The sequence below is a fragment of the Typopeltis vanoorti genome, chromosome 13, assembly GCF_054136105.1.
Source record: "Typopeltis vanoorti isolate ZY-2024b chromosome 13, IOZ_Tvanoo_1.0, whole genome shotgun sequence".
Taxonomy (NCBI): Eukaryota; Metazoa; Arthropoda; class Arachnida; order Uropygi; family Thelyphonidae; genus Typopeltis; species Typopeltis vanoorti.
The window spans coordinates 18,203,295-18,275,383 of record NC_143561.1 but is presented as its reverse complement, the minus strand read 5'-3'; the positions used below and the strand labels follow the sequence as shown (position 1 = coordinate 18,275,383).

Here is a 72,089-nt window from a genome sequence, read left to right as displayed (position 1 = left end):
CCAGAATAGAAGACGCCTCTTTGCACATATTAAGATGATTTCCAAATTGTTGAATGTCATGTTTTGTATTATTTTATTATTTATTTATTAGAACTGCAGAGAGATGAGAGAATTTTTAACATGTGCATATTTCACAATAAGATTCTCACAGTTCAATAAGTGTGAAATCATCGACAGGGGATTGAATCCCATGTTATAGAAACCATAAGAACATTGCTTGAAGAGCGAGAAAATTGCTGATCAGCTTCACCAGAATCAAAATCTTTCTAAAAGTGCGACACACACTTCAGACACGTTTTTAGATAGTACGAGTAGTATGAAGTGATTAACCAATCAGTTTTTATCTGACTCTATCTTACTGAGTAATCACAGGAATTTCACACGACAGTGTTGTGTTGTAAGATATAACGCTGCATTCGACACTTTGCATTTCATGGCTATCTTACTAATGTTTAACTTTCACTGGCAATTAGAAAGTCAACAAAAAATGTCTGGTATTAAGACGCCCACACCCGTAAATATCAACGGAACTATCACTAACTGTCTTTAATTTGGCAACACTGGTCACCATTTCACTGTTGTCTCAATCTTGCTTATCAGCAGTTATCAGAAAAGTAGTTCTTTAGTCTGTTAGTGTGAGTTATTTATTGGATGACATTCTCGAGGATAAAACGGTCAGATGTGAAGGAGAGCAAAAACATGCCGATTAACATAATAGGTAACTATGGAATCGTTTTAGTATAAGAATGAAAGACAATCAGAAGTGATGCAAAATACTGAAATGTTTCAGATTTTGATTTCGAGTTCCAATATCATGAAAACGGAACGAGCGTATTCCGAGTACATGGCACTAATATAGTAAAACGTTTATAAAAGGGCTGATATGTTTCATAGGAATTCATCTGGAACACCTTAATGTTCTTAGGTAAATGCCTATTGTAGACCTATAGTAAGCAGTTACATGGGCTATTATAATAAAAAATGCTTTTCCATAGATTTTCATTCCACTTTTTTGATGTTAGTTCATATAATCCAACATCAAAGGTGGAGAAAATAGAAGTATTTCCTTCTGGTGAGGGCTCTAAATTAAGGACAACATAACCTGAATTTGGAAAACTGAGCTCATCTTTTAACCCATTTTTCAGATCGCAGTCCTGGTTGTCGCAGAGTGGAAAGTGTCTTCCCTCTCCAACCAACAAGGTATGGGTTTGAATCCCATGGAATTGGAATGGATGCTTGAGGTGGAAGGTGATTTTGGACGCTCAGAGTGAAACTATCTCCATGCTTCTTAGTGGCAACTGAATGCTCCTAGAATCCCCTAGGTTGAAACAGCACCTTATTTGATCTGTAGAGAAGGTAAATCTCTAGAGAATAATCTAATCTTTAGCGTATACGAGTGGTACTAAAGTGGTATAATTTTACAAAATTTGTAAGTGAGATTAACATTAATAATAATAATAATAATAATAATAATAATAATAATAATAATAATAATAATAATAATAAAGTAACGCGTTCATCACACTATTCTCCTGTTCTTCTGTATTGCCAACCGTGGAAGATACTATAAATAAATTCAGTAACAATGCGAATTAGAAAAATACACGAAAAACAAAAAAAAAACTTAAAAAAACATTAAAAATGCAACCATATCAGAAAAAGATCAATGATATACATGAAAAAAAAAAAAAAAAAAAGACGCTTCCATATCCATTTCACTTCATGGCCTTAATACCATACACAAATGATGCACCACTACTTACAATCATCCAAATCCAATCTTATTTTTAATATAACCACGTCAACCTCTTCAGTCCAAACTGCACTTTACATGATTTGGTTCTCACAAGAGCTTCACAGCACACACATACGTCAGATCTGTCATCTCGTATCAGAGAATGCCAGACCTAGAATCCCGCTCTTGTTGATTAGTTCTGGCTCAAAATTATGGTGTCCTTATCGCTCTCCAATTTCCAATAACTATTCTGATGTCTGATTATTTATCACAGAAGTTCAATTTTCTGAAATCCAAATACCCAAACAATCAACCTGCCTTCCGTGGAGACGTCAATGTCCAAAACTCAAACTCGCTTATCTTCTCCAATTCAAGTAATCAAGCGGGAAGGGATGCAGAAGTATTTTCTGTTAGCAGTGACCTAATACCCATCAGAATGCCAGTAATCTTCCCAGGCTTAATCGCTTGCCCTCAGCATTGCAATGGTGCTAAATGGAATAACTTATGTGACCTCAAGTCTTCCACTCCGTGGTCTGATTACCTTTTGGTTCCAGATCCAAACAGGTGCTTCAATAGAATAACAGTAATAATTCTAATAGAGTAAAGGTTTTCAGCTCCCTTTCCACTAGGACCACAACCATTATCAGAGTTTGGTTCTTCGGTAACAAGACGGTCTAAGGGAAAAAAAAAACAGTATATCACAAGTAGCACGAGAAAATTCCACTGCAGTTTGCAACTAGGAGGGAAAAAATCAACAAATTTAATTTCGAAAGTGCCAAATATAGAAATTTATTTTCTATCAATTGGCACTTGAATCTTCTAGGTTCATCTCCAGATAACTGGATGCAATTTCAGCCCGTCCAAAAGATACTATAATAACAGCACTCAAATATAAGACTGACCACCGAGCACAATTCTTCATCTTTCTAATTCCTCGCACAGACAACCATGGCAAATTATTTCCCGTATTATAAGAACAGTTCACTGCAGTCAATTAGAAAGAAATCTAAAGCATTCTGAAAATCTTGAACAGAGAAGTCCTCTGGTACTGACAGTCATTTTCAATTGTCCTACTACTTCTTCACCACTTGAAGGCCGATGAGCGAAATACTGACCAGCAATATAAATTCTGAAACTCTCAATCCAGAAAATGTTAGAGTCTTTGGATACAAACTATTGAAAGATCATGTTGAGAACGTGTTCGTTCTCAACATTTCCAGGGCATTTGATCGGATCGGCACACAAACTACCTTGTGGTCCGTCTTCTCTCATTTGTTGCTTTGATTGTTGGATTTAGAGAATCATTTCCTCTCATCGTTCACCACGTGTTATAGTGGATGGAGTCCTCTTCTCGGTTTTCTCCACCAATGCCAGAGAAAATCCAGAGCTCCAAACTTTCGCTTGCATTCTACCTACTATAGATAAACGACCTGAGAGATCACGCATCTATCCGTAGCTTTGCTGATGGCAGTACATTCCTCTCCTTCATTTGACAATTCTTGTAGAGTACAATCATTCCAGACTATAAGACCGTCAATAGCCGATTCCTTACACTTTGATCTTCGTATTATTTTGCAGTGGGGAGAGGAAAATTTATGAATCTTAATGATACCAACATGCCATCCTATTTCACGTAAGAAATATCGCACGTCACTTCTTTTAAAATACGGAGATCTCTGGACAAAATGAGATGTCTCTTCTGAAGGAGACTTACACTCTCGACTTTCCATAAATATGATGCGCTTGTGAGCATCATGTTCATGGCTTCTTCAGCCTTCAAAAAACTTGGCGTCCTTTGCCATTCGGGACTTCTCATCTGCAAAGCTGTTAATAGCATATAATCCGAAATCTATCTAAGCTTAGAATATAGCCCGTTTTCTTAGCGAGATTTTTACTGATGGAATACCAAAATCCTTCCTAAAAATGCTTAATTCTCATCTAAGAGAAATCAGTTCTTTTAATAGATGACCCTCTCAGAAACGCTCAGCTAAATCACTCTGCATAGACGCTCGTTTTTTTTTTTTTTTTTTTTTTCACATTTGACGTCCGTAGACGCCGTATGGTCACTGCCGTACCTCACATGGTTTTGGCAATGATGTCTTCTGCTAGAATAAGTGGTAGGGGCGCAGATTCCCTTTTCACACAAAGTTTGTAGGACAATCACAAACATCCATGCCCATGGCGGGATTCGAACCCACGGCCTCTTGGCTGGAGAGCGGACACGCTAACCACTCGGCCAACCAGGATGGCCTAGACTAGGGATGCACAGACCGCGGCCCTCCGTTGATTTGCTGGCGGGCCGCCTCACCGTGTATTATTTTAACTTTAACAAGTTACACGATAGGTAATTTTTAAAAATGGTACATGCGCAAAGCAAAGTAGCTGTGACGTCACGATTGCCTGTCTACTTACGATAATCGGTGTAATAATGTTAACAAATTTTATAATTCGTCTATTTGTCATATGAGTATTTTGTTTTCGTAGGTGCGGTTGCTACAATTAATTATCACCCCTAGGAAACAGTAAAAAATAAATTCTACAATGGATAAAGCAGGACCAAGTAGGAAACGAAAACTACAGGATGAAAGACGGCAGAGTCAGGATAGCTGGACCGAAAAATATGGTTTTGTGCAGTTGTTTAATAATATAGTGTGCTTGATTTGCAAAAGTGCTGTAGCTATACCAAAAGAATACAATATAAGGAGACACTATGAACGTCTGCATTCTACATTTTCAAATCTACCCGAAGAACTACGTAAACAAAAGATTTCATTTTTGAAACGAGAATTGACAGGTCAGCAAGTGATGTTTATAGAACCTATTCAAGATTCAGAAATCGCAACAGAAATAAGTTTTGAAATATCTCGCCTTATAGCAAAAAGGTGCCGACCATTTACAGGCCGAGATTTCGTTAAAGATTGCATTGAGATAGCTGCTAAAAAAATTTGTCCTGAATCAGCCAAAAATGTTGAGAAAATTCAATTAAACAGGATAACTGTGCAAAGAAGAATTACTGCAATGTCGGAAAATGTAAAGGACCAATTAACATCTTATTCAAAGAAATTTGCCTATTTTTCATTAGCTATTGATGAATCAACTGACATTACTTCCACAGCCCACTTGTTAATATTTGCACGTGGAATAACGTAAGTGTTTGAGGTAAGTGAGGAGCTGATTGGAATGAGTTCATTGTCAGATCAAACGAAAGGTAATGACATGTTCACTGGGCTTTTGGAACAGTGTTCCAAAATTGATTTAGATCTGACAAAATTATCAGGTATCATGAATGACAGAGCTCCTTCCATGATAAGAGCTAATTCTGGATTGGTAACATTATTGAAATAGCATTTGGGACGGCACGACGATGAGTTGATACCATTCCTCTGTATAATCCACCAGGAGAGCTTGTGCCCTAAGAAACTTGGATTTGAACATGTCATGAATGTTGTGGTTTCAACGATTAATTTTATAAAATCCCGTGGCCTTAATCACCGACAATTTAAAAAGTTTCTTGAAGACATTGAAAGTGAATATGGTGACTTAATTTTTTACACAGAAGTGAGGTGGCTAAGTCGTGGACAAACATTGGAGCGGTTCCTAAATTTAATTGATGAAATTGTCATGAAAAAAACAAAAACATACCTGACATAAAAAATCCGAATTGGTTATGTGACTTAGCCTTTCTGGTTGACATTACTAATCATTTAAATACGTTAAATACGCGACTTCAGGGCAAAAATCAATTGGTTACTCAACTTTACGGCCATATTTTGTCTTTTCAGTACAAGTTAAATCTATTTCAAATCCAACTGAAGTCAGGGAGTTACATCCATTTTTCTAATTATAAGAAAGTTTCTGAAAAGTTCAATGTCAACTTCAAAACTGTGTATGTTGAAAAGATTGATAACGTGATATCAGCCTTCAAGGATCGGTTTTCTGATTTTAAAAAAGTGAAACCGTCGCTAGATTTATTTAGCAATCCTTTTGCCATTTTGCCGGAAAATGCACCCGAGTCAGCACAGCTTGAACTCATCGACATTCAAAACGATGAGAGCTTGCGAAATAAATTTAACGAAGGCAATTTATTAAACTTCTATCGTTGTGTCGATAAAAACAATTATAAATGGTTGCTAGATAATGCATTAAAATGTGCAAGCCTCTTTGGCTCAACATATATTTGTGAACAAACTTTTTCAGTCATGAATATTAACAAATCGAAAAATAGGAACCGCTTGACTAATGAAAATTTAGAATCAATTTTGCAGTTGGCTACTACAAAACTCGAACCAAATATCAAAACAATTGTCAAATCAATGCAATGTTACTCATCAAATTAAATGCACTTACTTTTTATTACCTTTTTTGTAACAATTATGATAGGTATAAATAAAATAAACAATATATGGTAGATAATTTTCAAGTTTTTTTTTTTTTTTTTTTGGGCGGCCCTCCCATAAGTAACAGTGGAACTATGCGACCCTCGGCCTTAACAAGTTTGTGCATCCCTGGCCTAGACGCTCGTTTATGCCTTGTAATTCTTCTAGTTTTAAAGCGATTGTTGCGAAATGTATTTTATTTTGGGATTTAGAAAGAGGAAAATGAGTATTAATGGTACAGATCGTTAAATGAGAAATATCTGGATCATTTTTGCATTTGTCTCTTGGAACCATAATGAACCGTTGTCATTAGCAACACTTATTGCATCACTTCTAATGGAACCGCCTCTAACCGCCATTAGATGCTACCAGCTACCATAGAAAAATTGTAACTTAATGGTTTTATGGGTGTGGTCCTCAAATCTTTATCACCACGCAATCTTTGATTCTCATTCCATCTGAGCTTACTGTGGTACGAATGCTTCTTGAGAAAATAACAGAAACATCTTTAACACCATTTTGAAAAAGACTTTGTTTCAGATCCTATTGGAAAGAACTGTTGTTATCAATGCTCTTTTACAAATAACAAAGAACACTAAATTTCAATATTTCTCTTCAATGAAATATTGAAATTTCTTTAAAAAATTAGCTGAACACATCTTCAATGTGTTCAGCTAATTTTTCGAAGTTTTAATAACTATCAATGTGGTTCTGATATTTCAGACATCGTTCATAGCATGGCTCACAGAATATCAGGTCTTATACATTATCGTGGTCATGTTACAAAGTTTTCTGCCTCTTTGAAAGAATCTGACGTTTCTTGCCAATATCACAAGAAGACTGTAATGCATTTCCTCCACATAAGCAAACAGGCTAAAGAACACGTGTAATGGACAAACATAATGCATTCAATGGTTTTAATCGCTCAACATAATAAGATCTCAAGAACACGATGGTTGTTCAATTGCTTTTTATTCCAAATTAATCGAGGTTAGAAATTCTCGAGTAACTGTTTATTGTAGAGAAACGAATTCCTTGCATATTGGGGGGAAAACAGGCTGGTTTAAATTCAGACATTATATACACTTTTTTAAAGCATTGCTGTTACTAGGATATGTGTTCCAAGCCCGCCTCCCAGATCTCGTTTTCATATAAAGCTTTAAATTTCATTTAAATGAATCATTTTATTAGCAAAATGGTTTTGAAATGGTACTAATTATATGTTACATAAAACATATATATCTACAGTCACACACACACACACACACACACACACACACACACACACACACACACACACACACACACACACACACACACACACACACACACACACACGCACGCACACACACACACACAAAAAAAAAACGGCTATAGATTATTGTGATAATAAAATTAGTACCTATGAACGAATGCTATTATGTAAAATGCACCTTTTTATGATCGGTTAGGATCATTTCCATATTTGTTCATTTTTTAATACTGAGTCACCGGTTTCATGTTTTTAATTAAAAGCATAAGATTTGGCACATTTCTATTTTCAAGTTTTTTTTTCTCAAGTTTTGTTAATTGCTGAGATATTTTTGGACACGTCTCTACATTTTAAACACGAAAAATCTCAGAATTTTTCATGTTTACTTTATGCTAATTCCTTAATAGTTAATCGACGATAAGCCCCCCCCCCCCCATTTGATTGACTTTTTTTTTTTTTTTTGCATCAGAAGTTGTTGGTTCGTCGTCTTCAATATATATATATATATATATATATATATATATATATATATTTTTTTTTTTTTTTTTTCTGTTTTAACGAAAACAAGTGCTCTTTTGTCTCCACAAACGGTAGCATTTTGCGAATATTAGAATATCTGGCCAATGTCACTAAGAATTTAATGTTGATTGTCTGTTAAAATATGCATTTTATTTTCTGACAAATGGATAAAACTTCTACAGCAAGACCAATACTTATGGATTACGTGTTCTAAAATACGTCTCTTCTGTTTGCCATATGTTTCACAGAAGGGGAAGAGAGAAGAAATCAGACTACGTTACTTTTTTGTCACACTTGTGCAGTGCTCTCCTAATGATGCTAACAAATTGGCCACATAAATTTGTATAATGCGATAGAACTGGTTAAGATTTATATGGATGAAGGTATGCTAACAGAGCGAAGAACCAGTCCATTTTAAATTATTGCATGAATCTAGATTTAAAATTACTGAAGTGAGGGTCCTCGTCTTTATGTGTATAACCTTTCCATCCTCTTCTCCGCAGTCGGAGAGCTCTCATTCCTCATATTCATTTTCGACAATTTCGTATATCCTAAGTTCATAAAAGGAAATTCGCCAAGAGTGGATCGAAGTGCTTCTGAAATATTCCTATTTTGTTTCTCATCCAAGTCTCAGCACCGGAATAACGTTGAGAGCAGGCGGCACAGACCGTAACGGACTATACGACGCGTTCTTTATTCCCTTAACAGTGTGTCGACCCACCCACATTGTTGCTACCTACGATTCTTAGCTACTGTATCCGTCCCTACGGTACATCATCCACTTACACCAGCTATTCATCGTACTTATGGGGGTCATCCGGACTCTTTTGTCGTCCGGGAGACCCGCACGAGCTCTCTCGCATTACGATCAGCGGCCACCATTGTGGGCATAAACACTTCACCGCAAACATTAAGTGGGTCCGCGCAACGGACACAACTCGCGGTGGAATGTCGGAACGGCGGAAGACAAAGCGGCAGAGCGACAGGCCGGCATCTGTGTCGTACGGAGATGCACTCGTGGTAAACAGTTCATTACCGTTTCAACTATGTGACGATATGACAAACAGCCCGTTACTTGGAGTTGCTACATTCCACTGCTGCACTGCTCGGAACCGTCGTCAAGGCTTGCGCATTTTTCAGCTACATTTACAGAGATAGAAAAAAAAAAAAAAATGGATATGAGATTACTATCAGGAAAGAAGCAATACTAAGAAAGAGAAAGGTTCGTGTTTATAACATGGCAGAGAGTGACTAATCCAAAAATTTGCAATATAAGCGATTCGGTATAATGCAAGAGGAAGGCCTCGCCTTACTCCTACATCTGTTCCAAAAATGCATGGATAAAAAATTCTGGAAACTGCTTTCCGTACCGAAATGCTGGATCCCTTGTAAATACTTTCTTTACAGCACGTATACACACATTTGTTTTCAACTCAAGTAGACTGCAAAACAATTTTGAAAGACACTGTTCTGCGGCCTCTGGGAGGATCCGTTTTGACATCTTCAAGTAACAAAAACTGCCGATCCTCGAATAGATAATTTGTTCGTGTTACAAACTGAAAACAAACATTATGTGATTTACATGGTGCGATGACGCAACAATGCCTGACGTTCCAGCTCAATGACGTGCTGCAACTTCTTCTTCTTCTTCTTCTTCTTCTTCTTTCACTCTGCCTTATCCCATGTTAAACGGGGTCGGCACACCAATCTTTAACCTTCCTCTTCCAAGTTCTCCGGTCCAGAGCATCCTTCGGACTCCATCCTTTCTCCCTAAGATCCTCTGTCATCTTATCCCTCCACCTGAGCTTGGGCCTGCCTCTTTTCCTCCTTCCCTCCAACTCCATATACTCCACTCGTTTAGCAACATACTCCTCACCCTTCCTCTCAACATGTCCAAACCACCTCAGCCTACTTTCTTGTATCTTCTTGTCAATTGGTCCCACCTTAACCGTCCCTCTGATGTAGTCATTCCTTATCCTGTCCTTTGTCACACCACTCATCCATCTCAACATCCGCATCTCCGCTACCTCCATCTTCCTCTCCTGTGCCTTGGTTATAGGCCACGTCTCCGCACCATGGAGCATCGCCGGCCTCACCACCATCTTATAGAGCTTTCCTTTCCTCTTACAACTCACTCTCTTGTCGCACAGGATCCCGCTCATCTTCCTCCAATTCATCCAACCGCATGTTATTCGGTGCTGTATTTCCTCATCCAGGTCACTATTCCTCTCAACAACCGACCCAAGGTACTTGAATTTCTTCCCTGAAATTAGCCTTTCACCCTGGAATCGTATGACGATATCCTCGTCACTCCCCGTTGATATTCAGTCTTCACCCGGTTAATTCTCATGCCACTCTCCTCCAATGCCTTTCTCCACTCTTCCAGGGTATTTTCAAGCTTCTCTCGGGATGATTCGCATAGAACAATGTCATCGGCAAACAGCATGCTCCATGGTGCCTCCTTCTTGACATCCTCCGCTAGTACATCCATGACCAGGTCAAAGAGGTAGGGGCTCAGAGCTGACCCTTGGTGTAGCCCTACGACAATAGGGAACCCTTCTGTCATGCCGACACTAGACCTGACCTGAGTTTCTGTTCCCTCATACATCTCCTTCACCAACCTCACGTACTTCTCCGACACCCCCCTTCTTCCTCGTACACCTCCATACCTCCTGCCTGGCCACTCTGTCGTATGCCTTTTCCAGGTCTATAAACACCATGTGCAGATCCACTTGCATCTCTCTATATTTCTCCATCAATCGCCTTAGCGCAAATATTGCATCCGTTGTCCCTCTTCCTGGCATAAATCCAAACTGCTCCTCACCAATTTTCGTTTCCTGCCGTAACCTTGCTTCAATTACTCTTTCCCATATTTTTGTGTGACATCAGCTTGATTCCTCTATAGTTGCCACAGTCTTGAACATCTCCTTTTCCTTTGTAGATTGGGACGAGAATACTTTTCCTCCATTCCTCTGGTATCTTTTCCTGTTGGGCTATTTTACACATCATATCCCATATCCACGCCCTCACTGCCCAAACTTTTCCACACTTCCCCAGTTTAAACAACATATTTAAATCTCTAGTAAGCATTCTCCTGACAACATGCACATCAAAAAACATTCAACTCGATCACTTCCTTTTTTTTGTCACATAGCTTCATTTGTAAGGTGACATTAGCCTATCCTTTACCATCTTTAAGGCTTTCTCAGTCTTCTTTCAATTGCTTAACGCCCTTGTAAATAGTTTCATGAGGTGGAGTGATATCACATAGACTTTTTCATCATTTCATAGCAGTCCATTGCTGATTTGAATAGTTTAAGTCACATTTACACTTAGTTCAACTTTCATTGTGACAATGCTGCAAGAGAGCAGTGCAAACAGAAGGGAATAAAATGTCATCTGATGATAATCTGATTTTTTTAACAGATTAGCCAACTGAAAAGATAAAAAGAGTTAGTTGTTTTTACTGGAAGAGAAGTTATCTATGAAGTTAGTGTTTCCTTTATATATACACTAATGAAAACGTTATCAGAATTTTCATATCAATTCAGTGACGCTCAGTTTTGACCACAACTATTTTGCGATATCAACATATGAACGATGCAAAGCAGTCAGATTGAAATGATATTGTAACAGTGGAGAAAGGTAACGATCTCACATCTGAAAAGGATATGAAGTAAGACAATCAGCTTCTCCGAGATGCTTTCATTATTTGAAAATAATAACATATTCCAAAGACAAGCAAATGTCACCTGGCTATCGTGTGCCTTCTATTAAGTGTATTTATAAACTGTACTTTTCTCCTAACCGGCAGGATAATTAACCAAGGAATTCGATAATGAAATAATATAGAAATCGGAACTTGTGACTTGTGTCACAAATATCAGCTAATCCTTTGAATTAATGCGGACTGGAGGAAGATCATTTGGTCCGATGAGTTATTCTGCAAAAAATTAGAGAACATCGCCCGAACTGGATTGCTCGCTTTCGAACAAAGGTACAGAACAGGTGGAGGAGGAATAGTGTTCTGGATAAGTTTTCTGCTAGCATATCTTTTTTTTTTCCGGTTTTCACGAACTGAAATACAGAATGAACCACAGTTTACTTCGGTATCATTACTTATCAAGTACCCAAACAGTATTGTATATGGATTCTAATGGCAGCAGGGTGTTTACCAAATGCCTGCTTGCCATCATGTCAAAATTCTGAACTGTATGTCTAATGAGTATTGCACATTCGACATTTACCATGATCGATTCGTTTGATGAAGAATCATCGAGTAGATCATATGATAAAAGGAGTGGAAAGGCACAATCGTCATCACAATAAGAAACTACAATTCTTAATTATTCAATGAATTTAGTTTTAATGAGGCTCGACAAACTTTTGTAGAAATCCCATATTTCATTAAAATACGTCTAGTCAGAGAAGTGTCATATATGAACACGAATATTTCTGTGGTTTAGAAAATCTTGATATATATATATATATATATATATATATATATATATATATATTATATCAGATCCTGATCCTGATCTGTGCTTTCTTTTTTTCTCAAAGTCTTATAAGAAAATTTAAAGAAGTCTCAGAAAATCCAAGTTTTAATCCTACACCAAGTTTACATGCCACAGAACTTGACAGCAACAACCAGCTTTGTCCCAACTCTTACATATTAGTTAATACAACGGTTTTTACTGGTCACTTTGTTTATGTGTACCAGTTTTGAAGTTCTGATAACATCTGCTGTGTGTAATTAATTTTTTCTAGTCATTTTTATGCAGATCTTGTGATGTAAGTCCGACTACTTACAAAGCTTTTCGGGTTATATTTTTTAGTTTAATAAACCTGTTTTATGTTCATAAACATGTGATCTCAATGCCGGAAATTAAATGTAGTGTCATATGCTTACGTATAAACGAACAGAGACAAACCCAGTATAATAGTCAAAAATCAAACAGTGACTGCTAGAATTACAAAAAATAAACAATAAGCTATCGGAAGTTTTTTTTTCTTTTTGCTTTAATTAGAATTAGAAACCATACGAGCTCTGTTCCGGTGTTATCAAAACGGGGGGAAATAATACATATAGCAAACAAGCAAAGAAAACAAATTCCATCAATGAATAAACTCAAATGGATAAAAGGGATTAATAACCAATGAATATAGCGGAATTAATAATAATGGGAAAACAAAAACCGAGTTAAGCATGTATATACCTCAAATGCAAGGCAAGAGAGAGAGAGAGAGAGAGAGAGAGAGAGAGAGAGAGAGAGAGAGAGAGAGAGAGAGAGAGAGATCTATAACAGATGGAGAATATCTCGAGAACCAAGTGACATGATAATGGACACTAAGAATCAAAAATTGTGTTTTCGTGCCTGTATAGCCTTGTAATTATTTGTATACTACTCACGAAAATGTACAGATAATGAGCAGTTAAAAATATGCGTTTCACAGTTTTAATGAAAAAAAAAGTAATTACCCACCTGAATCAAATTTAAAAAATAGGAAAAAGAGAAGAGCAGAAAAAAAAAAAAAGAAAGAAAGATTTTATTTTTCTTCAAGTCTTAAATAAGTTTTAAAATAGTTTTATGGAGATTTGTGGAATAGAAGGATTGTTTATTGTTCTTATTACAAAGCACAAAATGTAATCAATTTTTTATTTCTTACTTGGATATAAACGTATACTATAGCTTCTATGAATACCGTCATGAAACACACCATTTCGTTCCTCAAAATAGGCAAATCGGCCCCGTTAACACATATCTACAGGCATAAGATAATCGCTCTTAGGGGATGCAGCACAGGAATAGCAAAAGTCGGCTGCATTAATTGTCTATAACCTCTAATCAGGAGACTACCCTTCTTGGACGGACAAGAATTGGATGGATGATATACTGTATAGCACTAAAAGTAAGTAAGTCAGGGAGAAGGCGAACGAGAGAGAGAGAGAGAGAGAGCAAAGGCACAATAATTTATAGAAAAATACAATAAAATTTTGTTAATTTTTTTGTTGTTTTACGCATCTGGCGTTTTGAAGTAACTGTCTATATTGTCACTAAATAAAAAATTAAAAACTAAGAACATTTTCAGCTGGAGGGAGGAGGACATTATTAATAGTTCGTCTTGAATACAATATTGATGAGAAAAAAAAATTGATGAGAAAAATATTAACATTCTGCTTAGAGAAAAATAAAAATGAAAAATAAATTAATTAAAAAAATAATGAAAAGTAAAATAATAAAAATAAAATAAAAATTATGCTATGAATATGAATAAAAAACATTAACACTGTACTCCTCTACTACTACTCTTCTTGCTATAAATAATTAAACAGGACTCCCAATTAGTTTACGACTAAATAAAATATTGCAATGGTAACATATATTGTTTATCAGCAGTACTTCCGTAGGGTAGTCGGTAGCAATCGCGACCTTCATTATTTTGGGGTGGTGGAGAGGTGGAAGTGGATTTGGTGTTCATCATAACAAACGACAAACAATATTTATAAGAGATTAATAAATTAATATGAGTTTCAATCGAAGATGGAAGATTTTTCTACTCAGAAACTTCGGATTTTATCATCAAGCAAAGCTTTAGTTACATTAGCGACCAGAACCTGACAACCCCCTTCAAATTGAAAATACACTTGGCCTTCTCCTAACAAGCTTCCCTTTCCGGTATATTGTGATTGCTGATTCTCCTCTTGGTAACTCGGACCACAACCTCATACAAGTGTCTTTTGCCACAGAACTACCTGCATCCACCAATTCACAGTCTCATATCATTTAACACTACAAGGGTGCCAACTGGGAGGAATTCCGTGACTTCTCTTCCTCCTTCCCATGTTCTGACTACTGCATCAGTTCTGATCCCAACACCTGCTCAGACCGAATAACAGAAATCATCCTCACAGGAATGAAGACTTTCATCCCTCATTCCACTCCGAACTCTCAGTCACTGTTCAAGCCTTGGTTATTAAAAAAAGTGTAAAAGACAAAAACCTCTGCTTACCATGAATGGCTCAAGACCAAAACTCCAGCTGCCAACTCTACCTACACTGCAGCTCGCAACAGTTGTAAAAGGATCATCACCAAGTCCAATGAAAGGGCCAAATACCGCAAACTCGCTTCCTGCCAAAATGGCAGTTGCTCCTTCTGGTCCGTGTCCATGGCCATGGCCATTAGGCGCAACTTCTGCCCACCGAGGTATCCTCCAATTTCACATCCGGATGCTACTGTAGTTACCTCACCTAAAGACAGGTCCAACTTACTATCACTTTTCTCTTGTAATTCCTGCATTGAAGACCGGGACAAAATTCCCTCCACTCAAGAATGGCTCCCTTCATGTCGCGCATAGTCTTCCGCCAAAAAGAAATCCGAAGAATCCTAAATAACCTGGACAAAAACAAGGTATCTGGTCCTGATGGTATCCAACCTATTGAACTAAAAAATTGTGCCCCAGAACTAACGCCTATCCGGTATCGCCTCTTCAACCTGTCCAATTCAACTGGCATCTACCTGCAACATAGAACATGTCCACCCTACAACATGTCCACATCCAACCCGTCCCAAAGAAAGGTGATAAAACTCAACCTACGAGCTACCGTTCAATTGCTTTCACTTCTGTTCTCTCTAAAGCTTTGGAGAAAGTCATTAACAACCGACTTTTGAACCACTTAGAGTCACACCAACTAATCAATGACCAGCAGTATGGATTCCACCACTCGCGATCTACAGCTGATCTTCTTGCTTACACCACTCACCTCTGGACTCAGGCCATGGAGAAATTTAGAAAAACTGAAGTAAGTGGTTGCCGTTGACATTTCAAAGGCATTCGATCGGGTTTGCACAAGGGTCTACTTAACAAACTGCCATCCTATAGTCTGCCTTCCACACTCTGCAATTGGATCGCTGACTTTCTCACTGATCGCTCACTGCATGTCATGGTGGACGGTTTACTCTCCTCAGATTTCTCCGCCGATGCAGGAGTACCCCAGGGTTCTGTTCTTTCACACACTCTCTTCCTTTTGTATATAAAGGACCTGCTCTCTCAGACTTCCAATCCTATCCATAACTTTGCTGACGACAGTACACTCCGTTTCTGTTTTTCAGAAACGGGGTGTTTCTCTTTCGACAAAACTTGCTTCGTTCAAGTATTAGCATCCTCAAGATCTACCACGACCAGCATCCTGAACTGGGATCTTCTAGCGATATCTCAATGGGGCAAGGAGAACATTGTAAACTTTAATGCTACCAAAACACGGTCCTGCTTGATCTTTCGCAAGAAAGAACTTGTATGCTTTTTCCCTTACCTTCAGTAATACTATGATATCCAAGCACAACCAGATTTTTCTTCTAGGACTGACCTGCACCTCAGATCATTCCTGGCATAATCACATTTCAACTAAAACATTTCAAATCAACTAAACACATTTCAACTCTGAAGCCGCCAAAAAAACTTGGTGTACTTTTTTGCACAAGATACTACTTCATACCTTCACATTACTAACTCTATACAAAGCCCAAATCCGCCCTGCCATGGAGTATCGTGTGTATATTTAAGGTGATGCACCAAACTCCTCTCTGAGATTGCTCGATTTTGTCCAAAAGAGGGCAGTCCGGCTAATTAATGATCCCATTCTCACATACCCACTTCAATCCCTCTCTCACAGACGTTCAGTTTCTGCCTTGTGCCTCTTCTACAAATACTTTCATAGACAATGCTCTGCTGAATTGGTAACTATTATTCCTCCACTCTCCTCCAAAAATCATTAAAATAAGAACCACTGCTAACCAACACCCTTTTACAGTCCATTTTGAAACTCTGATTCGGTGAGTTTCAAAATGGACTGTAAAAGGGTGTGATTATATATATATATATATATATATATATATATATATATATAAAAACAGGCAACTTGACGTAAGTGATATAAGCTATTCAGTTGAAATACTTCGTTATTTAAAAATAGTCTAATAAAGTGCACAGTCGTTTCTCTAAAGTCTAATCTACTGGAAATAACACGTTCTACAAGAAACAGAAAAGATAAAGGGTGAGGGGGGAAGAGAGAGAGATTAATGAGATCCAGATTGAAAAAGATCTAATTCGGATTCTCGTCGTGATTGCAGGAATCTTTAAATGGACTCTTTTTTTTTTCAATTCAATTTTCAATTTCAATTCAATTAAAATTTTTTCAATATATATATACATATATATATAAGGTATCTCAGCAATATCTAAATCAAAAGGACTTATACTTCAAAATTATAAATATCACAAACTCTTTTAGAAACTGATCTTAATAATAAAATAATAAAATAATAATGATAATAATAACTGAGGAAATAATTAGCACGAATTAGAGGTTTCAAAGCACTCTACATTACAATGATGAACGCAGAAGACATGTATACAACAATGTTGATTAAATAAGCTCAGCATTACGGATACTCAAATATGCGATGCTTGCCAAAGTAATTCCAGCCAGGAAAGGAGGAGGAGATGTTGGAATAAGTAATACGCCGAAACACAATATGTACAGTCCAAGTAAAAGTTTATTAACAACAAAATACGGGAGAGAATAATGATTAGGATATAGTCTGTCAAATTTAAAGAAACATCAGTAACAGGCAGAGCAGCAAACATAAGCATAGAACGAGTCCCAAATTTTTACTTAAGACAGTAAGATAAAACCACACTTCGACCTTACAGGATGATTGAAAATATGAAGCCTATTAAAGTAGAAAAGTGTCGGACATAACGGCAAATTAATTGAAGAAATTCCCAAGTGGAACAAATGCTTAGAGTTGCGTTTATGGAAGTGGTGATTGTCAAAACAGATAAGTGCCTCTGACACAAGAGTACCTGAAATCAGTACAACAAAGCAACTAGTCTGTTATAAAGAAGACAGCGTTGAATATAATAGAATAGGAAGATGGAAACACCCCTCTTAGAGCTGTGTTTATTTCCATAGAAACACTGTCCCTCACTAATCGAAATACTATCAATAATAAATACTATAATAACATTAGGGAATTTAGAAGTGGAAATCAGTATAGATAAAAAAATAATAAAGAAATAAATCAGAAATAAATAGGTCACAGTCAGAAAATCCGAGAAGCTCAAATACAAGTTCCCCAGATTTTTCCGATTCATATTCTGAAATATGAATATAAAGATCGTGGCATGATTTAGTTTTTTTTATGTTTTTTTTTTAACGAACTGCATAATTTTTTAAAGAACGAAAATGGAGAATATCTTTCTTCTGCATTAATAGATGTCTTCGATCAGTATAGCAAGAATTAAATAAACCTGATATACATCTTTGATACTATCTCCCAAATACTAAATCTCCTAAACTATTTACCGCTGCATTAGAAGAAGTCTTTAGAAGCTTTGATTGGGAAATAAAAGGAATAAACGTAAATGGAGAAAGGCTACATCATCTGAAATTTGCAGATGATGTTGTCCTAATAGCGGATAATCTTGAAGATATGGAAGAAAGGCTAAATCAGCTAAATGAAGCCTCCAGAGTAATCAGATTAAAACTAAATAGAGAAAAAACAAAGTAATGATGAATAAATACATAAACCAAAGAACTGTCAAAGTTGAAAAAAAAACATGAAATAGAACACGTTACCTCATGTGTATATTTGGGCCAATTGTTATCCTTTGATGATTGCCAAAGAAAAGAGATTGAACAAAGAATTCACCTTGGATGGTGGCATACAGGAAAATGAGAGACATATTCAGAAGTGACATCCCTATGAGTCTAAAAAGGAAAGCTTTCAACCAGTGCATACTTCCTGTCCTAACATACGGGGGAGAAACATGGGCTTTAACAGAAGCCCTAAACAAAAAGCTGAGAACAACAGAACATCGCATGGAGAGAAGAACGCTAAAAATAACATTAAGGGACAGGAATACAAATACCTGGATGAGATCTCAAACAGGTGTCACGGATATTGTAAAAATACATTAAACAGGCTAAGTGGAGATGGGCTGGCCATACTGCCAGATGCAATGACGGGAGATGGACCGGAAAAAGAACAGAGTGGAGACCAATGGATGGAACAAGACAAAGAGGAAGACCGAGAAAAAGATGGAGGGATGAACTGGAACAACTTGCAGGAGTCAGATGGATGGGAGAGGCTGAAAACCGAGTGGTCTGGAAAACCATGGGGGGGACCTTCGTCCAGCAGCGGACAGAATCAAACGGTTGAAGAAGAAGAAGAAGAAGAAGAAAAAGGAGACGTACATCTGGATCAATAAACACCAAATGTTATTTGTAGCAAATACATTTATTTTTGCTTTCTGGTGCCATAATTGTTTTATCTCACCCACTGGAGCAAAACAAAACAAATAAAAAAAAAATCGGTTTCTTGGTTTGCATAATGTCACAAAAATTTAACCTTTGTACAAATTTTTATAACTGATTTACGTTGGTTATTATTTTTATTATTTAATGTGCAATGTAACATGGAAGAACAGAATATATACATTCCGGAAAGTGAAATGTAATTCAATAATGAACTAATAAACCTTAAAAAGATACTTAAGTATAATAATTTATCGTAATGTCCACCTACTGTTTCGTTTATGAAACTTAAGCTGAGTGGTAAACCTTATATGTGAAAACTAAGTATTTTCAAGACATACTAGAAATTATACAAGGTTTACTACGTTTGACAAATGTCAGTTAAATTGTTATTATCATATTATATGACATCTTCATGAAGTCCGAGGGCTCATCGTGGGAGACCACGCCACATTACTCCATTCCACTTAACCTCCCGTCTACCGCTACGCAGTATTTCTCTGGCCGATTTGCCTAATTTGCAGAGCGAAAAACCCAAGTTTTGGGGGAAGTGGGGGGGGGGGGGCATTCTGTTAACGCGCATAAGATCAGTTAACTGTCTTAAAGTTGAAAAATTACTTAGTCTAACTTTGACCAACTACTACTGTCAAGCATACGAAGCTTCATATTCAAGTTTGGGATCCGAGTGAAGAAATGTAAAACGGAGAAAAAGAGCCTCAAATTTCTAGTATGTGGAATTTCAAAAACGGATATTTTATCTCTTTCACTAAACAAAACAATCGCTTCTGCAGTTAAGCTCAGTTCAGGTGTGTTCCGTGATATGATCTGAATGAAATTTTTCAAGTGAATATTGTGTTATAGGTTTTGTGATCTTTCATGTGTGGAATCATTGCCAAAAAAAAAAAAAAAAAAAGAAAGAAAGAAAGAAAAATAAAAATAAAATATATAGAAGGACATGCTCTATATCAAAAAAGTTATAACATCATGTACGACGGGGAGGGGAAAGAAATTATAATATGAGTAACTAAATCTCGCAAATTAGGGTGCCATAATTTTTAATACTCGATTTAAGTATTTCCCCATCAGATTTTCTTGAGATTTCGCACAACTGTATATTTATAACATATGCAACTATAATCAAATTTTAGTAGAGATCCAAATCGGATCTTAAAGCTTCAGCAACAAAATTGAAGCTATGCAGTTGTTATGCTTATGTTGTTACACAAAGAGCAGCATTCATGGAGATTTAATGTCCTGCGGTTTGACTAAGCATATAAGATGATTTTATCATGTTGGCTGTTTGCGCCTGATAAATTTATCTAACCAGCGATGGAGATGAGATTTAATTGAAGTATACAAATTAATGTAGGGCATTTTTCTTTCTATCATAAGAGGAGTTTGCTGCATTTGGCTGAACCAGACTCTCCTAGGGCATAATAGAAAGATGGTAAAGAAGAGAGAACAAATATATGAAGATAATTGTTTACCGTTAGAATAGAAAATACGTGGTTCACCAAAGGGTTAGAAAATCGATGAATTTAGATGACTTAAAGACAGAATTAGATAATTGTTATGGCTGAAAGAATTATGATTTAACTGTAATGATTATCTAAGTTGACATTATTAAGCATGTCGATATTATTATGTGACTGTCTATAAATATGCATGAAAAAAATGTAAATAAGAAATTTAAAAAAAAATGTGAGGGAATGAATGAGAAAATGAAGTGAAATTTACTGAGTGAATTTGCACAATTGCCATCCTTATACGCTGGTAGTGAACTTCGTAGTAGTTACACGTATCGGTTTGGCCACAGTAGTTATTAATCAATATATGGTTCACCGGCTGTTCATTCCCCCATAATGAGTTGGTCATTGGTTTCCACCCCGGGTGCTCCGGTTTCATCCTCTCAAACATTAAACAAGCTTTTAACACGTTCTTACTTTAGTTACGTGCATCCTGCTAGCAATACGAATTTGGGTATTTTGTGAAGTTCATGCCGTTTGCTATCCTAAATGAACAAAGTCTCCTAGTGGAAATGATAATAATAATAATAATAATAATAATAATAATAATAATAATAAGCATTTTTCTTTTTATATATAAGACTAACACACAAGCTGCACATTGATAACAAGCTATAACGATGTACCAAAGAACTGCAAACTGAACTGGTTGGGAAGCAACAATTTCTGTTGTGGAAAGGAGGAAAAGAGAGTAGGGGTTTATTTCCTAGAAGAATAAGAGGGGAGGGGGATCTAAGAACACCATTTTTAAAAATGTTGGCATTATCAAAATAATAATAATAAAATATGGTGAAAAGGAAGAAGAGATCCATAACGGATCAGTCGACGCCCGGGTCATCAAGGACTGCGTCAGTGGGGATCCTGGGCATCAGGCGACAAGTGGGCTACAGGACCCAGCTCTCCTTGCTGGGCAATCAGGGCAGGAAGCTGAAAAGCGACTGGAAGAAACCAAACGTAAAAAATGGACTGTAGAAGAAAACAGAAAAGTTATTGTTGGTGTTGATCTGTAAAAACATTTACAGATCAACACCAGAAAAACGAGGTTTCAGAAAGCGTATGCATTTATTTTGGAAACAAACATTCCCAGAATCTGCAATAACAGAACAAAGACTTACGGACCAAAAGAATTTAATTTTCCGTAACAAAATATTTACTGAACTTGAGCTGCAAGAGTTACGTAATAAACCGGCAACTCCAATAACGGCAAATCATCAGGAAGCAGCTATATCAAACTTTGGAATTCAACTTAGTAAACATCAAGCTGACGATATTCATCAGAATGTTTTGACAGAAGTGCAGTGTAAAATGAAGTCAGGGATACTGGAACATATGAACTACAGAAATGACCGTATAAGACTACCACCATTAAAAGCTTCACAAAAATCTAAGCTAAAACAGCTCCTCTTAGACGCAAATGCTGTAATCGAAACCATCACAACCAACAGTATAAAGGAAACAAATCAGCTCCTATACAGCACAGCCTATATCATTTCAGTGAAGCTTGGTTGCAAACCGAAAGAGCAAAAGCCGAGGATGAAACAATCTGCACCATGGAAAATCCGGTTAGAACGAAAAGTCAACAAACTTCGAGTGGATCTGAGCAACTTAAAGAGTTTTAAAGAAGGACGGCTGAAAAATAATAACACTAGAAACAATCTGATTAGCACATATAATTTGGCCAACAAAACAATTGCTGAAGTTACTGAAGAACTAAAACAAAGAATTACAGCGACTGCACAGAAAATTAAAAGATATGAAGCAAGAATAAACCAATATGTACAAAATATGCAATTTCGACAGAACCAACATCAATTCTTTCAGTCTCTCTAGAGAAATACAAATGCAAACCATCATTCACCAGGAAAAGAAGAAACACTCAAATTTTGAAAATCAATCTGAGATAACCCTATTGAACACAATAAATATGCCTCATGAATTAAGGAAATAGAATCAGAAATAAAACAAAAGCAAATGCAAAATGTCATTATCACTAAAGAAATGTTCAGTGCTCAAGCTAGAAAAATAAAAAACTGGAGTGCATTTGGCAAAGATGAACTACATGGATTTTGGTTATAGCATCTAAACAGTCTACATGACCGAATGGCAGAACAATTTAATTATTTGTTCCAGTCAGGCTCAGTGGAAGACTGGATGATATCTGGGCGTACTTTTCTCTTCATAAAAATAAGGATAACGGTGCAGACCCAAGTAACTATCGTCTAATAACATGCCTACCAACTATGCTAAAGCTGTTCACTGCAATTATAGCAAATTCCATATACCACTATTTATCAGATAATCAGATTTATCCGATTGAACAAAAAGGCAATTTTCAAAAATCTAGAGGAACAAAAGACCAGGTCCTTATTAATAATATGATTCCCAGAAACTCAAAAAGACGAAAAACTAATAACTTAAACATGGTATGGATAGACTACAAGAAAGCATTCGATTCCCTCCCACACTCCTGGATCCTAAAATCACTAAAAATATTTGGAATTAGCAAAAACATAAGTTCGTTTCTGGCTGTTGCTATGAAATCATGGAAAACAACTTCAAGAGTGAATAGTGAAAGATTTGGAGATATCAGCATTAAACGTGGAATTTTCCAAGGTGATTCCTTGTCACCATTGCTCTTCAACATCTCTTTGATACCTTTGTCAATGATTCTGAAGAAAACAAAACTTGGATATGAAATTCCTAAATATAACAGTAAAATTTCCCATCTGTTGTATATGGATGACTTGAAGTTATATGGAAAATCAGCCCAGCAAATAGACTCCTTATTGAATACTTGTATTTTCAGTATCATCAAATGGAATTTGATTTAGATAAATGTGCAATTTTATCTATTAAACGAGGTAAAATTAATGACACTAGCAGTTTTAATTTTGATAAAGAGAAATATATAAAAGCAATTTCAGCAGACGAACACTATAAATATCTAGGAATATTAGAAGCGCATGATATTCTCCACTCGAAAGTTAAACAGCAATCAGCATCAGAATAGATCAAAAGAGTTAGAAATATTCTGAAAACAAAACTAAATGGATTAAACACAATTAGAGCAATGAATTCTTGGGTTATACCAGTGATCTGATACACAGCTGGCATAATAGATTGGACAAAAGAAGACCTGGACAAACTGGACCGCAAAACTAGAAAACTAATGACTATCCATCATGCATTACATCCACGAAGTGATGTTAACCGGCTGTACCTACCGAGGAGAATAGGTGGACTGGGTCTGCTGCAAGTGAGACAGACTGTGGAAGAAGAAGAAATTAGTTTAAGAAGTTACTCGACAATAGGCTCTGAGCCAATACTTCAAGCAATTACACAAGAGGGCCTTCTAAAACCAACAGGAAACAAATCCGATTACAAAAAGGAACAACAAAATAACCGATATGTGCGCTGGAAAAATAAACTCTTGCATAGCCAACTTCTTCGAGATATTGAGGACAAAATTGACGTGAACAAGACATGGCAATGGCTACAATACAGATACATTAAAAAAGAAACAGAAGGATTTATTCTAGCAGCTCAAGAACAGGCATTACAAACTAATGCAATCAAAGCAAAAATTGTGAACATCAGTAATAACAGCAAATGCAGATTATGCGATCAGAAAGATCAGACTGTAGGACATCTAATCAGTGCCTGCAGCAAAATAGTTCAAACTGACTACAAATACCGCCATGATCAAGTTGCCAAAATATTTCATTGGCATGTACGCAAAAAATATGCCTTTCCTACTTCTGATAACTGGTGGCAGCATAAAATAGAGACTGTATTGGAAAACGAAACAGCAAAAATTCTCTGGGACTTTAGAATACAAACTGATCGGCATTTGGAACACGATAGACCTGACATCACAATTATCGAACATCGACAGGTTTGGATTATCGATAACAACATTAACAACAAAGAACTGGAAAAAATTACTAAATATCGAGATCTGCCAATCGAAGTTGGCAGGCTGTGGCTTAAACACACCAAATCATCCCAATAGTTATCGATGCACTTGGTGCAACTTCAAAGAAGCTATCCAACTATTTACAGCAATTAAACATTAAAGAAGTGACCCCATATAACCTACAAAAAACAGCATTACTTGGAACAGTTCATATTTTACGACGCTACCTGACGGACTATTCTTAGATTCTTGGGTAGAATCTGAATTGTTCTGTATCACCACTCAAATTTTTGTTTATGTGATATCATGTTTTGACTGTTTCAATTATGTAAATAAAATAATTAAATAATAATAAACACTGACATGACGGCTTATATATATATATATATATATATATATATATATATATATATATATATATATATATATATATACTGTATATATACAGGGTGTTCGGGATAAATTTGACATATTTATAATTAATTATATTTTTCCGTAAGTTACATGTATTAACACACACTTCTCTTCATTTAAAAGTTTGGACCCTTCTTCATTCATATACAAGATGTCAGAAAGGATGGATAGCTGGAACCCACCTGAATCATGGAAGAGAATAACTTGTATCATGATGATTCGTGCCCGCCATCAAAATAAGGATATTACGACTGCTGCCCAATGCTCCCTGAATACAGTAAAAACAATCAGGCATGAACTAGAGACTTGCAATGGTGACTACGAGGATGTAGCAAGAAGAAAGATCCCTAGCAGACGATCTGATTGCGTTCGTACAGCAGAATTGCTCGCAAATCTGCAGGAACAGGTGTTGAAGATCCCTGGCATTGGAATTCGGGCTTTGTCACGTGAAATGAATGTTGCAGCCTCTACTATGAAGCTTGCACTCAATGAAGACCTCCGCTACTACTCATACAAGCGCCGCAATGGTCAGCTGCTTACAGAAAAGGCCCGTGAAAAACGTTTGATAAACGCGAAGAAACTTCTAAGCAAAGTGAAACATCCTGCGGAACCACAAACAATCTGGTTCTTTTCCGATGAGAAAAACTTTTGCCAGGATCAAAAACACAACACGCAGAATAACAGATGGCTTGCATACAGTACAAAGGACATTCCTCGTGTAATGCAGACTAAATTTCCCCAAACTGTGATGGTTTTCGGATGTGTATCCTCTGAAGGCAATGTGATGCCTCCGCATTTTTTCCAAGAGGGCCTCAGGTTGACTTCAGATGGCTACGTGGAGTTGCTAAACACTGTAGTCAAGCCCTGGATAACAAGGGTAGCCAATGGTAGGCCGTATGTATGGCAGCAGGATTCGGCCCCTTGCCACACCTCTGGGAAAAGTCAAAAATGGTTGTCTGAAAATTTCTACGACTTCACCAGTCCAAATGTTTGGCCTCCAAACTCCCCAGACCTTAACCCCATGGATTATTTTGTATGGGGCGCAGTTGAAAAAGACACCAATCGCACTTCCAGTAATACAAAAGCCCAGTTAATGGATAAAATTAAAACAGTTTTTGCGGCCCTTCCCAGGGAGACTGTAGCATCAGCTTGTTCGAGGTTCCGAAGCAGAATTGAAGCTGTGATCGATGCTAATGGTGTTTATTTTGAGTAAATCTTGTTGATAGTATTGTAATTAACTCTGCTTGTAATGTTTTTTTGTCAATTCATTAAATTTAATAGATACAAAGAAGATTTTCTTTTTCCTTACGAAACTGTCAAATTTATCCCGAACACCCTGTATATGAAAGATGTCACATGACATCTTTCACCGACAAGTTCAAGTATCGCATTAAAATAAGTTCCAATTTTATAAAAGGCAACTCCATGCACATTTTTATTTACAAAATAGATACTAATTTTAACGTGTAAAAATTTAATAATATTAGAAGAAAAGATTTCAAGTTACTTTCCTTCCTTAAATACACACAGTTGACTGGATACGAAATCCAATTGGCACAGTTAATAACATCGAGGTTTGAATTTTCGTTACAAGAAGAACAATTAGTTACCTTCTCAACGTATCGTACTCTAAAAATGAAATTCTCTGAAATAACTCTTGAAGAATTTTGGATTTTCGTCCAAGTCGAATACCCAGCTCTCTCCACAAGGGCACAGAAAATTTTGTTACAGTTTTCAACATCATACTTGTGTGAGCTCGGTTCTCAATATTAACCTATATAAAAACTAAAAAGCGTGAAAGACTTACTAATATAGACAAAGAGATGAGGGTAGCTACATCACATACGAGTATTAGACCTGATATTGCTGAAATCTACAAAAGCCGACAAGTTCAAGTATCGCATTAAAATAAGCTCCAGTTTTATAAAAGGTATTTTATATTTATTGTTAGCTGTATTTTTATTGTTAGCTTTATCACTCTAATGCTTTTGGTGTTCCGCAAATTTTTGTTATAATCAAGTGTTCCGTGACTACGAAAAGGTTAAGAACCACTGGTGTAAAAGGTGAAGAAACTAGATTATTAATCCAATAATCCTTTGTGATTCGCTATATTACGAAAACGTTAGCACGCTCGTGTAAAATACAATAAAACATAAATGTGCTTCCAAAACAGTCCTAGTTCGTTAAGAATAAGAAAGCGGAATTATATTTTGGAACGTTCAAGAAGTTATCCGCGAGGTAAGTATTTAATAACTTTTCCCGGTCAATATTCAATTATGTTAATATAACGTATTAGTGCCTGCTCATAACCACACTAGTTATATCTGTTGCTTTTCGTACAGCATTGCATTGCATTGCAAATTTTCGTAATACTTATGCAAGCGTTCCGATGCATATAAAAATGCACCATTTGTAAGCAATCGTGGTGTTACAAGTGAGTCGGTATTTCTCTTGCAACATCAATCAAAATATAAACAAAATACATGAAATGGTATTCAGCAAAATGTTCAGCTAAATATTTATCTATTAGTGGTATGTTTAATAATTACTTCTAATTTCTAGAAGAAATGATGTAGCAGATATATTCATTGGCAATATTTTGTTAATCCTTAAAGCTTTTCAATTGCTTGACATGTCGGTGTATATAAATAATTTTCCTCCCTGATAAACAGCAGAAAATTTACGTTTTATTAAGACTACAAAGAGCTTCTAATAACCAAAACTCATCAGGCTGCGTAGATTTATGATTTAGTACCAGGTCATGTAGATTTTGGACTCTTATTCAGAATCCATGAGGAGGTAATCAAAGCGATGAGATATTAGTTGTGAACACTGCCAAAAAGAAGTAGTTTTCATTAATGGACTTTTTTTTTTTCTTTTCTTTTCCCGTGAATAACTGCGTTTAGCTCTAAAACACGTTATACACATATCCGGAGAATGGCTGCAATTTTGAAAAACAAGTTCTGATAATGCAATTCTCTCTTTCGCTGAATTCGCTGAATGAACTATGTGCTATTATGAATAGCGTAATGTAATGGCGCTAAAAGAAAGGTGTTTCACATTGGGTATAAATAAATATTCGATTCGATTCTGGATTGATCTAAAGCTCTTTAATAAAGGTTTCCTAAAATGTACGGACATGATGGAGCAAAGCTTTATTAATTATATCGGTTATCCATAAGCATATCCTCCATGCAAAAGGTGTTTCTTTTTGGTGTTTTTCATGATATTATCAATTTGAGTTATTAACACACACACACACACACACACACACACACACACACACACACACACACACACACACACACACACACACACACACACACACACACACACACACACACAAGCCATTTTTATCGCATACATTTCACCTACGCCAACTGGTGTCAGTTTGTTTTTTCGTTTTTAAATTTTTTTTTTGTCTCAAAAGGAATCTCCACCAATAAAAAATGAAAAACAAAATATTAGTGAGTTGTATAGCAATCAAATTGCTATTCTTCAGATGTTGCAATTTCAAAACAGGGAAGCAACATTGCAACTGTACTGCGTGTTACTGTTAGAGTGTTTTTTGCATTTACGGCTGTACACCGTATTATGTATATATCGAGTCTATAGAAGGCTCACATAAAGTGTCGCTCTTAAAAGAGGCGACACCCAAATGCATCACATATTAGAAAGTTGTTCGCAAGGAGTGACAAGGCCTGACATTGAAGGAGCCTTTCGATCAGGTACAAGTAATGGTCAGGGCAGCCCTTTCACCAGCGCACAATAGTAGCATGTAGGGCCCAGCCACAATAACAGTGCACAATAGCCTTTCCATCCGCTTCATTTCTCCATGACCAGCAGGATTAACAAAAAACGAGTCTTTATTTGGTAAAAGGACACGAAGACTGCGTCATGAATTGCTTTTCTGCTCCTAATAGTGCCTCTATTGTAACACAGGCGTCAAGAAGCTAATGTGGGACAATGCTGGTCCAGCGATGGCTGTCGGGGGCCAAATACTGCCTTCTGTCGTCAGAATGGCTTTCTTTCTGGAAGCTCCGTGACGCGTGCATCTAACAAGTGACTGTAATAGTCGATGTTTCCGCTCACCTTACTAAAAGCTGGGGAAACTGGCGCCTTTTGTCGAACGTCACATGAGGTCGTTGGTGAGGTTGTGTACATTATTTGTAGAACAGCTGCAACGCTGGTGATGTGTTGGAAACATCCCCACTGTCCCTCTTTTTAGCTTATCTTCCCTCAAACAAAACCGATGAGCCAGTGGAGATTGTGCTTAATTAAGGAGAAAATACTGTAACAAGATGATCGGTGAACATCTAAGCGTATTTGGAAATAGATTTTAAACCATCTAGAAAAGATCGACTTAAAATGCTTGCATATACAATAATTAAAATATGTCAGCATACTTTATTATTTGTTAAATACTCTTTCTTTCTTTTTTTCATTATCCGTCTCAAAAACTGGATAGAACGTTTCACTTATAAAAATCACTGATTGTATACGCTCAATGTGAGCTACTGAATTAATTCAATAGTCCGCTTTTCCGATGATTTTCGGCTAGTATCGGTGGAGATTAGTAGTATATGCTCCCAATGATTTTGTTTTCTTTTTGTGAAAGATAATCTAGGAGCGCTAGGTCAGAGACAAACATGGTACTTTTTTAAAGACATTTCAGGTCTCCAATAAGAAGGTGGTGGTCTCACTCCGGATAAAGAAAATAATTTCCTACTTAAAGACTTACATGAACATCCATGTGCGAAGGGAGTCGAACCAAACCAGTTGGTTTGAGTGCAGAAACACACTATCCACAAGGTCAACCAGGCCGGATAGTAGTTCTTTATTATATGAAATACATATACAACTTAGCTATAAGAAAGAATGGTTATTACATGCTTTCTTGCTAAACAGCAAGATATTCAATTAAGAATTATATTCTAATCTCCCCTTTCTGTTTACTGCGTAAACAATCAATGACAAGGAACTTAAACTTGTGAGTTGCCATGCGATGTCTTCATTCCTGTGTTTTCTGACGTTTGTTTGTTTTGTAAGAGAGAAAAACCGGTATTTTTCATCTCTTTGCTTTTATTAAGTCGTACGCTGTCTTTTTTGGAAGCGATGAAAAAATAAAAAGACATTAAAGTAGTAATTTCGATAAAAAATGTGAGCGGATAGCACGACGATCTTAGCCGTATCCCGTAGCAAACTACCCAATAAATAAAGTTAATAGAAGATATCTTCCTACGACAGTATACGTAAACCAAAGCATAAAATTATCAACATTTGATAACAACTTTCTTAGATAGGGTGCTAAGTAAGAAATAAAAAATTGACACACTGACTGGATGTCTCTCCCAATCACCTGCCGAGTACGATTAAGAAAAAGGATCTCAATAACAGTGTTAGATAGACAATGATTAGACCAAGTTTTAAGGCTGCGGGGGGGGGGTTCCTGTTGGTTGGCAATCTAGAACAGTCCAATGTTGTACGATATGCAAAGATGCAAAGGATACATCATGGAGAACGACTGGTAAACCTTCTGTACAAAACTACAATTACTATAACAACGAAAAGGGATGATCCGTTGATTGGGAATATACAGCCATGTTAATGTTTTGTGACATAACTGTGTTTATATAATACAGCAATCAATCATATAATAAAATAAAAATAAAAATAAATTTTAGCTTAATCATATAATACTGGATAGTAAAAGAACTAAACCTGTCCCAAAATATATTAAATAAATAATAGTAATCCGACTTTAAAATCTAAAATATGTTATTTTAATTGGTAATTTTATTTCTAATAAATCGAAATAAATTTATAAAACAACAAATTTTAATACAGATAAAAATGTGATTCTTAAGTTTTCTAAATTCTCTAAAATTTCTACTGAAATAAGACAAAAACTTAAATTTACAAAGGAAATACACAGCTCTTAAAAGTGGTTCATGGAAATAGAAAACAGATAATAATGTGAATGTTTCAATTTTTCAAAATCATATTTGTGGACTACTTCTTTCCACTTAAGACTATCTCAGAAAGGAAAGGATAATCCTCAAAATTTTAAAGGAATGGATAAGCCACCCTAAAAATAAATAAATAAATAAATGAAAACAGTTAAAAAGAGTGTATTGTTATGGGAGAACGAACACTAACAAACAAATAAAAATAAATCATCCAATGCCTTTTCTCAACGGGAGTAGATGGAGCTCTTTTAGTCCTAATTTTTTAACTGTTTGGAAGATCGGGGGGGGGGGACAGCGAGTAACTGATGATTGAGCCCAACGCTATCAGTGATTTCATAGACATCAGAGGAGGGGGATGCGAAAGACAACATATTATAGCCCAAAACCCTAAGGGATATATTATTGTCTTAAACAGTGTGAGCAGCTGTAAGGTGCATTTTTGAGTTGTAGGATTAAAACTGGAGGTGTCAAGATATAAAATCCTAATTGTCGTGACAAAGATCGACCGACTCGGGAACCAGCTGGAAAAAGGATTGGAGACAGTTCTTCTAGTAGAAGACTAGAGGCGAACTTTTATTATTATTATTATTATTTATAACTAATAAATTACTATTATTATCTTTCGCCAGGAGACTTAAGTTCGTCCAGGCTGACAACTCCTTGAATTACTTAAATCCATATTTATACTACGATGTACACGTAACTAAAACTAAACGTGTTCAAACGTCGTTTTATGTTGTGAGAGAGAGCAAAACCAGAACACCAGAAAACGAACCTCGACCTATCGAAGATGGAGCAGCGGAATGCAGGGGAAAAAATGAACAACATATAAACCATATACTAGCTAATCACCACTGTGGCCAAACCGATATACGATGCAATGAAATTCACCACCCGTGTGTACGATAGCTTCTCTGCTATCAGGTATCTTTCCATGTCTGGTATGGAAAGATATCCATACCAGACATGGAACCCGTACGTACACTCCGGCACCATGTTATTTTATTTTAAATTATTTTTATACATATACTCGTACAGACCTTGATACTGGCATGTTGCCACATTAGACAATCATTATGTATACATTTTAATTAACATTTAAATTCACCAATTCTTTAAGGCCATTCAACGTATTTTTCTACGCTAACATTAAAAAGCTGAACTTCATTTATTTGCTCTGATTCTCTTTGTTTACTATATTTTTATTATGTCCGCTACAGTAGAGCCTGATGTAAGGGCAGCAGACTCTTCAGTGAATTAACTTATAAAATTCAATTAAATATTCTCTCTCTCTCTCTCTCTCTATGGAAACAAACATTATTTCAACAAGACAAAATTTTATTACGTTGCTTTGCAATGGAACAAGAGCTACTAGAGAGCTCACTAATAAAACTCTTATCGCTTAGTAAACAGCTCTATTTAACTGAATATGGTTGTGCTGTAGTTTTCACACGATTTATGTTCGGTATTAAAGATATCCTTAAAGACATGACATCTGCTTAGCCCTAACTAAACAGAAAACAGAAAACTGAAAATAATTTTAAAAATCGCACATCCTTATAAAATCTATTTTAAAATTCATTGAGTGCAACAACAAAAATTAAAAAAATATGAAAACAATATTAATTTTTTAAAAAAACACCAACTAAACCAAATGATGTATATGTATTTATTTATTTGCAAAAAATTCCTTAAATTCAATAGAAATTATATTTTATTACCTTTAACTTATGACCATAAGTTATTCCATGGAGTCAAAAGACTCAGCGCAGGAAGGAACTCCACACCACACAAATGACCATCTACACTACTTAATTCACCATCCATACTACTCCATCTATAGCCACTAATTACGTTTGTTCTCTGGCCAGTTTGCCAGTATGCGTGGGATGAGAAACCCAAATTTTCGATTAATGTCTGCTCTCTCAGGATGAGATTGGCTAGACGACTTCAGTTCAAAATCCATATAAAGATTCCGCTCATCTAAATCGAATTACTTTTCCTTTTAGATTCAAAAAATATATCTCGTTATTTATTTTTGAATTACAGCCGGAGAGATTGAAGCTCTGAGGACAGCCTGTAACATTACGCCTATTAATTGCGCGTGTGCTTTTCTGGCCAGTGTTTTGTATAATGAAAAACACGAATTTACGGAAGTGAATCCTGCCATTCATTTTTCATGAATTTAGTGATTCATGAAACACAGATTGCATGAATCAGTAGACTGCTTCATAATGTTTATCAAGGAGGATTTTTTTTTCTCCTGAAAAACTGGCCCTGTGAACACACACACACACACACACACATCTACAGACATAAGATACTCCCAGAATAAGAATTAACCAACCTATTCCGTAGGATTTCGGTTTCGAACGTCTGCACGATGAAGTGTGGATCTACGCGTGAGCTTACATAAAACAAGATAGGATTTTGTTTTTCCTCAGAGGGTTCTAGAGTTATCCGATCTCCGTTACCAGCAACTAGACTTTTTTCGTCCAGAAACTCGGAATTTAATCCCTCAACTTAGAAAAAATTAAACGTAGAACTCAATTCACAATTTAAGACAATAAATGAATAACAGTTGGGATTTAAGAACATAAGATGTCGGCAAACGCCTGCCGACATAGATAGTAATCTCTGAAAGTTTCAAATCGTTAGTAGCCATAAGATGGAGACCGGCTACTTGACGACTTGCAAAAGTAAGCGACGGTTAAAATGTTTCACTTACTCCCTTTGTGGAACAAAAAGCGTTAGATAATTTATTTATTTATTTTTATTATTTATTTATAGAAAACATCTTTCTAAGTCAATATTTGAAATGTGATATCCTATGAGTTTTGAATCAAAATATAATGTACTGTTTCGTTATATTATAATGATATGTTAATATTTCAAGCAGGGGCGGCTCGTGCATAGTCACTGCGAAACTGCAGCACCCCCATTTTTCTCGATATATAAATATATTTATCAATTTATTTATATTTGCTTGTAATATTTAATTTTATCATCAACAATCCTATACAATTCTCTTATTTTGTACAAAAAATAATAAAAATCCATCTTGTAGCACTTAGGAGGGCGAAGGACGCTAGCAGCACTGTGTTTACCACAGTGTCATATTGCTATGCGCGCAAGCATACGCACGTCACAGTGAGATGCGAGCTATTATATTAGCGTAATGCGGCACTGTCCGTCGCGCAGTTCCACTGTTGTTTATATGCAGTTTGCGCCACTAGTAGAGTGTTCGTAATGCTCATCGTGTTTACTCCGTCTCTTTAAATATTTGGACATTACAATTAAAGGATTTGATTGCAATGTCTAAAAATTGTAAATCCATTCCTTTAATTACAATTAAAGGAATGGATTTTATTTTTAAGTAATTTTGAATTATACTAAACTGTATAATTTTATCGATAATAAACAATACTTTTTCATGTTTAATTTTTTTCTAATTTTTACCATAATTTTGGTATTTTATCCAAACACGTATTCACTGTACTTACAGTGCGTGTGTATTATATTTCGAAAGTTGCAGCATCCCCACGATTTCAAGCCACGAGCCGCCACTGATTTTAGGATTATAAAACTATTTGGATTATTTCAATAACGATACTCCGATATCTGCAACACTGAACATAATATGGTTGTCACGGTTAGAGCGTATTTGTTGTTCTGCTTAATTTATTTTTTAAGATTATTTTTGTTGAAACAATATAGCTTGCAAAATTAGTTTAATATGATGTAAGTGGCAGTACAATAAATGAAAGTTTGAATCTATCACATAAGTAAAAATAGGAGTCACTAGGTGGGCAAGCACAGCCATGATTCGTAGATTATGGCCCAAAATATGCTACACTTCACGGCATCAGTTGTCTCCAAAGTTAACCTAAACAGGTTCTTCCGCGCGCGCGCGCACACACACACACACACACACACACACATACACACAAAGAAAATCGCTTTTTTTCTTTTCTTTTCTTTCTTTTTTTTTCCCCCGACCCATCTACACTTCTCTTTCCTAGGTACCAAGATTATTAGAAGTTTTTAAATGTCATTATTCCCACTTCCACATTATGACTGTAGATAATAAACAATTGTAACATACCTCACATCTCATTAAGAACTGCGTTATTTTGTGGAGAAATGTTAGGAAATGCGTTAAATCAAACAGCAATTAACTGTCGGAGACATTTAGATTTACTGTTATTAAGAAAATCTATAAAACGAAAAAAGAAACGAAAAAGAAAAAGGTTAAAAAACAACTCATCAATATTAGAAAGGAACACATCATAATGCTGAAAATGGAATTTAGCAGTGCTGAATTCCTATTGTCGAAAATATGAATATTCAGCACAATACATATAATAAATCAGTGGGATATTATTGTGTTATTATTGAAACTGATAAATACAATATTTTGACATCATTAGATAGAATTTTCTACACCATTTTACACCTTTAAGATATTAAATGAACTAAACAAAATAGGTGTGGAAATGATGCGAGACAGGCTTTAAAAAATAATAATAAATGGCTTTTTTACTATAGAATTCATGCGCAGTGACGTCATTCATCATCGCAGCAAGATGAATACATTTTTTTTTTTTTGTCTTATGTTTTCCCTAAAACTACCGTTTTAAAGAAATATTGGGATTATGATGATAATGCAACTAAGTAACCATTTTAATGTCAAATTTCATTAAAATTGGGAAATATATATATAAATATATTTCCCAATATATAAAAAAAAAATTCCCAATATATAGAAAGCTTTGAATAGACCACATCTAGACTACTGCCGCACAGATTTTCGCCACCTGCGTTTCTTGGTGAGAAGAAAGCTCTGGAAAAAGTGCAGAGGCGGATCACAAAAGCAGTATGAACTTTGTGGAATACTGACTATGAAGACAGGTTGAGTGAGTGTAATTTGCAGAATCTGATGAATAGGTGGATGTGGAGGTAATATGATCGAGACATAAAAATTATTAAGAGAAGCATACAAGATAGATACCCGGGATATTTTTCAAAGGATTAAAGGAGGGAAGGGGATAGAGACAAGAGGTCATTCTTCTTGGAAATTGTGTGAAGATGTGGTGCATAAGAGAGTGCGGCATGACTTTTTTGCATAGAGAGTGGTTGGCGAGTGGAATGCACTGCCGAATGAGGTGATGAGTACAAAAACATTGAAATCGGTTTAAGATGATGTATGATAAACATTATCTCTGTTAGAATGCATCTTATTATTTTGTCTTCCCCCCGATGAGTCTCTTGACTCCAGGAAGTGTTTGTATAATAATAATAATAATAATAATAATAATAATATATATATATATATATATATATATATATATAATTATTACACGGTACAAATTACAAATTAAATTTATTAATTTCTAACCTGGTTGGCTTAGTGCAGTGGCGTTCAATCTTTTTCGGATGTACGCCAAACGAGGTTCTCCTATCCTATCCTTCCCATCGTTCCCTTAGGACGGGTTGAGCCTCCCCCTCCTAATGAGGAGCTTACGAGGAATGCTGCAAGGACGATATTCATGGCAGTAATCCGTATGTGTTTACGGGGTGGGTTTGACTGTTTTGAGGGACCATAAACCCGAGTTTCCGGGCGAAAAAATAACCTACCTCCGTATGAGACCGGCTAACTCACCTTTAGTCGAAAGAAACCAGATAAAGGTTCCTCGCGTCACTGACGAGAATCGAGCCCAGGTCTTTCCGATCTACTGAGCTACGGAGGCTCTAAACGAGGTTCTACTTTTTATTTGTTTATTTTATTTTTATTTTTTTGTATAGCCTAATATGTATATAACAGATATATAAAAATATAACATACTGATTAATTTCTCGATAGTATTCGTGCATGATCGTCAGTCATTATCGTAGCAATCAATTTCACCTTGTACCAATGGGTAACAATGATGATCTTTGGTTGGAAAGACGCAGGTCAGATCCGTCAAGGAATCTACGTTAACAAGCTCTCTACAGAGATCAGTTCACCCAACAAGAGTTTTTTGCTTACGGAAAAAATTTTAATTTTAAAGTGCTGGTATTATAGGGTGAGGTGCTAGAGTACATAGCCTTGCCTTGCATGGATAACACATATCAAAAGATATGATAATTAATTTCTTGGAAAATAAAGCATTTTTATGCTTTATTTTCCAAGGTTTTCTTTAATCCAATATTTATTTAAAGATAAGGAGGTTTGATGTCTCTGAAAAATTGTAAATTAAAAATAGGATCACTGGTTTAAAAATCCTTGGCTATTTAGAACTGCTTGAAAGTAAAGACTGCATGTGATATTTTAGAAAGATAATCTCGTACTTTCACGAGTACTGTAGATTTAATATAATATTTCAAACCGAAAGGCGAAATAAGTTAGGTCATGATGCCACCCAAGTAATAAACCTTAACTCGTGTAGGAGGAAAAACGCACTCCACAGCTATAATCTTGCTATAGATGATACCGCAGTAGAAACAAACCCATCTCACACGTTCTTATCTAGAAATGCTACAACAGGAAACAGTTGTTGAGAAATCGAAACTTTCTGTCTAGACCACATCACTGACACAACGAATGATTTATTTACACAAGTGAGTCACATTTATAAGCAGTGATTATCTCCAACATAATGCAACGAACCCATCACTAGTTGCCAAACCGCGCTAAGTAGTTAGTAGATACAACTCACTAGTACTGGTTCCTCAACACGCACCGACACCGACAGCAATTTGTAAACCTACAGTGACAAATGTAAACATGAGCATACGGTTGAGCTTTTATAGCACTAATCATGATGACTCTTGATTCATTCTAGGTACCATTTGCTTGCCCTGAAAATGGCTTATGAATAAACATTCGCATTGTTAAGAAATCCAAGCTTAACTGATGTGTTTAGTTCGGAATATGAAGGACAACCAAAAAAAAAACAACAAAAAAAAAAAAACATCGTAGTGGATAGAGTGAATAGTTCAATCACTCTACTGATTTCTCAGCGAAATAAGGAATAACTTTATTACCGAGTTCAAACGTCGCTTTTATCTATCTAGTAATCCATTTGCTAGTATCATCCAATTTGCATTAATTACCTTGTGATCACTCAATTATTCATAAACTTCTTTTCTAGACAGTATCTGAAATTTTAATCTTGCAAATGTCATCAGTTTCTGTTAATTGCAAAGATTCTTTTTTGGGTGCTAATGAGACAAACAGACCGTAAAATATTCTCGGTGATGGGAGGATTATCTTTAAACAGGAGTATTGCTACATCATATATACTTTTAATAGCGAACATTTCGAAGCAGTCGCCCTTGCTACAGCAGCAAATGCTGTGAACTATAATGTTTCTAACATATTATGAAACTGTTAACTCTCTCTCTCTCTCTCTCTCTCTCTCTCTCTCTCTCTCTCACACACACACACACACACACACACACACACACACACACACACACACACACACACACACACACACACACACACACACACACACACACACACACACACACACACACACACACACACACACACAAAGGATACATACATTTCATATATTGCGAAACTCCTTTTCAAGATTCATAGCCACACTCCACTACGTGTTTATTACTTTTGACTATAATATAATTTTAACTATACTTTAAAGTAATCTTTTAAGCAAAATGAAGCTTTGAGAGTTCTTTCTTCATAATTCTAATTCCGATTAATAATCTTCAGACTTTCAGACATAAGTTGTGTTCGGTATATTCTGAGTTTCTTCCTGGTTTCTGTGGAGAACTAATAAATTAGAAACAGTAGAATCAGGTTATCTCTAATCCAACTATTCATGGAAGATGACAATGTGCATTTTTTTTGGAGATCTTGTAAAATATCAAAAGCACTTGGATTCGATATTAAGAGAGTTGAAATGGTTTTCTGTGGTTTACTTATTTTAAACTTCTTTTAAAATCGGATGGTGCAAACATTAATTTGCCTAAATGGTTATGAATAATCTTCTTCTCCCTTAAATAAATATGTATATCCGTACTTATTTTTTATTTATTTATTTTTTTTTATCTACTGCAGTTATCTCCTCTATCATAAACACATAAAAATGCGAGAAGAGGATCGAGACACAAGTAGCACCAGGAATAAATATCCAATATTTCATCATAATTATAATTTTATATCATTATTAGAGTAGAAAGGCTAACATAAAAACAGCAAAGCCCAATTTATTCTGGGCTTTTCTAGAAGATCTGTAAAAAATTTTTCCGGAATATTAAATCATGCTGCTAATTCAAGTTAACGTGACTACTGAAAAATGCTGGGAGTACTTGAAAAACTGCAATTCGAAACTAATTATATCAATGAGAGTTATCGCTTAAAAATGAATAGTAGTTATAAGTGGTTTTACTTTCCATTTAGGATAAGTGAAAATCCATTTGTATAATAATAATTAATTCCATTTGTATAATAATAATAATAATAATATATTTAATATATATATACCTCTTCAAAGCAAGTGGTGTTAAGCTTACGGATAAGTACGTGAATGGAACTGGAGAACAGCTAGTTCCCTGTAAATAGAAAAGGAGGGTTGTAATGATCAGATTTTGAGGTACTGCACATGAGGATATCAGATTAGTCGATACGATTAATCCAAAAGTAACTAGTGATAATGAGAATTGTAAATTAAAAGGTAAGTTCATTCGGCTATTCGAATCAGATCAAGTCGTGTGACAGCGACTGAAGAGCGCAGTTGCATATATTATGCAGTTTATATTATTACTAGAAACACATATTAGTTTTTTTTCATATCATGCTAATAGGATAAATTAAGTAATTGACATTATTTTAAAGTAGAAATGAAAATTACTTTTTCCTGTCGAAAATTGTCTGATTAATTACATTCATGCTTGCTTGAAATGAGAAAAACTCGAGACCAACTATAAATGTATGCACACAAGTTGCGATAATAAAGTAACAAGGCTAATTTCATTTAGAGATATTGCTGGCAGCACTGTTAATGAATACTGGTGCTCAAGAAAGTTCAAGCTTTTCTATAAAGCTATAGCAGAAGGTATACCTTTATACTAGTGCTTTATAATTTTAAACTACATTGTTTCCTCCGAAAGTTCAAAAAACAGAGCTTAAGTTTGGTTTCTAAATTTTTTGGAAATCTTGCAGTTAAGTACTGTTGAAAACGGACCCATATTTGTCTGGTACTTTGACAAAGTATTTTAAGTGACCCAGTTTAACATGCAATGTTGAGGAAAAGGAGGAGCTAGTATTTATAATGTTCTTTATTTCTGTGGGAAAATCTTGTCGGAAAGGCTATGTTTTTTTTGATATAATGTTCTACTGTTGCCCTGCTGTCCCATAAGTACAAAAAATTCTATAACTAAATATAATAACCATAAATATAACGAAAATCATTTCTTTATTTTGTAAACTACAACCACATGCCTTGAGAGTAACAGCAGCTATAAAAAGGACTATCCAGTGACAATATTTTCAAATTTCAGTATTATTATTATTACTGAGTATTATTAGGTCTCCGTAGCTCAGTCGGAAAAAGAATGCTTCGTGGTTGGAAAGACTGTCCGATGACATGATGAGATTTTCTGAATAACAGGTGGAAATACATTAGAATTAGCTACTTTAATTAATTTCCCTTACAATCAAACAAACAAACAAATAGCGTTGACTATTAAGTAGTTTTTACAATTGGAAAAAAAAAAAAAGAACAGGAATTAGTAACTGTTGCTAATCAGCATAGTTCTATGGAAGAGGAACAGACACTGTTCCAGGTCCAACGTTCAATATCGACTTCAAATTTAGAGAAGAGAAGTAAAACACGAGTCATGATTTCATTTTTTATGTACGTTGCGCAGCTCTAACTTAAGCCCACAATTTTCTGAGACGGTTCTTCGGATGACCAGCGCCCACATAGTAACTCTGCGCTAGTCAGCTAAATATTAATTGCCGAAACGATTTACAGTCATTGAAAAAAAAATTGCTGAGATAATGACTGGCATATTGGTAACTGAAAAACAGTTGTAGCTAACGATTAAAAGCCTCCGTAGCTCTGTCGTTTCGACGAAGCCCTTTGATTGAAAAACACTGTGTTCGAATCCCGTACAAAACGTCAACAACCGGTAACGGCTTTTCAGCGGAAGGTGAGTACTGGTGTTACGGAGGTAGCGGAATTTTTGCTTCCTGGTAATTCGGGTTTTTCGTGACGTAACCAAGCGGACACACGCAATTTACACAGAAAAATATGTATTTAGGCATAAGACCAAACACCAACCAGTTAGGTACAATGGACATCAAATATACTAAGGTGGTAACTAATATAATATGAACTGCGTTAAATACAAATAGGCAGTGAAGCAAAAGATAAACCACATATCATATGTATCCCCCTAGACTCAAAAAGTTGGAAAAAGTCACAGTATCATTTGCGGATGCGAATGGTACTGCGACTGTAACGCCCTTTAGGTAATATGAATTCATTGTCTAGTGTAAAACACACATTGGAGACCTGAAGAGACTTGAAAACTTCATCTACTATCACTGGTAGTGGGCTTTCGGGATTACTAATCCTTAGTCCACCTACGGTACTAATGGACTACAGATTTACAACCCTTCCTACGTAGGACTGCCATCTAAAAATGTTTTAAAAAACATTTAAATAACATAAAAAAAGAAGCTAATAATTCATTAGAATTCAAACCTTTTGATTATTTTTCGTTAAATGAGATGAAGATGTTGTGTTGTGAAAAAAAGCTATCTTTTGACCAAATATATCAAAAAAAAAAAAAGGGTCAGAAGGTATAGTCACTAAGATCATTTTTCAAAGTTGAACCTAGCTAGAAACGAATTATCAAGTTATTAGCACACTTAAAGTGCTAATTTCTATGCTTTGAATGGATAGGAATTCTATAAGATACAAATCGACAACCTACTAGATGCACCGTACCAAGACTTTATTCTAGTGCATCATCAAGTGAAGCGAAATGGGGGAAATAATTTACAAATAAACAAACAAAATTAATTAAATGAAATAAATAAGAAAAATAAAAATTCGAACCATACTATCAAACAGGAAACGCCAACCTGGTAACTCACCTAATTATCAGACAAGGGATGTTACTGATATGTTCAGCCATCAACGTAACAGGAAATTAACAACCTGCTACTGGTCGTCTAAATTTATGCTCCCTCCCCCCCGATTTGTTATATAGAATTGGATTATATTAAATAAGGAATGCGTTCCTTAATAGGACAATCGTATTCTTGCTTATCTTTCTCTTCATCAGCTGAGCAATCACCCCCCTTTAAGCGAGTCACGTGCAGCGTTCCACCATTTCGGAGCAGGCGGTGTGGCAACAAGAGGCGAAAATCGTTTATCGTAAAACAATAGGACGCAGGATTTATTCTCTCCGACAAACTAAGATTCTATTGGCTGCTTGACGTATAGCTGCGTTGTGAACGCAATCTTAGAGGTCCGCACGCATCCAAACACACGCCTTAACACCCCCCCCCCCGCCAACCAACACACATCGGATACAACAACACCCGTACACTAACACACCAAACATGCGAAATTAATCGTATTGAGTTAGATGAGACGCACGTTAAGTCTATCGGTTTCTTACCTTGTTAAGACAGTTGCAGTTCGACCCTGGCGATCCCTCTCTCTCAATGATGCCGACGATTGTAAGATGGCGCTGCTGTCAGCCAACATAAGGCCAATAGCAATCACATCTCGGGCTATCAACCAATGGGATTGCAGAGACTTTCCGAACGCTCTTTACGCTTCCTAAGCTTAAACTGACTTAGTGAGAGCGAGCCTTCAGTAGCGGCTTGCTGGTACGGTGTAGCTGGAGTCACGTTTGTGTGCGCACCACGTTTATTCCGTAGTCACAGTGACGTAGAAAGTGATGGGGTTGAACAGCTGAGTAGCGAGAACGAGAGAGAGAGAGAGAAACTTTTCGCTTGTGTGAAACTGTCAGTAGTCCACCATGATGTCATCTAAATCCTCCAGCGATCACGTCAAACGTCCTATGAATGCATTCATGGTGTGGTCCAGAGGACAACGTCGAAAGCTGGCCCAGGAAAACCCAAAGATGCACAACTCGGAGATCAGTAAACGACTCGGTGCCGAATGGAAACAGCTGTCGGAGGCGGAAAAGAGACCGTTTATTGACGAAGCAAAGCGACTGCGAGCGCTTCACATGAAAGAGCATCCCGACTACAAGTACCGACCTCGTCGAAAACCGAAACCGCTCCTGAAAAAAGAAAATTCATTCTTACCTATGGCAAGCTTCCCACCGCCGATCGACCCTTTGGCGCGCTTTCCTATGACCTCAGTGATCGAAAGCGAAAAAGCCGTCACAGCCCGAACTTTTCCGCTGCCCTTAGCGCCGAGTGCCCTGTCGCCGTATTTTGGCGGGATGTACAGTCCCTTAGATGGAAACATCGCTAAGCTACGAGCGGAGGCCCTGTCTCCGACGCTCTTCAAACCCCGTGAACTGACCGAAGGTCCGCTGTTGAGCCCAGGTCAATCGCCATTCTATAACACTGCCGCCAGCAGCTTACTGACTTCGCTATCCCACTCGCACGGAAATTTGACACCTCCCTATGGTTTAGTGTCGTGCGGCTGCACCCCGTCGTCTACCTATTTCCACAGCGTCTCGGGATCGTCTCCGCTAACCCCGCAGACCTCTGACCTCCGTTCACCGTTTGCCTGCTTCTTCCTGAAGTCGGACGATCGTTTCCACCGGCATTCCAGTCCACCGAATCTGTCCGTCAGTCCGATTATTTAGCGGCTTCGTGGTGCATGAAGTTGTAAAACTGCAACCTAGTCAAAGGAGGTCAATACATCCTACGACATAAATGTACAGGACCTGTAAGTTCGCTGTGTAACAATCCATACCGGTTCCTAGCTCAATATATTAGCCAAAGCAGGTATGTAGATGTTGCTGTTTTTATGCTTAAATAGACTTATAACGACGTCAAATGACTGAGGAAGCCTTACCAACTATAGGACTAAGGTGGCTGAATAGACAAAGGGAAATCAATTTTTGAACTAGACGACAAGATAGGATTAATGCCAATAGGAATGACGATTTCTTTATTCTACTAGAAAGGAACTTTAACGAACCATAATTTTCTTTGATGGCTCTAAAGATTCACTACCTGTAAAAGTAGGTAAGGTGACAAGTGGAGACCTTTCTCCCGCCATTGTAGTTCGTCTAGTGGTTTAATCGAGTAGTTTATGTTTGTGTTATTTTGTGATTTCAACTGGTATTGTATTTGTCATCTGTGATCTCGGCTGTTTTTTGCTCCAATAACAAGTCATATAGAAGCAGTGCACATTACGAAATATAGGTGGCGTCTAAGTCAATAGCTAGCTAAAAAATGTTCGTCTTTAAAAATGAGGAACAGTTCCTCAAACCAAATTTCTATTTCGAAATGTGGGTAAAGCGCAATTTTCCATAATGATAATATTCCTAAGAACTTGTCAGTGCTTGTATATCGACAGTAACTATGAGTCAGGTCATTTCACAATATTATCTCATATTTCATTTCATGTTCGACAGCAGACATGACATTTTTTAAATTACTTTTACTTCTAAAATTATTGGGATGTTATCTGATGTAGAAATTCAAATATAGGTTACTTATAGATTGAATTATACGTAGATATTAAAAAAAAATACCTAGCCTATATAACATTTGTTCAAACAATTTTATGAAACTAATTAATTACCTTAAAATGAATTTTTACCTCGACAGAGCCTGTAGAGTATAAATGGCGAACTGCTTAGCAGACGAAGTAACAGCGCTTGTAGATTTTTATATATTTTTGTTGAGAAATAAAATGACAAATTGCCAGTTATTTTAAATATTATTTTAAATGTTAAGTTAAGGATATTTATTATTTCCTTGTAACATAATAAGGTTATTATTTTGTTTAGGCTGATTGGCGAAAAATTAAAAAAAAAATTCATTCTTGAAACCACTGAATAAAATAAGCAAATGAATAACTATTATTTACAAAATTCAGTGGCGCCACCTGTGTTTCACAAACACCAACCGTATATCATACGGAATTGTCTAGTCGATATATATGACATTATTCAATTTTATTGTTTTTATATTCTCTTTAGGCACATCTTAGATTAATGAGTTACTAATGTTTTATTGCTGTTTAAAGACAAAGCATTAAGTATACAAATAATGCTGCCTACAAATGAAATTGTGACACCCACCAATTATGTGGGTTTTAGCTCAAGATCGTTGGCGACTCAACGAGTTGTATAGAATATCTAGTTTAGATAGTGGAAATAATTCAGATGATTTTAAAGAACGAAGACATGTCACCTGCGATAAAAATTTTGTTATATTTTTTTTATTTGTTTGTTAACTCTTCTGTCTTTTAAGACATTTAAACATTAGTATTTCTGCTCTCTGCATTATTGTAAATATTATCGAAAATTCTTGGGGCTATTCTATTAAAAATTAATTGAAGTACAGTTTCAAACCGCACCTAGTATTTAAGTATGCTGTTCTAGGATTTTTCTTTCTTGACAGAACTTATATCCAAAAAAATAAAGAGAAATACTATAGTTAGCTAGTGTTGCGCCTCCCCCCCTTTTTATTTTGACTTGCATTGCATTTTGTATAGTTTATTGTCTAGAACATTTAGTTGTTATTTCAAGATATCTAGAAGAATTAATCTCATTACTTTCCAACTATTTTCAACCTTATATTTTTTGATCTATAAAGAAGAATCAAAACCAATTTAAAAAAAAAGATAAAAACTTCAAAGAAATGTTTTGAATCTCTGCTTAGTAATTAAAATCCTTCAGATCAAGATATCAAAGTTATGTCACTGTAATTATTAAAATATATATTTAATGCATTACTGCGTACTACTGCATTCCTTTAGGCCATCTTTTTTAAACACACACACACACACACACACACACACACACACACACACACACACACACACACACACACACACAACAAAAGTTTGATAAATGCGGAAATGGAGTTGCTATAATTTGGTTAGATAATTTTTTAAAAGCACAGTTAAAATTAAAAAACAGTTACCAAAAAAAAAAAAAAAAAAACCGAACAGTACTCGAATCCTTATTGCTTTTATATTCACTTATTGAGCAAAATTATAATTTAGCAACGAAATAGGAAAAAGATGTGCCGGTAGAGGCCTAGGATGGTCTACGAAAGAAGTTTTAGGAGTCAGATTAACGAGAAACTCAATCCCTTAACAAGTATGTTGATATCAGTAAGCTTCTTTACAAATAATAAAGATAACTTGACTATAAAATACTAGAATTCAGATCAAGTATATTAATTAGGGAAGGAAAAAACTCCAAACTGAAAATCTATCTATCTATCTCTCTCTCTCTCTATATATATATATATATATACAAAGAAAGGAAAATATATGTCTTTAAGCACTTGCTTTATTTTTTAGTAACTTTGGGATCTACTCTGGATCCATATTACCTTAATTTTCAATGTCTTCAATGTACAGGACATAACAGCAGCCAATCTCACAGGGAAAATGAGATATAACAGAAATGAATGGGGTGAGGGGGAATCTTATGTTTCTTTTTTTTTCCCGACCTAGATGACTTTTTGAATATTTTTTGTCTGTTTTGCGAGAGAAGGACACCCTTCCACATTATCTAACTCATCCTCAGTTGAAAAGCTGTTATAAAAGTTCGTTATTTAAATTGGGAGAAGGGGAAGAATTCGAACCAGGTCTTTCCAAACAATAAGCCTCTTAGTTCTTCTACCTGCGCATCTGCAGTTAGAAGAACATCCGTTTTCGATCTATTACTCTCGTTTCTCTCTTTCTTTCCCAATTGTAGTTTCTTCTCTTTCCACTGTTCTCTCCCAAATACATGTTGGATTCGATGTACACTTGTTCTTTTCATTTCACTATTATTCTTATCATTGCATTTCCAATTCGTCGCGAATAGTTATGCCATATACACCTAACCTGAAAAATTCCTGTTTAGGAATTTAATATCTGCAAATAAAACTGTTATGCATAAGAAAATTAATAGAAATGGCAAATAATATCTTGGGACAGTATAACAATGTTAGTATACCATTCTGTCACGAGAAAGCCTTAGTTCCTCATTTCTAAAAACCTATGACGGTATTATCCTACTCTATTCTTAAGGTTATTTTTAATTAATGCTCAGTTTGTATTCCTTCTATGCAATATTCTTAATAAGATGAGTAAAAAAATCATAATGATACGGTTGCATGCATAAGGCTTCAAAAATCTTCAAACCAACTTGTTAGTTTTATGGGGGTGGGGGTGATTCGTTCTACAAAAAATCCCTTTCGCACTGTTTAATTTTTTTTTTTTAATTCTGTAATTAAAACACGCCGAATATTTTTAAGATGCTGTAAATGGCAAATCTTTAGTGTGTAAAAAATGGAGATCTTTAATTTGAAAATCATTGATGTATTTATTAATTATCGTAAACTTTTTTTATTTTAAAAATATCGAACTATTTAACCAATTTTGCAAATTAAAAAAAATTAAATTATGAACATTTCAAAGCATTGCGTAATTATTTTTAAAACGTTTACTATCCTATATTCATTTTAGGTATAAAATATAAAATGATGTTGAATAGGATGCAGAGATAGAATGTAATAATTTCAAATATATACCTAAAGAATTCATTTGATACTATTTGGTATTTTATAATGGATTACAAATCTTTAATTATTCTATCAATTACTGACTTACATATAATTCTTCATTAATTTTAATTTCATTATTATAGTGTTATAACTAAATAACTTATAACTCTGATGGTTCATTTTTTCCCTGTAAACTTGATATGCAGATCTGCATCTGATATTTGTACGTAAAAGTTTAATGTATCCAAAAATCTGAATTCAAGTTCGCTGGAAAAATGAATCACAGATTAGAGTTATATGAAATAATCTTACTAAACAATATAAAAAAAGTTTCAAGCTTTAAAGAAATATATCTTGCTAGCAACACAAAATATTTTTCTAGACGTACAGTGTGAAAGAAAAGTAACTATTACTAGAGCTATGTAAATGTGTGAACAATTTGAGCTCTAGATCATCCCTTGCTTCTATTTAACATGTACAATTGTAAAGTATGCTACTGTTATTGTAATATAATGTAAAGAGCAGGGATGTTATGAAGCTCTTCTGATGGGAATCAGAATATATGGAATAAGAACAATTTAGAAGATTTAAATAGTATTAAGCAATCGATTTCTTTTACTTTCATGTAAAGAATTGACTGCATAAACTGTATTTTATGATGTGTGAAATGAGAGATAAAAACTAAGAAATAAATTGTTGTCCCGATCTAAATTTCTAAGTGAATGTTTTTTTTTCTTCTTAACTAACAACTTTTATATCACAACTGATTCATTCCACAGACAGTGAAAAACAAAATCTCATCTACTAATTCAACCCTATTAGCGTATGCAAACATAGAACATTAAATGGTCTAGATTTTGGAACTATTTTCGAAATTAAATTCTGGAGACTAATGAAAACTACCGGGTTAAAAAAATAAAAAAAAAGGTGTACAAGAATAAGTACAAAAGGTCAATTGGTTTGATAAGAGATTCTCAAAGCAATTTATCACGTTCCATTTGCTCTTCATGCGCTAAGCCAGATCCTCTCCCGAACTGTTAGTTGAAATATTTTCTTTTCTTCAACGCATTTGCCTAAATAATTACAATGTACAGTTACTCAGAGCTATTTTTTTTATATTCCCAACCTTCCCCACATTCACTGTACGAAGACACTACAGTTCAACAACTTTTTGTATCTGGGATTACCATAATATGAGTTAACCTCAGATCTAAACTGAAATATTAAAATCCTTAAGCGCAATATTTCAATTTGTTTTCTAATACTTCCTATTCAAGTGAGACTGAAAGTTTTGTGTTTGCAATTGATCCTTAACCATGCTTAGATTTAGTGGTTGATGAGAAGATCCTATTCATTAATATATACAATAGTCCTTATCACAGCAGGGTTAGACTAAGTGGTTGGGTCTGGTTGAATGAGTGGTTAGCGCTTCCGCTTTCCAATCAACAGGCTTCCCGTTCGGATCCGCCGTGAGCCTGGATGTTTGTGATTGCCTTTAAGTAATAGATGAATTTCGCTGTCCGGTGTGAGACCCGTTTGCTTATTGAAAGACTGAAATGGTTTGAAAAGTTCTAAGTTTACTTCGGAAACTCTGGATCAAAGTCTCCGAAGTAAACTGTTGACTGAACCATTGCTTCAGTGAAACACGTGCGAAGTACTGAGGGGTTTGTGCAACTACCTGCTGCACAAACTACTCACGACTTCGAACGATCTCGGTCATCGCTGTGTAGTTCTTGAAGTAATTGGATTTTATACGAGTGAAAATGATTGAACGAAAGAATGTATAATGGAACTCACTGGAAAATTTGTTTCTTGTGACAACTTCTCAATTATTTACGTGGGCTGTTTTCTACAGACCCGTGCAGATCTTTCTCCATCAACTGAACTTCTTGGTCGACCACTGCGCTGCCGATCATCACTGCTTCCTGTTTCTTTGTAACGAACAAATAATTTACAAACGGTGATCAAGTAGAGGCCTATCAGGATGGAAGGAATTAAACTCACAAGCGACTGAACTTTGTGTGGCACCATCTTTAGCATGCATAAGAACAATCTCTAGTTTTTCTTTTCACGTTAATTTAGGTTCCATGGTACAACAATCTGAAAGGGGGGGGGGGGGAGGGGAATCAATAAACCATATTGTGACTGGCCTATGAGACGTGACTTTTGGTACATCCTGTGTATACATAAAATAAACTAAAGAATGCAAAACAAATCCCTGGCGCAGATATACTATAGGTTTACAGTTTCTCTTGGGGGGGGGGGTAACCACCCAAGTGAGAGTAAAAAAAGTCTCCCACTAAAGAGAGTCTCACCTAAAAAAGTGAGTGGACAATACAGATGTAGTGTCCTATGAGAAAAGGTGAAGGAAGAAAGATCCAAGTCATTGTAGTCCAGTTTGTATTTAATACTGCAGTTATAACAACACTCAATACGTCAATAATATAGCCTACATTTTTAGCAGTTTACCATCAAGAAATTTGGTTCAGAGGACCTACAATCCGTTAATTCCAATAGAAGGTAAGAATACCATCAGCTCCTTTCCCTAGCAGTGCATTCCTAATTAAAATAAACCAAGAAACAGTATGAATAACTGGGTCGCATACTTCCCATGTATCTTTTGCTCTCTCGGTCTTACCCGGTTTCGCACTAGTGCGATGTCGCACACTCATTCTAATGATCTCACTCAATAATTATCGCTCATCAAAATACTGGCGGCCTGTATTTTGATGTAGTATCAATTGATGAACGATGTATGATTAAATTACACTCATCCATATAAGATGTATATGGATGAGTGTAATATTACTATAATTTACAAACCGATTAGACAAATATTAATCTAAAAATTGACTAAGCACACACTCTCTTATTAACGATGAATTTATCGAATAACCGAGGAGAACAGTGCGAGCTGCTATTGTCACTACAGTCCCTAGTGAAAAAGGATCATCCATGTAAATCTGCTAGAAAAAACATTCGAAGACATGTTAGGGGGAAAAAAAAGCAAAGAAGTACCTTCTGAAATAGCTATGCATAACATCAATATAAAAAGAGTTAACAAAATTTAAATAACAAGTGCAGAAAATACATTCTCTTAGAGGAAGAGCTGGAACCTTGGAAAACCTGCGCCTGGTGCTAGAAGCTCCTTTTCAGTGCTTGGTTTAGCTTAAGAAAGAGAAAGCACAGGATTTTTGAAAAACTGCTACGCGAATTTCATTTTTAGCATACTTTATTCTGCTTTAACATGCTTTGCTTACAGGTAAGCGAATGTATTTTGTCGTAGGATCGTGAAAAACAACGTCTGGACAAATATGGACCCGAAGAACAATGTATGTCATTTTTCAAAGATTAAAATAAAATAAAATATACACAATGCAAATTATTAGTCACATATGATGCAGTACAATTTATATATAAGAACAACCGGGAAAAAAATGATTACCACAACTATCTTTGATTCCCCAACTGCTTTGAATAAACATTTGCTGAGGACATGAGCGTCCGTAGAAAATTTTCCAGGGGAAGGGGGGGGGAAAGCTTGTAGACAAATAATTACATTAATAAATTTTTATTTAATTATTCAATTTTTTGTTTTTTCTCAAGTAGATCTAGGAGGGGGGAAGTTCCCCGTTTGTCCCTCTCTGCGGACACCCATGGCTGAGGAGTTTATTCTCAGTTCTAAGTTCGTTGGCCACAAACAATAGGTGGAATGTTTCCTTCTGGGGTTTTTCGAACACTGAAAAAAAACAACAACAACTATTGCATGTACATAATTTTTGGACATTTATCTTCCACACACACACACACACACACACACACACACACACACACACACACACACACAGAGGGAGAGAGAGAGTAGGGTTACTTTCACAGATTATCTGAGGTTGGCTTGAATTTCTCAGACTCCTTGAACTTGTTATAAAGAATGTAATTCCTTCAGAGAAACATATGAAAATCCTTGTCAGATAAAATCATAAGGAAATTACTAGCTTCATGTTCATATTCGCTTCTCAGACATATCTGGTTTCATATTAGGAGCTTAAAATTATTCATTTAGTTTCAGAAACACTCAATAACTAAAAATAACAACCATAAACTAGGCGTTACAAAAACTTCCAGAAAACTATACGATGAAAGAGTATTTAATTCTGCTAAAGGCAGGTGTGTTCGGGGTTTTTCCTGGGAACACATCTGCGAAAAGAAACCTCTGTATGAGAATGACTAATGTCATTTGAAGTGCTTTTAGAAATTATTCTGGCATTGCAGATGGAATTCGAACTCAGCTCTTTCCAACCAAAGAGTGTCGTCTCTGCATAATGTGCTACGGAGGCCCTCAACGTGAAGGATGAAATGACTTGCACAAGGCAAGCATCGGAGAAAGGAGAAACATATTTTCTGTGTGATTAATGTCTATGGGAATTAACCTCATTTCCCCTTTCCGGATTGATTTCTTGTGTTTTTCTTCATGAATAACAACATACATAAACCTTTAATCTTTAATCAATTTGCTATATGATTTAAGTAACCTTCGACTCTATGCCTTTCCTCTCCAAGGGATCGACAGTCACAACAGCAGTACCCTTAGGTGTGGAAACGGTCCGTTAACATCTCTCTATCATCTTCTCCCTCCCCGATCTTTGAAATGCGCAGATTAAACTGTCGACGCACTCAACCTTAACTCCCCGACTTACAAGCGGCAGTCGAAGAGTCGGTGGTTGACAAGAGCTGCTATCTGCCGTCCGTATATCACGCCTCCAAAGGACGAGCGCTTCCATGAGGGGTTAAGTGGATATAAAAGCCAATGTGCATTGCGGTGGTCGGGGTGGAGGCGCGTGATTGATTAGAGATTATGAGACAAGTACTGAAAATGCAATGAACAAATAGAGAGGAGAAAGAGACTAAGAAAAAGCATCAAGGGGAGAAAAACTTCATTTACACAACACAAACATGGACATGCATCGTTAACATTCTAAATATTATATACTACAAGAAATCGAAATTGCAATATAAATAAATTTGCTTTGCAGTTTTTAAGATGTGAAAATACAGAGGTTGGAAAATGGAAAGAAAAAGTTAGTTTGGTCAATTATCGGGTTTTTACAAATCTCTCAATATGGTATTCGCTCTTTTCGCTTGAACTTCGTATTAGAACCATTCGGGTTTAAAATATCAGTAAGTGGTCAAGTACATGTACAGTCATGTACTTGACCACTTAAATAAATTGCTTAATTTCACTGTACTTAAATAAATTGCTGAAATAAATTTTAAAATGAGGGTCTAAAATATAAGATTCACTCTATTAATATGTAAGTTTAATGATAAATAGTACGCCTAGTAACAATTTAAAAAATATTAAACAGAGTTTCGCTATTCGTTATTATTGTTATTTGGTCGCCTCACTCAATGGAGTCCACAGGCTCATCGCAAAATGGTCCACTAACATTTCGCAAAACACTAACCATCATCTGTTCACCGACACAGTACTCACAACTGACTCTGACAACTCATTCTACCCATTCCTCACTCTCCGAGCAAAAAAAAAAAAAAAAAAGTCGACACATCCTTACTTACTACACTCATACTAAATTTCCAGCGATGACCTCTTGTTTTGCCTCCGCTAGCCAAGTGCAGAAATATTTCCCCTACATCAACCCTATAAAATCCTTCAAGTAACTTAAATGTTTATATTCTCCCTTTTTCGACTATTAACCAACTTCTGTGACCCACAAATCTTTAATGTATGTTCATACGGATAAATTGAAGATTTGTGTGCATCCCATAGACCTGTCACCATCTTGATAACTCGCTTCTGGATCCTCTTCACCTCTTTCACATCTCTAAGAAACCTAGGTCACATTTGTGCATAATAGCCAAGAAAGAGCCTTAGCCTTATAAAGAGAGATAAAGAATGAAAACGTTTTAAATGTTCGTATGTCATGATCTGCGTCATATTTATTAATTTTAATTTAACGCAGTAACTCTAAATTATTATAAATATGCAAGTGGTTTATTGTTTTTTCCCTTTCAGTCGTTTCCGACCATGGCGACTTTATAGGCATTGCCCATAAAGTTTTCCTGGTGAGATTTTTTACAGGATAGTTTACTATTGCTTTCCTCAGCCTCCCAATTTTATCCGGGCTCGGGGCCGGCATATGGCTGGGGCGTATTCATGACTCTAATCATTCACGGGGCAGGTTTTCCTGTTCTGGGGGACGAAAAACTCTACTTTCCGGGTGAAAAAAAAAAAACTCTACCTCCGTATGAGACCGTCTAACTCCCTTTTAATCGAAAGAGACCAGATAAGGGTTCTTTCCGTCACTAACAGGAATCGAACCCAGATCTTTCTGACTAAAAGGCTTTGCTTATACTGACTGAGCTAGGGAGGCTCATGAAATATAGAAGGAATGAAAAAAGTTTATTCAGCATTCAACGTATAATTGTACTCTAAATGAAGAAAGGGACACACACACACACATACACAGTAATACCCCCACCTTACGACGATTCGTTCATACGACGCTTTTCAGTTAGGACCAATGCTCATTTATACGACGCTACATTCACTCATGCTACGATTTTAATGCCATGGCGTTCCCGTGAATCAACAAATGAACAGTTTTCGTTAAATGTTTGCTCACGATCGCTGCATCTCTTTATTTTGGTGTTTCGTTGTGAATTATAAACTGTTTAAAACTATTATTTTATATTATTGTTAATAATGGCAGATAAATTCCAGGCAAGGGTGCCGTTACTTCCAATGAAAAAAAGACCCGTAAACATCTATTGCATTAAATACTAAAGTTAAAACGATTGTGTATTAAAGAGAGAGAGAGAGAGAGAGAGAGAGAGAGAGAGGTTGCAGGCTAAACTTACGCTAGTGTTGTTACAATTGTTTGAAACAAACATAAAGGTGAAAAGTGCTACGCTAGATAATACTACAGTTTTCCACAAACGTGACAATTTTATTGCCGAAATAAAAATATTTTTAATGGTGTAGATTGATGACCAAACTGGTTGGCGTGTTCCCTTAACCCAGTGTTTCTCAACCTTTTTTGGATCATGCCCCACCTCAACGTCTCAAATATTTTGATGCCCCCCCTCTAGCATAATAATCAGCCAAGTTCTGGAAAAGTATAATATAAATATGTACATGTACATTTTCTAATTGCCCCCCTGTGGGGCGTACGCCCCACGTTGAGAAACACTGCCTTAACCCAAGCTATTCGGAATAGCTTTTTCGTTTGCTAAATGCTAAAATTATTCAAACTTTTTGTCTACGTATGATGTAACTGAATGTTTTATTTATATCATTTAAGCACATACGAGATAGCTGCTTAAAAACGTTATGAAACTATTACATGCATCTACAAGTGGGAGGGGAATATAGGATTCGCTTTATGACAGTAGTCTGGAAACTGTCGTATGACCGGAGTATGCATATGTGTGTGTGTGTGTGTGTGTGTGTGTGTGTAACCTCAATATTCCATGGCTTTATAGTAATCCCATTAAATGCTCTGCATTGTCCATCTCCAGTGAGTGGTCACAGCTTTTTTTTTAAACAATTAAAATGAAAATATACAAAACAATCATTCAATTTGCTGTTTTATGTAGAGCATAAATAGACCCAGATGAAAAAAAAAAAAAAAAGACTTGCAAATCTTTGAAAATAAAATCCTTAGAAAAGTACTTGGATCTGTAAGTAATAGCAGAACAGAAGAGTTCTCTGTTGAAAAAATTGAAAAAGACAATTGAAACTATGCAACTGTATAGCTCTCCATCATGAAATAACTAAATTAAAGGTTACAGACTGATATCCTGAACAAATGAAAAGAATGGGAGAGATATTAATAGATAAATAAGCATTGAATATGAGATCTGATGGTAGAAAACGCAGATTAAGACCATGAGGAAGCCATTAGAATTAAACAATGAAGACTTTCCTTAGATAGGAATCCCGGATTGAGCTGGAGGGGCTCAGGACAGAAATAGGGGTAGAAGATAGGTACTTGCAGCGAAGAACATGGCAACTTCGATAAGCTAGAAGAAGAAGAGAAAAATGTTCAAATTAACACTACTTAAAGGAAAACATTTAATTCTTTTAATTAGCATCTTTCATAATTTGTACTCCGAAAGTTTGTTATGCGTAAATACACAAATGATTTGTTCCATAATATTTTAATATTGTAAATATATCTCCTAAACGTATCCGGAATGCATTGCCAACTAAATGTTTACATATTAAGCTAAATAAACCAATTTTAAATTCTGCGAAAATGCTAACGATTAATAGATAAAATATTTTATTAATATTTTACTATATATATGGTACCTATCTGATCGATCTGCAAGCGCCCTCTATCAAAAGTGAAAACATAAAGAAATGTACAAAAATTATTACATAAATGTTCCGGTTTCCATCCAAATATCAAATTAGTGTTTTTTTATGTTCTTTTGTTATTTAAAACGTTTTTTTTATGTATATAAATAAATATAAATAAACTATAAGAACGCATTATAATTAACATATCATTTTTTAAGTATAATGCATAAATTCTGGCATTGTTTTGAGGAATAAAAGGCGTTAGCGGATCAGTCTATTTTCGGTTTAAATTTTTTTTTTTAATTCATCAAAGCAAGCGGAGGAAAAATTGATAGAAATGCGTGGTCCTCTGGAAACAGCTGCTAAAAAATTGACTTCCGGCTTTTGTTGTGCCCTTCAACTCTTTGAATACCATAGAATATATATGTCATAAAAACTGTCATTATACATATCCGGAAACCAATAATTATTTTAATTTTATTGCAAAATGACTGTCTTTTGATAAAAATATGCATCATATAATAGTAAAACGTATAAAATGCCAAAAAATGCATATTATTATTATTATTATTATTATTATTATTATTATTATTATTATTATTATTATCAACCAAACACGTCTTAAACAAGTAATGCAACTTTAATAGTTGATAGAACATATTTACATCTGCATGCAATTAATAACTGTTGCTTCTGTGTGATAACTGTTTGTCGTCTATATAATATCTCGGACAGTTCTCACAATTCTTTTGATAAACTGAAGGACTCGTTTGTTCAGTTAAGCGCATGTTGTTAATTATCTTGACATCTCCATAAACCGGCAGTTATCTGAACACAAGTCTCTAGCATCTAACAATAGATCCAGCCTGTGTAATTTCAACACTTGCCTTTGCTTACCAGAGAAAGGATTACTAGATAGAGCATTTATCGGGACAACTCCGTTCTCGCACTTGTTTAACAAATCCCAAAGCGCCAAAGTAGCTGTGTTTATTCAGGGAGGAAGAATGGCAATCGACAAAGCCTAGTGTAGAGGCTAACAGATCTATTTACACTCGGGCTATCTGTTGCCAGTTTTTACATCCGCTGCATGAATTGTACACAATAGCGCGTTACGCCTATTATAATTCTGTACAGTCCTTGCACGTCATCTTTTGGAACAGGCTTTTAGAAGGTGCCTGCGACAGAGGTTACCTTTGTTTAATCCATTGTAAGTGTGTTTTCTTTCTATAGAACGTTTGCTGTTTTTAACCACCGAAAATTAACAGACGTATAATGGATTTAATGGAGTTTTATTTGAAAGTGCGATTAGCGTTCATCACTCAGACTTACAGATACAAAATACTAAAAAAAAAAAAAAAGAAAAGAAAAGAAAAAAGAAGGTTAAATCGTTTTCGAGAAATAACATTTTGTTAATAGAACTATGAAAAGTACTTCATTAATTTAAGCGCTTTCAATTCCTGTATTTTTAAATCTAAATCTAAATGATTGTTTTTATTCTGTTATCTTAATATATGTTACAGATTGCATTGCTTCAATATCCTCGGTCATTTTATCTCTTTGGCTCCTCTGATAATTAGGAAACTTGCATTTATGCGGGATGGATCTATGGCCCGCTTGGTAAAAATAACTTCGAAAATATATGTTCATTTAAGTAAGTGAAAGTCACAGGGACTCATGTCAGAGGAGAGGGCAGAGGCTAGTTTTTAAAAGGTTTTGTTATATGCTTTCGTGGAGCATCACCCAACAAGTGTTATGTGAACCGAATGTCCCTGTTAACATCGCAGATGGCGACAATGCTGAGCGTTGATCAAAATAATAATCTCCAGTCATTAAAAGCGATCATTATCACCTTCAGGGGCGGCTCGTGCATAGGCACTACAGAACTGCAGCATCCCCAATTTTTCTCGATAAATATATTTATTAATTTATTTATATTTGCTTGTAATATTTAATTTTATCATCAACAATCCTGTACAATTTTCTTATTTTGTATAAAAAAATAATAAAAATCCATCTTGTAGCACTTAGGAGGGTGAAAGACGCTAGCAGCACTGTGTTTACCACACTGTCATATTGCTACGCGCACAAGCATATGTGAGATGCGAGCTATTAGCGTAATGCGGCACTGTCCGTCGCGCAGTTCCACTGTTGTTTATATGCAGTTTGAGCCAGTAGTAGAATGTTCGTGGTGCTTATCGTGTTTACTCCGTCTCTTTAAATATTTGGACATTACAATTAAAGACATAGCATTTGTTATAGTTTTTATTTTAGAACATTATTGGGGTTATGATAATAGATTTTATTTTTAAATAATTTTGAATATACTAAACTTTATAATTTATCGATAATTAACAATATTTTTTCATGAAACAAAACAAGAAGAATATATTTTATTTTTAAGTAATTTTGAATTATACCAAACTGTATACTTTTATCGATAATAAACAATATTTTTTCATGTTTAATTTTTTAAAAATTTTTACCATAATTTTGATATTTTATCCAAACGCGTATACACTGTACTTACAGTGTGTATGTATATTTCGAAAGTTTATTTTAACCACGATTTCAAGCCACGAGCCTCCATTGATCATCCTTAAACTCTTGTTTATTTTCCAATTTTTTTCCATAACAGGAAACAAAGCTGCATAAACAGTAGTCCGGATTCCAAAAATATTTGGCCAAAATTCAAACTTTCTAGTTCCTTTATAAAAATCATCAGCATATTCCCTCTCTTTCAGCTTAATAGCGTTAATATTGTTTTTGAAATTACGTACACATATAAGTATTTATAACAGCAGAAAGATGAGCTACTTGGATAACTTTAAAAATAAACAAAAAATTTAATTGGCTTTCGCCTCAAACAATATATGCGAGAGCATTTTCACAAAATACTCTCGTTTTTAATTACGCATCTTTAACGTTAAAATAATTAAGCAAAATGAGGAATGAACGTTCATTTCTTATTTTGATGTATACTATATATTTTATAACATAACAATTTCATTCAATGATTAAACCACGAAACCGAAATAAAAAAAAAGGATCAATTCGGATATTAATATATTGATATATTTGAATGTCGAAAAGCATATATTTCAAAAGTTTTTTTATTCCTTTCCAATAAATGACATAGATATATATTTTTAAAATAATTTCGTTTCTTAAATGTAGATTAAAAAAAAAGAGGTGAGTTGTAGCCATGTTTAAAAGTTTACAATTATAAAAGAGAAAAAAGGCAAGGATATTTTGTGAAAATTAAGAAGTAAGCCAATTTCAGAATAAATTTTCTAAATTTTTAGGGTTCAGGAAGTTTATCATTCTGCCGTTATAAATACCTGATTTATACACAATTTAGAAATGAATAATAATTGTTATAAAAGCTCATATTAGACTGGAATGAAGGAAATATGCAGGTTTTCATAGGAAATTCGAATTTTAGACCAGGATTGATTTTGGATCCGTTGACCTCTCTTGGTTTCGCCCAACCGATGACCGAAATCATGAAAAAAAAACAAAACAAAAAAAAAACAGATAATTACAAGACAGTAAAGCATAATCTAAATAGGCACACAGATTAAGGAAATAGACGACACACTCACAGTCACAGCCTACTCCTCAGCTATGTGGTAACTAAAATACCGTAGGTGTAAAAATTACGTGGCTCATAGCGGTGCTTGTAGTTTTTAAGTGTGCTAAGTGGTTAGCGTATCCGCTCTCTAGCCAACAGGCTGCGGGTTCGAATCCCGCGTAGGCATGGATGTTGGTGATAGTCTTCCACCTTCACACATTCATTCACCCAAGTATAGATTCACTCTCCCAATATGGACTGGGTCACCATGGGGGTAGTAGACTCCAAACCTCCTTCAACGGGAGAGGCCTTCACCTTGCAGTGGGTAGAAAAAGAGGCTGTTCATCATCATTCACTTTATGTAAATTTATCTCGAGTAACAAAAGAAAAGGATATTAAAGAAGTATTGTTTCCTTCATGTTTAAAAAAATGATGTGTGGCTGTGCAAATAGAATCGGTGAAAACCAAAATCACTGTTGCCATTTATACAGATTAATTGGCCTTAGTGGTTTATTGTGGAGTATTACCACTAATTATTTTTCAACTCTCGTGCCTTGCAATACCATTTTTAAGTGACAACATGACTTAAGTTGCAAATGTCATTATCATACACAATTGGAACTTCATAGTCATATTAGACTTGTATTGTGGACAGGGGCAGCTGGTGCATAGGCACTGCGGAACTGCAGCACCCCCAATTTTTCTCGATATATAAATACAGTATATTTATTAATTTATTTATATTTGCTTGTTAATATTTAATTTTATCATCAACAATCCTATATAATTCTCTTATTTTGTATAAAAAATAATAAAAATGCAAGTTGTAGCACTTAGGAGGGAGAAGGACGCTAGCGGCACTGCGTTTTCCACAGTGTCATATTGCTACGCGCGCAAGCATATGCACGTCATAATGAGATGCAAGCTATTAGCGTAATTCGGCACTGTCCGTCGCGCAGTTCCACTGTTATTTATATGCAGTTTGCGCCGGTAGTAGAGTGTTCGTAGTGCTTATCGTGTTTACTCCGTCTCTTTAAATATTTGGATTACAATTAAAGACATAACATTTGTTATAGTTTTTATTTTAGAACATTATTAGGATTATGATAATGGAATTTATTTTTAAGTAATTTTGAATTATACTAAACTGTATAATTTTATCGACAATAAATAATATTTTTTGATGTTTAATTTTTTTTTTTTTTAATTTTTACCATAATTTTGATATTTTATCGAAACACGTATACACTGTATTTACAGTGTTATGTATATTTCGAAAGTTGCAGCACCCCCACGATTTCAAGCCACGAGCCTCCACTAATTGTGGATAATTTATTTATCATTCTTAACTCAGAGTTTTGTATCATTTTGCCTAACTTTTCCACTAAAATGGTTTGATTTAAACAAAATTATGATGATGTGACACATCTTAATACACATATCGGCCACTAAAATATACCTTCATTCAGATATACGTAAACGTCACTTAATCAGCATATATGCAAGATACTTGGTCACGTGCTCTAAGCAACTGTTTAAGAATGTTGTTGAATAGTTCATCGTTAATAGTGTTGATCACAGTGAAAAAAAAAAAAAAAAACTTCGATAAAGGACTAATTGTAGGTGCCCGTCTGACTGGATCCACGATTTTGAAAACAGAAGAGCTGACTGGCTTCTCAAAAGTTGAGATATTCCTGTGTTTAATCAGTAGAAAAATAACACAGATTGCTTTTCTCTAAGAAGCGTAACTATCGTCCTAAGACAGTCCGTCAGGAATGAGATCGCTGTCGTCTGAGAAGTCTTGAGCGGACAAACAGAACTTCCTGTGTGCAACAACTGACCGAAGCATTTAAGGCTGTTCTTCTCAACCCAATCTCACTGATCCATGCGCAATGAATTGAAAAGTATCCGCATTAGCAGCCTATGAGGAAATCACTGATTTCTGAGAATCAAAGTTCGTCTCGAGTGATGTCAAGAACACATTAACTGAACACTTGAAAAGTGTTCAGTTAATGTGTTAACCTTGTTCTGTACCGACGGTAGGCAGAGAGTTTGGTGGAGCCCCATGAAGCAATGAACCCATTTTGCCTTGTAAACACAACTCGAGGTTCTGGATGTGATATCATCGTGCGGGACATGTTCTGTTGGTATGGAACGGGTCCCCTGGTCGGGTGTCCTCAAAGGAATATCTGAACATGTTGCTGGTCAAGTCCATTCTGCAATGTTGACTTTTTATCCTGCAAGTGACGGTTGTTTCGTGGGCGACATGGACGATAATGTTACTGTCCATCGCGCAATGATTATTCAGCAGTGGTTCAGCGAACATAACAGCGACTTCCACCATCTCCTCTGGCGACCACAAAGCCCGGCTGGGAACTCCATAATTAGAAAAACAGAACCGGAAGCAAAGGCCTATCCGTCAAATCTGAGCCAGTTAAAGGACTGTCTGGTGAACCTCTGGCATGTTGTAGATGTACAGGCAATCCAGCACCTTGTGGAATCTAAGCCAAACTGCACAGGTACTGTGATTCGGGCTAAAGGAGGTACAACGCAGTATTAAATAAAAGTTTCTAACTCGGTGCCTGGTATGTGTAGAGACCTGAAATTATATTCATTCAGATATTCATTAAAAAAAAAAGCGTTGAAAATTTATGAGATAAAAATTTCGTTTACTTCTTGCTGAAGAAAACGAAACACTTTCTCTCAATTAATAAGCTTATAAACATTGAACTTTTCTCACACACACACACACCAGACATAGAATTCGTCAATCACCCTTAAATATATTCATAAGACATCCATGCCCACGTGGGGTAGGATTCATACTCAGAGATTGTGGGTAAGCGACAATTTACTAAAGAGTAATCTTTTATTTAATTTTTTCCATACTAACTCTATCAAAATCTGACCAGTAGTTTATACACTAATACTAGTCATAAATACGCAAGAAGTCTTATCAGTGTATTTATTACTAGTGCTAGTGTATAAAGTATTGGTCAGATTTTGATACGAATTAATACAGAATTTGGTATTGGAAGAGGAGTAAGGCAAGAAGATCCTATATCACCCAAATTGTTTTCTGCTACATTAGAAGTCTTTAAAACTGTCTCACGAGAAAACTATGGTATTAACATCAATGGAAAAAAATCTCAGTCACTTACGTTTTGTAGATGCTTTGTTCTTTTAGCAAAAAATAAAGAAGAATCTCAAGAAATGTTAAATGACCTTGATATAGAAAACAGGAAAAAAAGGTTTAAAGATTAATGTAACTAAAACCAAACTGATAACAAATTCAGATCAAATCGAACTAAAATTAACAGATAATCATATTGAAATTGTGGAGGACTATATTAAACTCTATCAATTCGTTTTTAAGGAAAAACAAGATAAGAAATAAGTAGAAAAATCACACGAGGAAACAAATCATTTTTGCAAAGACTGTCTGTTAGGAGATTTACTTATATGCCTAAAAGAAAGCTCTTTAATATGTGCTTTATTCCAGTGTTTACCTTTTCGGAAGTGAGACATGGCGACAACTAAAACAGAGGAAGGCATGTTGCGTGTGACTCTAAGACTCTTGGAGAGAAGAATGATCCACGTAACAAAAAGGGATTGAATATGAAATACTAGAATTAGAGAATGATTGGAGTAGAAGCTATTGTGAAGTGTTGTAAAGCATATAAATGAAGCTGGGATGGTCATATTATCGATTGTTGGACGAAAGGCGGACCAAATTAAACAGAGTGTATGCTAAGAAAAGAAAAAGTGATAAAAAACAAGATGGGTTTTTTACCACTAAAAAACGTGTCAAATCTACAAAGATTTAACACGTGATGGTGAACATCGGCTAAAGACAGACAGAACTAGAAAGTTAAGAGGAAGGTCTGCATCCAACAATGGAAGGAAAGAGGCTAAAAAAGAAGATGAAGAATACAAAAAACAAAAAAAAAATACTACTTAGTAAATTGTCACTTACCAATAATCTCTGCGTACGAATCCCACAGTAGGCATGGATATTTTATTAATGTTTTTACGAGTGATTGCTGTATTTCATCGCCTAGTAAAATGCCACTTCACTTATTTCCATGTATGGTCTCAAAAGCAGGCAAGGTCTTCCGATTACCTAACTCTTAGCCCATCCACGACACTAAGATTCACAAAAAAAAAAAAAAAAAAAAAAAATGCATTCGAAAACCAAACTTAAAAACAAACAAGTTTCACCTTTTTTATATATTAATCCCACGAAAGATCACAAAACCTATAACACAAATGTCGTATGTGGGAAAGTGGAACAGGAAAAAGGATAGAATTTATAGCAAATTTCATGAAACGTTGAGTGTTGTACACTCAACGTTAAGAAAAACAGTATTGAGAAAGAAAAACAGTATTGCAATTAAGAAAAACAGTATTGAGAAGGCTGTTCCGAAAAACAGAAGTAGTTGGAATGAAGAAGAGGATAACAAGTTGAACAAAACAAAAAAGAACAGAAAATAATACCTATAAGGAAGTGAGTGGAATCTCTCTTTCTCTCTCTCTCTCTCTGTGTGTGTGTGTGTGTGTGTGTGTGTGTGTGTGTGTGTGTGTGTGTGTGTGTGTGTGTGTGTGTGTGTGTGTGTGTGTGTGTGTGTGTGTGTGTGTGTGTGTGTGTGTGTGTGTGTGTGAAATCTAATGAAATTTCTTTATCAGTGGTAGGGTAAGACAGACACCTTAATATGGCAAGAAAACCTCAATGCCAAACACGCTGAGATTGTCTGGGAAAAGAATGATCCGTAATAAAAGAAACACGGACAAGATATTGGTCAGAGTTGCCAAGAGGAGAGCTAACGTCAAAGGTGTATTAGAGAAAGAGAGAGAGAGAGAGATAAAGCTGTTTAAGAAAGGGTTCACTTCTTCGTTCTTTCATGAATTTTGTAAATTTTCCCGTCTCTGAATTCGGCGCCTGGAGGAAAGTTGTTAAGTTCATATTGAGTTTATCTACTTATCAATAATTCTTTCTAGATATGAGATATAGACCTTTAATTTTTTTTTTCTTTTTAACATTAACCTGAGATAATATAAAAATTATTCCGAAATTAGATTAAAAATTTTTCTGAGTAAAAATTTAAACTTCGATTATTTGCAATTTGCAAATAATGATTTAACAAGTTGATTTAACAAAAACCTGATCAACATAACTGAAGCAAATTAATTCTTTCGCAAGAAAAAATTCTTGAATTAAATAACTCATGGCCCATTTTTAGGCAAGCATACATTTTGCTAATCCTGATACAACTGCTTTTTTATCTACATGAAGCAAATTTATTACGTTACAATGTTCCCTCTATGTTACACGCATGCCTGGATCGAGACACGTTTAGCGTCAAAGGCGAGCCACTAGCGAAGTGTTTCGTCAAAAAAAAAAAATAAGACAAGAACGAGAGGAACCGATAGCAGCTCATACTAAGTTATTCTTGCAGTTGTTTTGATATCTAGAGATGAATTTTATGTACAACTATAAATTCATTTGAATAAAAATATTTAACTTCATTTTTTATATAATTTTAAGAGCTTATAAATGTCAAGTATGTTATACACTTTTTTTGAAAAGACTGCCGCCCCCCCGCTTTCCCCAACCCAACTGCTGCTCAGAAGACATCGTGAGTTACGCATACCCCCCCCCCCCGACTAAAAGGGAAGGCTAGTTACGTAGCTATTCAAATCATTTATGAAACAGTTCGACTAAATTGGCTAAAATAAACATGCACTCATAACAACTGAATGCAAACTGAATCGCGGCCGATCATAGAGCCCTCTTACAGGATATTTTCATTACAGTATCGATGCACAGATAATTATGGCGTAACGTATTTTTAAATTTGACTTTTATTTGGTACATATAAAATTATGTTTCTTGTCCCATTCTTTGAATATAAAGTCTATGAAATAGACTTTATAATCTAAGTCCTGAATAATAGACATAAAGTCTATGTCCAATCTGAGTCCTGTATTTATATATATATATATATATGACAAAGAGTAATCTATTCATTCTAACGTGATTGTGAACTGTTTTATGCGTTTTTTCCCCCCTTGAAATTGTGTAATTCTGAAACCTGCGTCAATCAGAGAGCAAAATCTAACGAAATCAATTACAGCATAAGGATAATATATTGGAAACGAGAATTGTAATTCTGTATTTGTTTTTACAGAAAAGTGCATTTATTACAGCGAAATTTTTTTTTTTTATTTCACTGTAATAGAAACATTTTTTTTCATTTTCTTTTTTTTTTTTTGTATTATTATTTTCATAATTTGTTAAGAGAGTAGATAAAATTCGCTACTGCGACCCAATCTATGCGTTGAACACATGAGTATTTGGTCGAGTTTGATGTAGTACACAGGAATAAAAAATGTAATCGCTTAATATAGATTCATCAAAGAAGGTAGACTCTTTTAATCCGGTCTGCTTGAAAAGAAATAAATTAAAATTGAAAAATAAGTATTCACAGATGACTTAGAATGAATTTTGAAGACGAAAAGCGAGCTAATTAGTTCGATAACCACATGAAGAGAGCAAGAAAAAGACTTAAACTTTATTGTCTGAAGTTAAAGATGAGCTGAAAAGCACATACTTCTAACTCACCTTCTTTAAGAACAAGAAGGTACAAACAGGTCACAAAATAATAGCAATTTTAAGTGTTTTTATGATATGGCTCTTCGAAAAGAGTAGGCTTGAGGCAGTAATAATCAATGCAACCTAGCTGCTGTTATATAGTAGTTATGGCGACTTACAAAAAAATTACCTTTTGAATTTTCGGGAAGAGAAAAAAAAATGGGATTTCTTTTTTAAAAAATAAAACCTTATTTACTTAGAGGAAATATAATTTTTTTCAGCACGTAAAAAAAACTGTCACGTAGCTACAGACAGATTAGATCTCCGTGAGTTTAGTGTAGAGTTAATACATTATAAATACGTTAATAAATTAGTACTGAATTCACAGAATGGAATAAGAATATCTTTTTTTTTTTAAAAAAAAAAAAGGTAGACAAGCCTATGTCTCTGCGTTGGAAAAATATGTAAGAAAGGAAATATTCTGAAGGTAACCTAATCCTTGGAAGAGGTTTAATTAAGTGAGGCAATTAAGTTTGTGGATCACAGACATGTGTCCCTTGATTGTGTTCTACGACCATGTCTATTTTGCAGGAGAAAAGCCCTGCAACCCGCCAAAGAGACGGACTAACTCACCTTCCAACTGAAACGTCCTTATAAAAATTACTCGCATGAACAGGTTTGAACAACTAAATTGGTCTTTACAACTAAAGAGCGTCGATTCTTCATTCTACGCCAAGGAGGCAGCTAAAGCATTAAGAAATCATGTAAGTATGTCTGTGAATTTTGTGTTTTCTGAGTTTTCTTCTTTACTTCTTTTTATTTTTAAATGAGAATCTTACCCACGAAAGATTTGTTTGTTAAGAAAGGACAAACCCTGAGCTGATGACAGCACGAACCCCTTCACTACATCTAAGTGCCTGAAAAAATACCCGTTGATTAATCTGTAACCATGTTACTTGTTTTGCACGCTTGTTTAAAAAAAAAATAATAATAATTCCCACTTTAATAATAATTCTCACTTTAAAGTTTTCAACAGAACAATGTTGAACAAGTCGTTCAATTCAACTGAGAGTTTCGATTGTTGTTTGTTCAGCAGCTTGTTGAAACATTGTTGGAATTGTATTTCAACAACATGTGAAATGTTGAAATTGCAGTTCAACAAATCTAAAGATCTTTCTTTGAATACTAAATTGAATAGTAAATTACAGATTAAAAATATCGTATTATAAGTGACGGCTTCGTATTCTGAAATACTTAAAACTCGACCGTTTGTTAGCCTTCAATTTATTGATGCAATGTTTTCTCAATGTCCTCGCCGTATTCAACATTTTTTTCAACTCTACTTGTTTTGTTTAATGAAAACGAAAGGCAATTCTAAATGTACATGTGGGAGTACGTACACATGCGTTTTCTCCTGTCTTCCTGTATCTATTCATTCTGAACTGTTTCTGTGTGTCCAGTGGACAATGCCTTTGAAGAGCACAAGGGCTGTCGAAGGCCTCATGAAACAATCTACTTCAGTCTCAAGGACGCCTCAGTAAATCGAGTTATAGCAACTCTAGATATTACGTGCGTTATTTGTCTGTGGTGCTAGAGCACAGACAAGAGTGTTTCACACGCAAACTCATTGTGGGTTCGATTCCTCAACAAACAGTCTTTAGTGGCTAAGAAACATCTATGTACACAGGTGATCTAAAACAGCAAAAAAAATTTCCTACAATACTAGCGGATGTTGAAACATTGCATACATCTTAATAATCAGTTATTCGTATTGGAAAGTTCCTTTTAGACTCGAGTGACTTGAAAAATAATCCAAATTTTATTTTATGTCTTTATCGGGCCTTTTTCTGACAACGTTGTGTCTGAAAAAGGCCAGACATGTTTTAGACATAGCATGATGTTTCCTCGCACAATGCAAGAAACTCTTGAATATAAAGAGAATTTAAAATGATAATTTATCAATGGGGGGGTCAATCCACTTCATTCCACCATTACTTTGAGATCTGGTAATTGGATAAGCCAGAACACATGTCTGAAATTCAGTAACGTTTATCGAATTATGAATTCATAATCTTCCTGTTAAGGAGTACCGGATAGTACATAAGCATACTTAACAGAAAGCATAGTAAAGCACATGCTGGTTATATATATATATATATATATATATATATATATATATATATATATATATATATATATATATATATATATATATATATATTTTTATAGAAAGTATTTTATAGAAAGTATTTTACCTTGGGTATAATAAATGTTAATATCAAGCAATTTTTAAACCTGGTTTTACTCAAAGTAAGCAAACTTACTTTTTTTTTGCAAACTTTGGTGCAAGTTTGCAAAAAAACTGTATTTGTAAGCTGGATACCGTAATCACGGTGGCAAAGCAATGGGACAGACGATGCAGTTGGAACCCGCCCTCACATTGAAGCAAAGAGGAGAGGGGGAAGTTCGAATAGAAATAGTTTACTTGCTAGTGTTAAAGCTTGTAGAAGAGTGGGAGCCCCCTTACATTCTGGATACAAAATATATACAGCAATATTGACAAGAAAAATAAACAATTGTATAGAAATACATTTAATAGAAGAACAAAACTGATTTAGAAGGGTTAGTTCGTTTTTTTGATTATCTTCTCTTTAAAATAGCTAATTGAAAGCCAAAGAGAATTCAACCTAAATACTCATTTCATTGATTATGAAAAAGCTTTTGATCTAGTAAAAACAAACTCTTTGATATATATTAATTAAAATAGCGAATTATCTCCACAATTAATAAACGCAATTAGCGATATGTACGAAAATGATGCCATTGGCAGTAAAAACTCAAGGCTTTGTGTGGTCAGTTACTCTATCGTTTGGCAATAACTAGATTATTAACATGAGAATTCTCTCGAGTCTCCCATATTCTCTGCTATTCGGCCTTCTGTTTTTCATCTCTTTGAGCTCATGTTTGATGCTCATTTTGCTATTTTTGAAAGACAAGATACATTTTGTCACATGGCATCATGTGAGTATAGATGATATCGCTTTGATAACGTGTTTGGCCAACAATAGCAAAACGTGCTTGGCTAAATAGACAATTGTAAATGGCAAGCTTTCCATTTGGTGGATGTCACTTTTGCAACCGTTTCCGGTGTTGTGCATAGTAAATGCACTTCAATAATGTCAAATATAAATGCTTAGTTGTTCAGCTTTGCGGAATTTAGTCATAATGCTTTTCATATGTCAGGTGTAGAGAAAGAATTTTTTTTTTTTTTGCGACAAACGTTGTTCAATTATGAAATGCAATCAAATCCGCAAGTTTCAGATGACATAACAAAAATCGAGTTTACACAAACTTTAACACAGGCGTATCCCCCTCCCCCATCGTGTATTATAACTGCGAGTAGACACCAAACTTTCTTCCGCCACAGCTCCTTTTTCCAAGAAATAAATTTAGCTCAAGCATCTCATTAAATCAGATCAAACAGACTAAAGTGTAGCCCAGTATAGTAATACCCGGATGTAAAACTTAAATTAAGAAATGTAAATAGCATTAGTTATTGAACGTGTAGTAGCATGACGCGAGTTTGTGAGGATCCATTATAACGGACCATTTATCATACATTCGCGCAGTAACCTGGGACAATGAATTTTGGTGAAAGCATATTTTATTGTAGACAGAGACTCGTTAGCTATAACTATTTCCAATCTTTATTATTTTTCTTTTATATCTATAAAAATGAGTTGGTAGTTTCAGACGGATGTTACGCCGTATTTGCGAATGTAAATTCACATTTTAAATTCACATTTTAAATAGTTCGAAATTTCTAAAATTTCTCAACACGTGCACATATCTTGTTCCATATTATTTACAGCAGAGTTCTCGAAAAGTCTACATAGTGAATGTATATATTGTCGAATATATTTATTTTTCCTGATTATTTTGCATACGTTTTTCATCCATTTTTGCTGGATAGTCATTATACTGCAAGTATTCCAGTCAAATACTTTGCTCAACAAATTTCTATTTCCACATATCTAAAAGATCTTTCTGTTAATAGTAAATTGAACTAGACGAGATTAGAGATGTCACTTTCTCGGTGTCATCTTTGTATTCTAAAGTAGCCGAAACTCGACTGTTGCCCAAGTAAAGATGCAATCCCTGTTTACTCAATCTCCACTTGTACTTGTCTCGCCCTTTTTCCTTGCGTGTCGCGGAGCTGTTTGAAGTTTGTAACAAGTCAACAAACGGTTTTCCCCCTTCCATTTTTTTTAAACTTTCCCCTCCCGCATCGGAGATAACGTCCCCAAGGTAACCGAAATACGTAAGGTGCTGTCGAATGATTGGCGGGGGGATGAAAGGGCCGATGTCTTTCTGCAGCTGCCGCCCACTTGTGGAGGCTCTCACTGTCCTTTTGAGAAGTCCCAGCTGATAGGGCCATCGACAACAAGCCTCAATGAACTGGCGGTGTAAGTCCTCCTTAGAAAGCCAGATGGGACCGACTATGGTAAGATATGATAAATCACTAGGAGCTCTGTATTCTGTTGTTGGGGTGACAAAGGCTGTTCAAGAACCCGCCGACCCATACAAAAGCCTGCACAATGCTAGCCTTGATCACATTAAAAAAAGGGGGGGAGGGGAGTTGAGAAGAACTCACGTGGAAGACGGGACCGGTGTGAGAATATACCTTCTCTCTTTCGAGGCGCTGAGCACGGCAGCAATCGACTTAATATTTTTGCCAGTCTTGTCACACGGAGCGAATACATCAGAATGACAATAGAGGTCCTTGCAGTTTGTTCCGTTTTCAATCTGCTGCAACTATAAAAATGGCTTCATGTTTTATCTCACAAGCAACATCTATCTATTCATACGGACGGAAAAACGTTTCATTTGAATTTTGTGAGTGGCAGGTTAAAATCGTTGGCTCTTTCAATGAGAAAGAATATAAGTGTGGCAAGTTCTGTTGCGTCTGGCCAAAAGTGGATTTTTTTTTTATTTTTATAAATCCATAAAGTTTTCGTTCATAAGCTGTGAATCATAGTCAGTTATTAATATCCGATCGAGAAATATTTTATAAATTCTGAAATTTAATTTTTATAGTGTTTACAGCCAAACGTATGTTGCAAGCTAACTAATAAAAGATTAGTTTTTATCAAAGTACAAACAAATACTACACAAATGGCGCCAAGGGCTAAACGGAGATCATCTTTAAAGATAATACAGAAGTGTTGGAAGCACCGTTTCAACTACTTGAAATATTTGAAGCGGTCAACCATTTGCGCAGAAGCCTGTTACCATGGAAGAGCATGACTCGAACTACACGTGAAAACGATTTTAATAGCAGCGTTTAACACACTGAAACACGCGAACTCCTGCACGTTCGCTAATATAAAATTTAAAAAAAAAAATGACATATAAAACTTATATTTCTTATGATTTTAATGTAAAAATTATTGAGTTTTTTTTTTATCTTCAGATGAAAATAAAAGTCAGATCAATTATTTTATTTTTTTTGTTTGTTTCCTAAATGTTTCAATGAACCGCGGCATCTATCTATAAGGAAATTCTCACGTGGATTTCAAAACACTTCGACGTGTCAAGTTAGCTGACATAATAGCATAAAATATATTGCCTTTTAAAGGCTTTTATTTTTTTGCTCATAGTGTATTCACTGAAAATCTGGAGAACTTTGCTTAAGCTATCCCTAAAAGGACGAGCTTTTGTTCTTTTGTCTTTCCTACAAGCAGAAGTTATGGCAAACAGTATTCAATATGGCAGATGTTGGTGGGGAGGAGACATGCTCCCCCTTTTCTGAGCTAATCTATCCCTAGGCAAGATTAACGCCTGCACATAAAAAGATCTGCATATTAGATTTGTTCGGTA

The 72,089-nt window shown here is 35.4% G+C and overlaps 1 protein-coding gene across 1 annotated transcript; it reads left to right on the top strand.

The window, feature by feature from the left end:
• The first annotated feature begins 42,875 nt into the window (after positions 1-42,875).
• On the top strand, positions 42,876-48,431 carry LOC150099964 (transcription factor SOX-14-like). Its single transcript, XM_090402931.1, has one exon. It carries the CDS (start codon positions 43,043-43,045, stop codon positions 43,844-43,846), a length of 804 nt encoding a protein of 267 aa, XP_090259057.1. The 5' UTR covers positions 42,876-43,042; the 3' UTR covers positions 43,847-48,431.
• The last annotated feature ends 23,658 nt before the right edge of the window (positions 48,432-72,089 follow it).

Excerpts from the sequence above, each read along its gene's own strand:
- LOC150099964 (XM_090402931.1), top strand. The coding sequence starts at position 43,043 with ATGATGTCATCTAAATCCTCCAGCGATCACGTCAAACGTCCTATGAAT.